This window comes from Chelmon rostratus, chromosome 8 (assembly GCF_017976325.1).
Source record: "Chelmon rostratus isolate fCheRos1 chromosome 8, fCheRos1.pri, whole genome shotgun sequence".
Classification (NCBI taxonomy): Eukaryota; Metazoa; Chordata; class Actinopteri; order Chaetodontiformes; family Chaetodontidae; genus Chelmon; species Chelmon rostratus.
Genome location: NC_055665.1, coordinates 29,124,195 through 29,196,283, shown reverse-complemented (window position 1 = coordinate 29,196,283; position 72,089 = coordinate 29,124,195). Strand labels below are relative to the sequence as shown.

General features: G+C 40.3%; 3 protein-coding genes across 4 annotated transcripts; 1 reads left to right on the top strand and 2 right to left on the bottom strand.

The window, feature by feature from the left end:
* Positions 1-23,251: 23,251 nt before the first annotated feature.
* On the bottom strand, positions 23,252-42,256 carry LOC121610555 (phosphatidylinositol-3-phosphatase SAC1-B). The gene is made up of 20 exons (XM_041942727.1): positions 42,222-42,256; positions 39,330-39,427; positions 39,090-39,164; positions 38,819-38,946; positions 35,450-35,599; positions 33,615-33,674; positions 30,501-30,534; positions 29,623-29,724; positions 28,565-28,650; positions 28,063-28,149; positions 27,888-27,956; positions 27,221-27,300; positions 26,998-27,096; positions 26,758-26,896; positions 25,975-26,044; positions 25,768-25,840; positions 24,999-25,092; positions 24,367-24,459; positions 24,222-24,279; positions 23,252-24,018 (listed from the first exon to the last, which is right to left on the bottom strand). The coding sequence occupies exons 1-20, from the start codon at positions 42,248-42,250 to the stop codon at positions 23,882-23,884; spliced, it is 1,761 nt and encodes a 586-aa protein (XP_041798661.1). The 5' UTR covers positions 42,251-42,256; the 3' UTR covers positions 23,252-23,881.
* Positions 42,257-44,256: 2,000 nt separating this feature from the next.
* On the top strand, positions 44,257-56,607 carry rbm42 (RNA binding motif protein 42). 2 transcript variants are annotated; one of them, XM_041943005.1, is made up of 12 exons: positions 44,257-44,596; positions 44,869-44,925; positions 48,071-48,206; positions 48,348-48,417; positions 50,109-50,171; positions 51,243-51,397; positions 52,423-52,599; positions 52,952-53,086; positions 54,544-54,661; positions 55,297-55,394; positions 56,009-56,105; positions 56,357-56,607. In XM_041943005.1, the coding sequence occupies exons 2-12, from the start codon at positions 44,870-44,872 to the stop codon at positions 56,467-56,469; spliced, it is 1,218 nt and encodes a 405-aa protein (XP_041798939.1). In that variant the 5' UTR covers positions 44,257-44,596; position 44,869; the 3' UTR covers positions 56,470-56,607. The 2 variants fall into 2 exon arrangements, with proteins under 2 accessions (XP_041798939.1, XP_041798940.1); XM_041943006.1 differs by having other exon boundaries at positions 44,262-44,352.
* A 700-nt stretch (positions 56,608-57,307) lies between these two features.
* Positions 57,308-69,156, bottom strand: ppox (protoporphyrinogen oxidase). Its single transcript, XM_041942526.1, has 13 exons — positions 69,091-69,156; positions 68,132-68,218; positions 67,289-67,423; positions 63,197-63,312; positions 62,401-62,533; positions 61,998-62,142; positions 60,938-61,131; positions 60,214-60,274; positions 59,606-59,724; positions 59,062-59,175; positions 58,168-58,317; positions 57,933-57,975; positions 57,308-57,854 (listed from the first exon to the last, which is right to left on the bottom strand). The coding sequence occupies exons 2-13, from the start codon at positions 68,213-68,215 to the stop codon at positions 57,721-57,723; spliced, it is 1,428 nt and encodes a 475-aa protein (XP_041798460.1). The 5' UTR covers positions 68,216-68,218; positions 69,091-69,156; the 3' UTR covers positions 57,308-57,720.
* Positions 69,157-72,089: the final 2,933 nt, after the last annotated feature.

The following is a 72,089-nucleotide window of genomic DNA, read 5'->3' as shown; positions in this document are numbered from 1 at the left end:
TATCTGTCCGTTCGAAATCCAAGTCATGTTGCGCGAACACTTCAGGCATGCTTTGAAGCTGCTCAACAATATGCTCTTTTCAATCAGGTGGGATTGGCGAATCCCCAAAGTTGAAGTCCAAGTTTGACTTATGTGATGACCCGGCATCCACTGGTTTACTCGCCTGCTGCTGGGACAAGACACTCTGGTGAGTACTGATGTCTGCTAGTTTACACCCTGCAGTGATGATAACATCATGCTCAGACACATTACTGACTATGACCGGCAACTTAAAGGGTCTCTGGTTGGGAAGATCAACCAGCCAAATTCACTAACACCCTGCTCCTCCAAGTCCCCAGCACCAGGCTCTCCACCATGGGAGATCGAGCCTTTTGCTCGGCCGCACCACGCCTCTGGAACAGCCTCCCAACCCAGCTGAGGGCTATTCAGAGCCTAGACTCTTTTAAATCAGGCCTGAAAACTTTTTTATTCAGAAAGGCCTATGAATGTTGATTATGAACTGATTTTAACCTGTTTATTGTTTTATTGAGCACTGCTTTAACTTTTTTTTTCTTGTCTAACTTTTTAACTTCGTAGCACTTTGAGATTGTGCCGATGAAAAGTTCACTAGAAATTAAATTTATTATTATTATTATTATTATTATTTAAATTAATTAACTTAAATCACTACAGGCCATTAATTCTTTGTTAAAATAATAACATAAATATGACCTTTAAATGTATTTAAATAAATTAACAAAAAGAAAAGAGAAACAGGAAAATAAATTATTCTCACTTTCTCTCATAGGTCTCAATTTCTTAGTGTAAATCAGTTGAGAATCCTCAAATAACTCAAAATAGCCTTTTTCAAACATCAATTATTTGCATAAAATGATAATATAAGGCCTCTCCCTCTTTTTCCTACGTACACACAATGTATACGCACACACAGTACATTCACACACACGCTACACACCCGATATGCACATACACACCGCACACACACACTACACTCACGCATACGATAGCCCAGCATGTTACCTGGTTTACCTCACCCTGTTAGCTGTTAGCTGTTTTTAGCCTTGAGCAGCACACAACGCACATTCCCATAGCCTGCTATCCTAGCGGCTAGCGCATGAGGCACTATATTAGCATTTATCAGCTAGATTTGCGCTGAAGTTAACCCAACTTTTATTCAGCACTCGTTTCTCAAAACACACTTTACTCACCGCTGAGTGGGCGACTTCGAACACAAACTCTGTGAGTTCAGCTCAGAGTGGATTTCACTCAGTTTTAACTGCTTCAGGAAACTTTTTGTTTTTCCCCACTAGATCGCTTTCCGTGCAGTCGAACGATGTCGTCTATCGCCATCTTTTTCCCAGAGTGCTATGTGCAACTGCAACGCGATTGGCCAATGATGCCATGACGCATCACGCTCTCTGCTCCGTGTGGTGCAGTTAACCCTATAAATGCCAGCTATCTCTCACCCACACACTCATTAGCACTAAATAATGAACTTCTTCTCACTTCTCTTTTAATTTACCCAGGGATCATGAAGCCTGGGCTACATAAAGATATTGTCTCTGATAGAGGACCCCAATTCATCTCCATGTTCTGGAAGGAGTTTTGTAAATCACTCGGGGCAACTGTGAGTCTGACTTCCGGCTACCACCCCCAGTCCAACGGACAATCAGAAAGACTTAACCAAGAATTAGAGACTTGCTTGCGATGTCTAGTTTCCCAGAATCAAACTACTTGGAGTGATAACCTCACATGGGTCGAATATGCACACAACACGCTTCCCACCGCAGCTACAGGCATGTCACCGTTCCACTGTGTCTATGGATACCAACCCCCTCTATTTGAGGTAAACGAACATGAGGTCGCTGTGCCATCTGCTCAAGCCCTCGTTTTATTAAGTTTTATTGTGGACAAATCACTCATTACTGACTTTGAGAGACCCTGACAGAACGAGCCTGGGCCGTCAGGGGTCAGCCCTAGAGAGGGGGGTACTTTCATGTCTTGCCGTGTCTGATGTGTCTGTTCACAGTGTCAAGTGTCGTCATGCACTTCCTGTTTTATTGTGAAAGCCTAACTCTCCTCTCGTTTTAGACCCAGACTTCCTACTGTGTTTCCCGCCTGTCTGATTGTCTGTCCTGCCCTGATTGTCTCCACCTGTTCATTGTTACCTCATGTATATATAGTCTGTGTCTCCCTTTGTCCTGTGCCAGATTGTCTTGTACGTCTTGTGCTCCTAGTATCTTGTCCAGTTACCAGTCCTGTTCGTTGTGAATCCGTGTATCATTCGTTCTTTTTATTTTCAATTGGCAATCAAAAATGAAAAAATAAAAAGTGACAAATCCGTGTATCATTCGTTCTTTCTATTTTCAATTGGCAATCAAAAATGAAAAAATAAAAAAGTGACACACAAAAGCACACACAAAACACGAAAAAATGCCTGGTTTTTAATATTTCAATTTCAGGATCAGATCAAAAATCCGAAATGGAAAAATGGGCCACAGGCATCCTTGTATCATTCGTTCTTTCTATTTTCAATTGGCAATCAAAAATGAAAAAATAAAAAAGTGACAGATTATTTTGTTTTTCGTTTTTTAATCTAACACAAAAAACGTAAAAACGCCTGGTTTTTAATATTTCAATTTCAGGATCAGATCAAAAATACGAAATGGAAAAACGGGCCACAGGAATGAATTTGATTTTAATATTTAACTGATCGGGTTTATGTGACCCCGGAAATGGCTCTGTGCGCGGCAGTTCGGGAAGTGCAGCAGGCAAGACTACATGGCAGCGCTGGAACCACACACTTTTTTCATCAAACAGTTGTTCAACAGCGGTTTGACCCACGCGGGTCTCCACATTGCAGCAAATGGGTATTCTGCATGCTCGGAAATGAGCGTCAGAAGATTCTGTGCCAGAAACAATCTGCGGAGAAAAAAACATTTGTCAGATGCAGAGCTGGAGAGTGCTTTGGTTCGATCCATATATGAGGTAAGTTTTCATTCAGATTTCTACACTATATTGCAAATATTATATAGCAAACATTACCAGTAAATGTGTAATGTCATCACAGACGGGTCCTATCATATGGTCGGAAGTTCATGACCGGCTACCTGTCTACACTGGGGCTGCATGTGGGAGAAGGTCAGGTTGGAAGAGCCCTAAGAGAGCTCCAGCAGCCGTACCATGAATTCCGGCATCAGTTCACCACAGTATGAGGTGACTTTTTTTCGTTAACATGGCATGTCCTTTTGATCATGATCCCGTGGATGAAGGTGCAGCAATACTGCGCAGAGAATGAAATATTCGTCGGGAGATAGTTATCAGACCACGCATAGATGTTCTTGCTTTTCCAGACAGTTATCTTTTTGAGCGGTACCGTTTCACGGCACAGTCCATCATCTACAGACATAATCTAATCCGTCCTTACATTTGCAACTTTACCAGCCGTAGTCATGCCCTGACATCTCAGCATATATTGTGTGTTGCGCTGCGTTTTTTTGCAAATGGGAGTTTTCTTTACAATGTCGGAGATGCAGAGCACTTGAGCAAGGCGACTGTATGCAGGGCGGTGAGAAAAGTGTGCCTCGCCCTGAAACAGCTTTTACCAATCTTTGTCGTTTTCCCTGGACATAAACCCGTCAGAGTCATCAAGGAGGAGTTCCACAGGATTGCAGGTGAATGATGTAGAGATCAGTTAAATGAATTTTAAATAATATTTGGTTAATGACGTGCTGCACCCTCAGACTGGGATTAGTAATTTTAATTTATTTTAGGATTTCCCAGTGTGATTGGCTGCATAGATGGCACACATATCCCCATCACAGTTCCTTCACATAATGAAGCAGACTAGGAAGTCCATTCACAGCATAAATGTGCAGGTACATGTAGATTGACTACTGTTTCAAAATGTTAAAGACTGCATCATAGTTAAACATCTGTCATTCTCTACACTGTCAAGATCATATGTGATGCTGGATACATTATTTCCAATGTGGAGGCCAAGTGGCCTGGGTTTGTTCATGACTCTAGGATTTATTGCGAGTCTAACCTGAGCAACAGACTGCAACGTGGTAAGCAGCCTAAAGATTTGCACAATTTGCACAATTCACTTGTCTCCCTCCTTCAATATACTGTAACTATACATTACAGGAGAGTTTGACGGCCTTCTGCTGGGTGACAGGGGTTACCCATGCCAACCCAGGCTGCTGACCCCTTATCCTGACCCTGAACCAGGCCCCCAACAGAACTTCAATCGGGCTCACTGCAGGACGAGAGCCCGGGTGGAGATGACCATAGGCCTGCTGAAAGCCCGTTTCCAGTGCCTACGTCACCTGAGGGTGACCCCGGCAAGGGCCTGTGATATTATTGTGGCTTGTGTTGTTCTTCATAATATTGCTACTATTAGAGGAGAGCAACAACCTGCCCTACATATGGACGACCCTGATGATGACCCCTTCCACCTGCCAGCTATGCAGGATGGCAGAGCAGTCAGAGACACCATATGCCATAATCATTTCCGAGATTAAGTCACCATCACCACCACCACCACCACAGCAGTCAAATAAATCAATAATACACATTTCATTTGGTCTTCTTTATTTCCTACAAACAAGAGCTTGTTTAGTTAATGTTCCAATAGTTAATATAATTAACATAGTTCACCAGTTTCTAGATCTGCAATTTTTATCTTGTGGTCCAAGTATTGCATGTCTTTTTCAGTTTTTTGTATTTTTATCAGGAGATAGATTTTGTAGATTTCTTTTACAGGTAACTGGGAATACATAAGGAGGACATTAAATGATACAGTTGCACACAAATTCCACAGACTGAACCTCTGGTGTTTACTGAATATTCATCTCACTGTGTCAATCTGTGCAGTGGAAGTTGAGGGACCTTCCTGCTGCTGCCCAGTCATGCTCTGTTAAAAAGGATGAGAATGTGTTAATACTTCAGTGTAGGCTAAATGTCACACTCTATATTCCACCAGAATGTTAATAAATGTAAATGGGAAGGCAACTATCAGTAACATATGAAGATGTTACCTCTATAGGCCTTTCTGGATGGTTGTGGTCTTCATCCTAGATGAGTGATATGTTTCAGTATACTTAAATGGACCATTTTGCAAAATCTTTGGAGTATTGCCTACTTACAGTTACAAGGTCTGTTGTGGCTTGAGGTGGCTCCAACAGGCAGACAGTACCATCAGAATCTTTTGGGACAAACGGAGAAAAAAAAGCCATGAAAGGAAAATAAATATTTTTATGAATAGGCTTTAAAACATATATATATGTAGGCCAAGGCATATTACATTTTGTGAAGGCACTTGTGTCTTGGGTGGTGGTCTCAGAGGATGAACTCCCTCCAGGGATTCCCTCAGCCACTGGCCTTCCTACATTCTGGCTTAGGGCCAGATCCTCTGCCTCAGTTAGAGGTGGTGGTGCTGGGCCACCACCCGTTTTTTGTGCATCTGCCTTCTTTCTGTTGGCTGAATAAAAGTCTGTGTTAGTTTAAATATAGGCTTAATTATTTAACATAACATGATATAGATGAAAACACTTTTTTTCATTTTTAAACTGTATTTCGTTCGACAAAAAACAAAACATTATATGAACACAATATACCCAATTTTACAATGAAAGGGAGCAGAAAGAAGAAAAAAAACTTATATTTATGTGTGTGAAAACAGCATTATGTTGGGGATAAAACAACTGCACAAACAGCCACTTAATATTTACTTTACAATGTAAAACATGATCAAAATGAGACCTCCATGAGATCATGCCGAGGTCTGACCTGTTTGAGCAATGTTTTTATATTTCAATTCCTGTGGCCCGTTTTTTCCATTTCGTATTTTTGATCTGATCCTAAAATTGAAATATTAAAAACCAGGCATTTTTTCGTTTTTTGTGTTAGATTAAAAAATGAAAAACAAAATAATCTGTCACTTTTTTATTTTTTCATTTTTGATTACCAATTGAAAATAGAAAGAACGAATGATACACGGATTCACAGGAATGAATTTGATTTTAATATATAATTGGTTGGATGTACGTGACCCGGAAGTTTTGTAATGAGCGTTAGCAAACATAGCTACACTAGCTTGCTAGTCACAACAATCTATCGATCTGGGGTCCGTTTCACAAAGCAGGTTCAACAAACTCTGAGTGTAATCCTGAACTCTGAGTTGATCTACGCTGAGATAGGAAGCTCTGAGTTTTTGATTCCACAACAGCAGATTTGAGTTAGTTTGATTAACTCAGAGTAGGTTCACCTGGAGTTAAGCGCATGCACCGCAACTATAAAAAGACAGCATCAATGGAACCCCGATTTGAGGAGTCACCATGGCAACGGGGAAGCGGAAGGCTGCCTACTTCACGCCTCTGGAATTAGACATTTTAATGAGCTCATACAGCGAATATGAACATGCTTTTAGACGGAAGTCCAACACCGCTGCAGCTGCGAAGGAGAGGGAGACGGTGTGGGAGAACATTGCTGCTGGGGTCAATGCGTGAGTATAAATGTAGTCCTTTGAAATCACAATAATATTACAGGGCAAAACTGCTTGAATGGTTGCCTATTAATTTATTTCATTTAGGTGCAATCCCGCGGGGGAGAAGCGCACTTGGCAGCAGCTTAAAATGAAATATAAAAACACTGCTCAAACAGGTAGGACCTCGGCATGATCTCAAGGAGGTAGCTACCTCATTTGGATCATGTTTTACATTGTAAAGTAAATATTAAGTGGCTGTTTGTGCAGTTGTTTAATCCCCAACATAATGCTGTTTTCACACACATAAATATAAGTTTTTTTCTTCTTTCTGCTCCCTTTCATTGTAAAATTGGGTATATTGTGTTCATATAATGTTTTGTTTTTTGTTAACGAATGAAATAAAATTTAAAAATGAAAAAAAGTGTTCTCATCTATATCATGTTATGTTAAATAATTAAGCCTGTAGTTAAACTGAGGTATATGATCAGATCAATCAAATATCAAATATATGTCAGATCAAGCATGATCAGGGGTAAACTGATGTTTAAATGTAGAGCACTTTTACTTGTGGTATGTGAGGCTACGTAAGGTCAGATCAGGGAAAGGAAAACCAGAGGTGGTAAAGTTTATAGAGGGGCTATTAGGACATAAACCTCTCAAAGAGATAGCTACAGATTGTCGCAAAGGAAAACATTCCTCAGTGGGACAATGACCAGAACATGATCTGGTTTTTGAGTTAGGAAAGGAATGGGTGGAGTTAGATAAACAGTCATGCTATATATTGTGTTGTCTGTATGTTAAGGGCAGAGTCTTCTGATCTGACCCTGAAGCTCTCTCGGATGGCCGGCGTCTGATCTGATACTGCTTGTTAATAACGGTCTCTTCAACTCAAGCTTGTATCAGCTGAGGTTTTCCTACATCATCATCATGCCACTGCTTGGCAGGACCTGGCTGATAAACTTCAAAACTAACACAGACTTTTACTCAGCCAACAGAAAGAAGGCAGATGCATGAAAAACAGGTGGTGGCCCAGCACCGCCACCTCTAACTGAGGCAGAGGATCTGGCCCTAAGCAAGCCAGAATGTAGGAAGGCCAGTGGCTGAGGGAGTCCCTGGAGGGAGTTCATCCTCTGAGACCACCACCCAAGACACAAGTGCCTTCATAAAATGTAATATGCCTTGGCCTATATATATAGTTTTTAAAGCCTATTCATAAAAATATTTATTTTCCTTTCATTTTTTTCCGTTTGTCCCAACAGATTCTGATGGTTGATGGATATTTGGGTCATATTCCTATACTTTGATAGGTTTGATTACACACATGTATTCTGCTAATAGTTAGATTGCATGCCCATGCATATATTAATGATAAATGATGATTAATGATGATCCTGATATGTTGATCTTATTCATATTTTCTGCTGATGGATTGTGTGACTGAATAATTAACAGAAATTCTACTTCTCCTGGTTAAGTTTTTCCTTTATTATTCATTGAAGTGATTTAGACAAGGAGTGATTCTTTGTGTGCAAAATATATCTAAGGCCAGTATGACCTAGAACAGGAGGTTTTGAGATAGAGGCCTGGCATGGGAGACATCTTGGGGCCCTCAACTTAAGATAGAACAGGTTGGCGTCAGGGATAAGGTTGTCTTTCTAGATTTGTCCTTGCAAACAGGTTGCTGCGGTGACGTTGGATTCTCAAAGATGAGCAAGCAGAGGAGAGAGAGCGCCGATGGCAAAGAGGAGGAGCCGACGACTGTTTCAGCATTTCCTCATGTTCTGTCTATAAAATAGTGGGTCAGGGAGAGGTAGTGTGTCAGACTTCATGAACTGACCCAACTCTGTTGTGGATCAGGGAAAGGAAAGTCGAGACCCAGAGCTCTGTAACCTTGCACATTCTATTGATGTTAGAATAAAACTGATTTCTTTGGGGACTCAACATCTTCTCCTATTGCTTCATTCAAAGAACCCAGAGGACCACAGAGAGTTTTTAAGACACGTCCTCGACATGGTACTGTCTGCCTGGTGGAGCCACCTCAAGCCATAACAGACCTTGTAACTGTAAGTAGGCAATACTCCAAAGATTTTGCAAAATGGTCCATTTAAGTATACTGAAACATATCACTCATCTAGGATGAAGACCACAACGATTTATTTGACTGCTGTGGTGGTGATGGTGACTTAATCTCGGAAATGATTATGGCATATGGTGTCTCTGACTGCTCTGCCATCCTGCATAGCTGGCAGGTGGAAGGGGTCATCATCAGGGTCGTCCATTTGTAGGGCAGGTTGTTGCTCTCTAATAGTAGCAATATTATGAAGAACAACACAAGCCACAATAATATCACAGGCCCTCGCAGGGGTCACCCTCAGGTGATGTAGGCACTGGAAACGGGCTTTCAGCAGGCCTATGGTCATCTCCACCCGGGCTCTCGTCATGCAGTGAGCCCGATTGAAGTTCTGTTGGGGGCCTGGGGTTACAGTATATTAAAGGAGGGAGACAAGTGAATTGTGCCAATCTTTAGGCTGCTTACCACGTTGCAGTCTGTTGCTCAGGTTAGACTCGCGATAAATCCTTGAGTCATGAACAGACCCAGGCCACTTGGCCTCCACATTGGAAATAATGTATCCAGCATCACATATGATCTTGACAGTGCAGAGAATGACAGATGTTTAACTATGATGCAGTCTTTAACATTTTGAAACAGTAGTCAATCTACATGTACCTGCACATTTATGCTGTGAATGGACTTCCTAGTCTGCTTCATTATGTGAAGGAACTGTGATGGGGATATGTATGCCATCTATGCAGCCAATCACACTGGGAAATCCTAAAATAAATTAAAATTACTAATCCCAGTCTGAGGGTGCAGCACGTCATTAACCAAATATTATTTAAAATTCATTTAACTGATCTCTACATCATTCACCTGCAATCCTGTGGAACTCCTCCTTGATGACTCTGACGGGTTTATGTCCAGGGAAAACGACAAAGACTGGTAAAAGCCGTTTCAGGGCGAGGGACACTTTTCTCACCGCCCTGCATACAGTCGCCTTGCTCAAGTGCTCTGCATCTCCGACATTGTAAAGAAAACTCCCATTTGCAAAAAAAATGCAGCGCAACACACAATATATGCTGAGATGTCAGGGCATGACTACGGCTGGTAAAGTTGCAAATGTAAGGACAGATTAGATTGTGTATGTAGATGATGGACTGTGCCGTGAAACGGTACCGCTCAAAAAGATAACTGTCTGGAAAAGCAAGAACATCTATGCGTGGTCTGATAACTATCTCCCGACGAATATTTCATTCTCTGCACAGTATTGTTGCACCTTCATCCACGAGATCATGATCAAAAGGACATGCCATGTTAACGAAAAAAGTCACCACCTACTGTGCCTAATGGACTTCCACTGACTGATATTTTTAGTTTTTTTTTAATAACAGACGGCAGAACTATGCCAAAACTTGTCTGCTGACTGAACGAATGAATAAGGAAGTGAAATACGGTGTGTGGTTGACAGAGGGCGGAGACACAAAGAAACTCGAGGTTCCTTGAGTAAAACCCAGCCCCGACCAGGTTAGGTTCATAGAGTCTGTTACTACGGTAACTGACCTAGAGTTTAACTTACCTCTGTCTGTGAAACAGGCTTGGGTTACCCCTCTTTCTCTGGTTTGACTTACCTTCCTATGTGAAACAGAAAACTCAGAGTTTCCCTCATTTCAGGGTTAACATACTCAGAGTTTTCAGTAAACCTGCTTTGTGAAAAGGACCCCAGGGGAGCCAGCAGGGAAAAGGTACTCTACTTAAAACACCATGTGAGAAATCAGGGACACCCAGAGTGCACTTCACTGCATGAAATACCACCGCCAAAGGATCTGGCTGCCATGTGCTGGGGGCCCACAGCTCCTGTTCAACACAAAAAAAAAACACAAATCAATTACAAGCCCAGCAATAGAATGTTATAGAAGTTAATTCAAATATTCCAAGAAAATTAACCAAAGACAAGAAGGTGCAAATAAAACTGGATGAAATAAACCAAAATTAAAATACAAAATAAACACTTAAGAGATTAACAAAAAATAAATAAATAAATAAATTTTAAAAAAACAGCGCATATACAAACAATAAAACAGGCGATGGCCACAAGAATAATGTCAGGCCTGCTGCAGTACAGCGACCAGCCAGGCTGGACCGGCTTTAAGGGGGCCGCACACCGAGGCTCGGAGCCGAATGATGAGTTGGCGTGGAGGGAACCGGGAGCCGAGATGCGGGCGGCTCTACAGCTGCACAGAGAGCTCAGATGGAACAACCTCCGCGATCAGCTGATCCCATGGAGAGGATGAGCGCTATCATCTGCCGCCAGCCAAACAATGCACCCGCATTTAAGTAGATTTTGTGTACAATAATCCAGCCAGCGAAAACAGTATTGCACACCGCAACCACACGCCAGCTGAGCCACGCCACTGCACTGGTTTTTAGTGATGCGGGACAGGTGCGTACCTGCGCATATACAGCCCAAGCACCGTCTACTAATCAAGCAGCTGACAGCGAGAGAGAGAGAGAGAGAGAGAGCGTGCAGAGGACAGAGCCGAGCGCAACAGTCATCCTACTACACTATGGTGCACTCTAAATCCTGACTGGAAATCCTCAAATAAACTATTATTATGTAAAAAGTTGCACAGCTGACTAGCAACTGCTGTCTCAATGATTTTAGAGAGAAAGGGTAGGTTAGATATAGGTCCATAGTTGGCTAAAACCTCTGGATCAAGAGTAGGCTTTTTGAGGTTTTATTACAGCTACTACTAGAACTGTGGTGCATAGCCTGTTGATAGAGCAGGTTGATCATGTCTTATCCAAGAAGATCCAATTAAGTGTAAAACATCTTTTAACAGCTTGGTCGGGATGGGATCTAAGATACAGGCTGATGATTTTGATAAGGAAATTGTTGAGATTAGTTCGTGAAGCTTGACAGGAGAGAAGCTGTCTAAAAATACAACAGGTTTAACAGCTACTTCTATGGTTTCTGTATTTGAAGATAAATCGGATCCCACGGAGGGCAGTAGTTGCTGAATTCTGTCTCTAATAGTTAGAATTTTTTCATTAAAGAAACTCATGAAGTCGTTACTACTGAGGCTTAAGGGAATACGTGGTTCAATGGAATTATGACTCTTTGTCAGCCTGGCTACAGTGCTGAAGAGAAACCTTGGATTGTTTTTATTTTCCTCTATTAGTGAAGAGTAATTGGCTGCTCTGGCACTTCGAAGGGCTTTCCTGTATGTTTTAAGAGTGTCTTGCCAGGCGAGATGAAATACTTCTAGATAGCTGGAACGCCATTTCCTTTCAAGTTGTCGTGACGTTTGCTTTAATTTGCGGGTTTGGGGGGTATACCAAGGAGCCAACCTCTTCTGTTTTGTTATCTTCTTTTTTAAGGGTGCAATAGAGTCATGGGTCATGCGCAATTAACCTGTTGCACTATCAATCAGATGATCAGTTTGAGAAGGACTAATTTCACCACAGCAGTCCACTGTTGTACTGAGACATGGCACTAAATTAAATGCTGATGAGATCACATCCTTAAATTTAGCTATAGCACTATCTGATAGGCATATGGTGTAGGAATTTTTGCCTAATGGTGGGTAGTCTGGTAATCGGAATTCAAAAGTAATCAAATGATGATCAGACAATAGAGGATTCTGTGTTGAAATTATTAAGTGTTCAGCTTCAATGCCATATGTAAGAACAAGGTCAAGAGTGTGGTTAAAACAGTGAGTAGGTCCACGAACACTCTGACGGAAGCCAATTGAGTCTAATAATGAGATAAATGCAGTACTAAGGCTATCATTATCAACGTCTACATGAACATTAAAGTCACCGTCAATAATTATTTTGCCTGTTTTAAGGACCCTGATAGAAACTCTGAGAATTTAGTTATAAATTCAGAATAAGGACCAGGAGGGCGGTACACTATGACAAATAAAGCTGTCTGTGATGTTTTCCGGGTTCGGTTTGAAAGATTAAGAACAAGACTTTCAAATGAGCTATAAATGAGTTTAGGGTTGATTACAAAGCCAGAGTCAAAAATGGCTGCAACTCCACCTCCTCTGCCGCTGCCTCGAGGAACATGAGTATTAGTATGACTCGGCGGAGTAGCTTCATTTAGGCTAACATACTCATCATGAGACAGCCAGGTTTCAGTCAGACCAAATAAATCAATATTGTAATTTGTTTACTAATACAGCTTTAAAGTACAGAGATCTGATATTAAGTAATCCACATTTAATTCTCCTATCTTCTACTGTTGCGGTGGTGGTGTTTATTTTTATTAAGTTTTTACAAATAACTCCTCTCCTGTATTTTAGATTTAGTTCATTTACATGGTCGGGGGGCAGACACGGTCTCTATGGAGTATTGGTGTAAGGTAATACAATTTCAGAGAAGCCTACAAGTCAACTCAAATTTTCATTTAATCTAAAGACAGGATGTGTAACCATACGTGCCTGTATTTCAGATGCCATGTACAATAAACAATTGAGGGCATATTTATTGGCAAGCCCAGCTGACACAAACACATGCTTTATTCCCCAAGCCCATCAATAATCATTTGACGAAGTCTAAGATAAAGGTCAGTAATTTCATACACATCATCAGTTCCATACATAAGTGAAACACATCCTCATCACATGGATAGTCCTTAAATAAACAGTCCTTCCGACAAGGAAATTCAAGCAATAACAGCTAAAAAAAAAAAAAAAATCTCACGTCATAACTTACAGTCATGGTACACTTTATTTTCTACACACTGCCATTTGCTGTATTTACTGTTTGCTATTTTTACTGCTTGCTATTTTGATATTTTATTATGTATAGTTTGTTCTTTATAGTCCTATCTCACAAATTTTCACTTACTTCACTGTGTGTAATGCTGCTGCTGCACTGCAATTTCCCAGCTTGGGATAAATAAAGTATATCTATCTATCTATTTATCTATCTATTCTGAGCCGCATATAGGTTTCGGAACCGCATTCATTATGGAGGGGCGACCATTTGGAGCCCGAGGATTGTCGGTTGTTCTTATGCGATGGTCATTCCAGGCAGTTACAACTTCATCCAGCTCCTCATGTCATGGACAGAAGAAAATATGCAATATACAGTAACTCTACATATTCGCTACATACTTATGTACAGCTACAGATATAGAAATAACAGTACTTTACTGCATTATATTCCATTAGATTTTAAATTGTCACCTGGTGCCTGAATTGTGTGTTTTCTTCTACATAAATAAAACCATTTCCACCATAAGTTAATGTAGAAAAGGCACACATTCATGCATAAATCAAACCTACACCCTCCATATGTGTTGATAAGCAATATGTTTTTAGGATACTGTACCTGTATAGTATTTTGGAAGCAAAACTGGATCAGTGATTTGTCAATGAAGCTGTCAACAAAAGAGCCATCTGCTTTCAGCAGGTCGAAATGGTCTATCCAAAACTGGGCACATTCACTATGCAAGGTGCACCACCAGCGTTCAGTCCTTTGGTTGCCAGTACTTGGACCTAAAGTGACAAACTCTTGACCATATTCATCCTCACTCTTGTGCAGAAACGTTTGCATCACTGCAATGTGGGTATTCGTAGTTCTTTGATCTAACCAGACTTTTTGTGGACATCCATTGTTCTCGGTAACAGCATGTATAAAATATCCTGCTATAATACGAGGGTCACTGTTGGTTTTATATGGTTCTAGCCATATAATTTTTCTTGAGAAGCCACCTATGCAACCACTGATACATATGCCATACGGCTTTAATTTATCATACCCATCTATGTGCCATACATAGGTTGGCCTGCGACCAACATACATACGACGTCTCAAAAAGTTGCATGCACGTAGATCTACTCCATTCCCGTCCATCAGTCACATCAATTGACACACAGTTTCTGTGAAGGTAATTATCCTGGTCATCCAACATTTCTGGTGCATCCATCTGTATCAGTGCTGTCTGCCAGACGTTTGTAGCTGTTGGTCAATGAAGGATGCCACTTCATCTGTTTTATTTGGTCTCCGTCAAAGCTGATTCTTCTGTAGCTTTCTCTCAAGGGTCCAGAGGTTTAGTTTGATATAATGCAACTCTTCCAAAACCAATAAAATTCCACGATTTGTAAATCCATGCATAAAGTAGTCTTCTGTAATGGCTTCCATTTGGGTCTGCTAAGAGCTAAGCTTTGTCTCTCCGACTTGCTTCTGTTGCTTTGGCTCATTTGTGTGGAAGCTCACGTTTCTCCACATTTTGAGATACTAAGTCTTAATTATGAGATACTAAGTCATAATTCTGAGATAGGTTCTCATTATAATGAGATACTCGGTCACAATTATGAGATACTAAGTCATAATCTTGAGATACCAAGTCATAATTTTGAGATTTTTCATTATAATGACTTACAAGATCTTTTTATTTTTCATCATAGTGGCGGAAATGGGCTTCCATAATTTTCTCGGCATCCTCCTTTGTATTTCTTTGTTGTATTTCTCTCCCTGCCCCTTAGATCACCTCCTTACCTGCCACCAACCACCACAGGTGAAAGTGACTGACAACTTCATTAACCAATCACAAATAAACTAAACTAAACTAAAAGGTAGTACTAAAAGGGCCTGTGTAATTTTACACCGGGCTACATTACTTACATTTTTCAAATGTGAGCATTTAATGTTTACATTGTATGTGGCTTACATAATCATGTACAATTCAAAAGGGTTTCATTATTATTTAACAGTCATTTAATAGTTTTGTGTACATTTTACAATTTCATGGTCTATAATAATAGTAACTGTGATATTTTACATGTTAACATTGCAATCCAATAGTTATCCAATGTTCTTAAGTTAAATATTAAAGGTTGCATTGTGTGGTTGACATTGATAAAATTAAACTGATTGAACTGAGAAATTACAGAAGCTTTTCAGAACACACAGGGTGGGGTGCAAACAGCAAATGGAGGTGCAAATAAGAACAATAAGAACAATGAAGGTGCAAATAATAACAATAACAACAATAAAGGTGCAAATAAGAACAAAAGGAGCAATAAACTAAAACTGTGCAAACCACGAAAAAGTACAGTAAGTTTAAGAAAAAATATAGAAAGTGTCTTTTGCCCAGCAATAGTGGATTTGGATGTTTGTAATCAGAGAATAACAGGGGTTATTGCACATAAAAACTAAACATTGGATTGTACAGTCTGACAGCGGTGGAAATGAATGACCTGCGGTAGCGCTCCTTCCTGCACTGAGGGTGTCTCAGTCGGCCACTGAAGGAGCTGCTCAGCTCCTCTACAGTCCGGTGCAGTGGGTGAGAGCTGCTGTCCATGATGGCTGTGAGCTTGGCCAACAGCCTCCTCTCACCCACCTCCTCCACAGAGTCCAGTGGGCAGCCCAGGACAGAGCTGGCCCTCCTGACAAGCTTGTTTAGTCTCTTCCTGTCCCACACTGTGCTGCCCGGGGCCCGGCAGACGACAGCATAGAGGATAGCAGAGGCTACCACAGAGTTATAAAAAGTCCTGAGCAGGTGTCTGCACACTCCAAAGAACCTTAGTCTCCTCTTGTACAGTTTGACTAGATTTGCATAGCTTTATAAGCCGTGTTATGTTACACAGACTGGGTAACCCTTGGATTCTGGATACTGGTTTGGATTCAATTCTCAATGAGGGAGAATCGTGAGCCACCCATGTTGAGCCCTGGGTCGAGGAGTCCCTTTGTTTCTTCATCTGCCCTGCTTTCAGTGTGGTAGGACTTGAGTGTCTTTTGGGATCCTTCCCCAAACAAGTATGCTTGGGCAAGATGCTGAACCCCAGATTGCTCCTGATGCTATACATCAGTGTATGAGTGTGTTAATGCTCATAATTAGCAGGTGGCCTAGCTACCATTCTGTGAATGGGTGAATGCAGGCTTGTGTTGTAAAAACGCTTTGAGTGGTTGTCAGAAAAGCACTCTATATAGTCCATACAATCCATATTCACGTATGGTGCATGTTTATGTGAATGTTTTAACATTGATGTGAATAATTATGACCATATAAAAACAAGAAAAATATTAATGTATACATAGTGTAAATCAGTAGTGGAAGAAGTAGTCATTCAAAATTTTAAAGTACAAAAGTACAAAGTATTAGCATCAAAATGTAGATGTAGTATAAAAAGTACAAATATTGATTATGCACAAATTGCCTATTTCATAATGTATATATTATTGAATTATAGTAATTGATTTGTTAATAAATTATTTTAATGTTGCAGGGTAATGGTGGAGCTGTTCTTTCACTGTATATACTGCTGGGTGGCTTCTGGATTTTACCCTGGGAATCATCTTATCCATAATATTACATCATAATCTCAGAAACTTAGAATTGTAGTGGAATAAAACCTTTAGTGGTATTTACCTTTGGGAAATGTAGTGGAGTAGAAGTAGGATGTAGCAGAAAGTGGATGCAAGGGACAGCCCCGCTTCCCTCCAAAATACCTGTGAGATGCGCGTGTACCAGAGATTGTATTAAAAAAAAAAAAAAACGGCACCACGGAGAATAAAGTCCTGTCTATTTTAAGGGTGCAACACAGACGTAAGGTTCTTGACTACTCTAGCATAGTTCAAACTAAAAAAATATTGTTAAGTTGTTTTCACTTCCTGTGGCCTATCAGTGAAAAGCACGATTCTTGATGTTGTTTTTATCATAGTGTTATCTCTAGTGCTCAATAGTCTTTGAACACTGCTAACCAGCTTTGCTAGCCTATAATATAGTATAATGCTATGTTAGCTTGTGTACTGTCACAGTGAATGCATTGCAGACACAAAACAGCCAGTATAATTCACTGATATCATGTATTGATTTTCCATGATTAGCTAACAAACTTTTGTGGGCAGGATGAAATTACATCAAACTACTTAAACTCACTAACGTTTCATCCAACTGTAATTAACTCTGTCTTAACTGTCCAGACAGAGACCAAGATTAAGACTGCTGAGTTTCATGCAGGATCTGGAAATTGCCTGATAAAAATCACTGCTACTCCTAGATAATTAAGACAGGAACTTTATCAAACATGACTAGGCCACATTAACTTGTAAACAGCTTGCTGATGATTTAAAATTGAGAGTTGATTATTTTTTGATGTGCTAATAGTCCAACATGGTTGCTGTTAGAAACATGGTTTCAAAGCTAAAATGTTAAGCTTGTCTAAGAGATGAGGTGCTATGAGATTAAGCTACAAGACCGAAACTTAATGATCAGCTTCCCAACACATCAGTGCTTCACATAAGCAGAAGTGGTAGCAATAGCACCAGCACGTGGTGAGAAATCAGCAAAATGTTTTGGTTAATATCTCGGCAACCATGCGGCAAAGAACAAAAACATCTGGTGTCTGCCAAACACAACTTGGTGTGTACGAAGTTTTTCCATGATTGGCTTGCAAAATTTTGAAAGTGTGGTCAATTTACTTCAAACTGCTATAACTCATGAATGCTTTGTCCAATTGAAACCACATTTGACTACAGTATACAGATTGAGGCCAAGTGCTTACATTTTTCACAAATAAGCTGCAGGAGCTGCAATAACAGTACAGAAGCTGCCAGCTTCAACAGCTGCAAGCAAGCTTGCAACAAGCTTTCAGCAATCAACCTGCATTTTCTGAGGGAAATGCACAATCTGATGTTAGAAATAAAAAGGAGAAATAAAAAACAATGTTTAAAAATAATAATGTCCATTTCTTTGAGTAACAATCCAGTTTCATCCAGTATTTTTCACACTCGTCTTTCTGCAGATGGAGGATGTAAGTTATCTTTTCCACGAAGTGTAGATAGTTGACAGTTCTATGAAAAGGTCCATAGCAGGAGGGGTTCTCTGAAGCCAGGATTTGGTAAAAGTTTTTTTACTTGCACCCATAAAGATCTTCAAGAGGTAGATATCACATGTACAGAAACCTTGAGAAATGTTTGCAATAGAAACTACAAAATCTGTGGGCATGGTTCACTTGTCCTGAGCCATACTCGCTCCAGTACAAGTTTACTCAGCTGCCACAATCAAGAGGGAGAATATTCCTGCACAGATCATAGTGTGTATTTGTTAAATTGATAATTAATATCACACAGGGAGAACATATCTTTGAGGAAGCAGACCTCACAGTGGCCAATATATGGTAAAGGCCAATTCAAATTATATCTATTTACCAGTTATTGGGTGGGAACTTAACTTAACTCAAATGTGGGCCAGTTCTTCTGGTACTGTTCCCTACCACCATGCCATGTCAGAGGTGTGTCAACTAAGACACCTAAACAATATCTAGAACCTTCATTATCTCAGCATCTCCCTAAGTATCAGTATCTCCCAAAGCATCTCAACTCTTATCCAACCCTGACACCTTATCACTAGAGCTTTCTGGCTACCTCAGTGAATTCTGCCACAAAAGGACACAATGCTTCCACTGAGACCACAAGCTCATTCTTTGCGAAGAAAGAAGTGCAAGTCAGGTTGAGACCTCAAAGTATTACACTACCATTATGCTTAGCCTTGCAGCCATATGCCACTCTTTTGGGCTGAGTCTGACTTGGTCCCATGGATGTAGGCCAGGCCACCTAATGACCAAACTCCCCTCCATGCCTGGCTCCAAAAGGTAGCTTTGTCCCACTCCACAAAAGGTGCTTAAAATAACCAGGATATTGGAATACCAGGAACAATTTCCCCCAGGACCGCAGTTCACTGAAGAACACAAACCCTTGAACCACATTAAAGAAGAAATCCTACCACTAATGCTCTAGGTGTTGCTCTATAACTGAAGCCAATGTTACCTCAGTTCCCAGTGCTGCAGTTAAAGTAGTGCTTCATATTTTGCAGCTTAAACAATGGTGTCTTTGACACCTCTTTATGTTGTTCATGTCAAACCATACCGGTTAACTATATGTTATTTTTATTTCTGTTCCCCAATTACTGATTTGATAGCGTTAATAAGCAAACAGAGTATGAGATACTAATTTCTGCATGCAACTTACTTTAAGTGGTAAATAAATAGGTTTTCATGGCACCTACATTTACGGTCAGTTGTAACGATACACTTGAACACACGATGAACTTAACTGGCAAAAAATGTTATGTGTGAATTTATCCAAATCCTTCTATTTCCTATGAAGTGCTCAACAGGGTACTTACAAACCATGGACTTGGTTCCAAGTAACATTCTGCAGTGTTTTCATTGATCAATTACATGATGATTTTTACTGTGTGCCCTGTTTCCAAAAAAGGAATGTGTAAAACGTAAATAAAAACAGAATGTGATGATTTTCAAAACACTGAAACCATACATTTAATTGAAAATAGCACAAAGACAACATATCAAATGTTGAAACTGAGAAATTCCATTGTTTTTGAAAATCATGTCCTCATTTATAATTTGATCCCAGCAACACGTTTTCAAAAAGTTGTGACAGTGTCAACAAAATATTGGAAAAATTGTAAAATGCTAAAGAAAACACCTGGTGGAACATCTCAATGCACTATGTTCATGTACATACTGTTTTTTCTTTGCACTACTATAAACATCCTTCTACCTCATACATGCTATAGCCTGTGCAAAATTTTAAATTGCATTTACGAATATTTTTATTGCACATTGGTTTATTTTATTGTAGTTATCTTAATTTTATTCTTTCTAATCTTTCTGATCTTGTTTCTAACATGGGGGATGCAATGAAAATTTCATTGACATGTCATGCTCAATGACAATAAAGAATCTTGAATTACATTTCTTTTTCCTCAAATACTACACCATGCATATTATATATATATATATATATATATATATATACACACACACACACATATATATATACACTACCGTTCAAAAGTTTGGGGTCACCCAGACAATTTTGTGTTTTCCATGAAAAGTCACACTTATTTATGAGTTGTAAAATGAATAGAAAATATAGCCAAGACATTGACAAGGTTAGAAATAATGATTTGTATTTGAAATAATATTTTTTCCCCTCAAACTTTGCTTTCGTCAAAGAATCCTCCCTTTGCAGCAATTACAGCATTGCAGACCTTTGGCATTCCAGCTGTTAATTTGTTGAGGTAATCTGGAGAAATTTCACCCCACGCTTCTAGAAGCCCCTCCCACAAGTTGGATTGGCTGGATGGGCACTTCTTGCGTACCATACGGTCAAGCTGCTCCCACAACAGCTCAATGGGGTTTAGATCTGGTGACTGCGCTGGCCAATCCATTACAGATAGAATACCAGCTGCCTGCTTCTTCTCTAAATAGTTCTTGCACAATTTGGAGGTGTGCTTTGGGTCATTGTCCTGTGGTAGGATGAAATTAGCTCCATTCAAACATTGTCCACAGGGTATGGCATGGTGTTGCAAAATGCAGTGATAGCCTTCCGAATTCAAAATCCCTTTTACCCTGAACAAATCCCCCACCTTACCGGCACCAAAGCAACCCCAGACCATCGCGTAACCCCAACATGCTTGACAGATGGCGTCAGGCACTCTTCCAGCATCTTTTCAGTTGTTCTGCATCTCACAAATGTTCTTCTGTGTGATCCAAACAACTCAAACTTCGATTCGTCCATCCATAACACTTTTTTCCTATCTTCCTCTGTCCAATGTCTGTGTTCTTCTGCCCATATTAATCTTTTTCTATTATTGGCCAGTCTCAGATATGGCTTTTTCTTTGCCACTCTGCCCTGAAGGCTGGCATCCCGGAGTAGCCTCTTCACTCTAGATCCGGCATCTCAAACCGGTTCCATAAAGGGCCGCGTGGCTGCAGGTTTTCATTCCAACCCAGGAGGAGCAAATCAGGCCAACCAATCAACATCAAGGGATCACTTAGTTATCAGCTGAAGACTGAGATCAGCTGATTAATTGAGTCCAGCCTGGTGTGCTCCTCCTTGGTTGGAATGAAAACTTGCAGCCACACGGCCCTTTATGGAACCGGTTTGAGATGCCTGCTCTAGATGTTGACACTGGCGTTTTGCGGGGACTATTTAATGAAGCTGCCAGTTGAGGACCTGTGAGGCGTCTATTTCTCAAACTAGAGACTCTAATGTACTTGTCTCCTTGCTCAGTTGTGCAGCGGGGTCTCCCACTTCTGTTTCTACTCTGGTTAGAGCCTGTTTGTGTTGTTCTCTGAAGGGAGTAGTACACACCGTTGTATCTTCAGTTTCTTGGCAATTTCTCACATGGAATAGCCTTCATTTCCAAGAACAAGAATAGACTGTCGAGTTTCACATGAAAGTTCTCTTTTTCTGGCCATTTTGAGCGTTTAATCGACCCCACAAATGTGATGCTCCAGATACTCAACCTGCTCAAAGGAAGGTCAGTTTTATAGCTTCTCTAACCAGCTAAACTGTTTTCAGCTGTGCTAACATGATTGCACAAGGGTTTTCTAATCATCCATTAGCCTTCTGACGTAATGAGCAAACACTTTGTACCATTAGAACACTGGAGTGATAGTTGCTGGATATGGGCCTCTATACACCTATGTAGATATTGCACCAAAAACCAGACATTTGCAGCTAGAATAGTCATTTACCACATTAGCAATGTATAGAGTGTATTTCTGATTAGTTTAAAGTTATCTTCATTGACAAAAACAGTGCTTTTCTTTCAAAAATAAGGAAATTTCTAAGTGACCCCAAACTTTTGAACGGTAGTGTGTGTGTATATATATATATATATATATATATATATATATATACATACATACATACATACACACACACATATATGTATATATTTATATATTACAGGCCATGATCTTCAGGCCTTCAGACGGTACTGCATTGAAAACAGATATGATTCTGTTCTCATTTAAGATGGACTGAGGCGAAGTGGAAAACTGTCCTGTCGTCTGACAGTCAAAATTTGAAATTCTTTTAGAAAATCATGGATGCCGCATCCTTTGGGATAAAGAGGAGAGAGGTCATCAGCGCACAGTTCAAAAGCCAGCATCTGTGATGTTATCGGTTAACATTGGTGCACACGCCATGGGTAACCTGCACAGTTATGAAGGCATCATATGCTTCCAAGTAAACAACCTATTTTTAGGTAAGGTCTTGCCTATTTTAGCAAGACAATGCCAAACCACATTCTGCACGTATTACACATTGCTGGTGCATGGCTCTGTAGCACAAGAGTCTGGGTGCTGGGTTAGGGTTAGAAATGTTTGCTCCATAATGAAACATAAAATATGACAAAGGAGACCCCCAACTATTGAGCAACTGAAATTGTACGTCACAAAAGAATGAGAAATCATTTCACTTTCAGAATTACAGCAATTGTTCTCCTCACTTCCCCAAAGCTTGCAGTGTTTTTAAAAGAGGTGATGCAACAGTGTGGTAAACATGACCCTGTCCCAATTTTTTTGAAACGTGTTGCCGGCGTCACATTCTAAATAAGGATATAATTTTCTAAAACAATGACATTTCTCAGTTTCAACATTTGATGTGTTGTCTTTGTGCTATTTTCAATATGGGGTTTCAGTGTTTTGCAAATCATCACATTCTGTTTCTATTTTCATTTTACACAGTGTCCCAATTTTTTTGGAAATGGGGTTGTATTAATAACTATAGTGACTGATGAGCACCTTATCACAAACACATTAAATACTGTTTATGCCCGATATATTTCTCGACTACATGAAGTTATAAAGACTGCACAAATGTACCATTCGACAAGTTATCAATACTGCAAATAATAAGGAGACTGAGGATTTTCACTGATACACTGTATCACTGCATGTTAAATTGTAGCACCAGATTTCTTCGGGCTTTTTGAACAGGACAGCCTAATGGACCTGTTGCTGGTCTTGAGAATGCAGACTTCGAAACAGCAGTGTTTAACCTGGGAGAGAGCATGTGTACATAGGTAAATATTGGCAACTGCAAGAAGAAACAGGTAATGCGCAAATTAACAGTACATACAATAATTCATTTACAGCTGTTCTCAATCTGATCCCTCTGCATCCATTAAGGGAATACAGTGGGGCAAACTCTAACTTTATGTAGGTCCCAGAGCATTCCTCTGAATTTAGGAAGAATGACATTCGGTATGAACAAACTCCAAAGTTGCACTGTCCAGTAAATTCTGTGGATAGACAGTCCTGTCCACATGACTGTCACTGCAGTGTGGATAGCAGCAGGCCCATGCACTTCCATTCTCTCTCTTGTCCACTGTTTTAGTACACAAGGCCGGCACTGGTGTCCACCACCCTCCTCCACTCCACCCTATATTAGTAAAGGCTCCAGGCCTGCTGATGCTGATGCTGGGAGTTAAGTGATGAAGAGCTAGACGATGAGGTGGTGAGCTCGCCAGGGCCAAGCTGCTTTCCACACACACATATTCAGTCCAGCTTCTCCTTCTGGACCAGCTTAGGAGCATCTACAAAGTCCAGTCCATTGAAGAGGATGAGGCCGCCCGTCATCACACTGGCTGTCCCCCAGAACAGAACATAGGCCAGAGTTTCTGTCCACGTGTCACCTGGGGGGGACAGTGGGTCATACTGAGTCAGTGGAGGTAATTTAAAACAAATTTTGCATTCTCTGCCAAAATATTGGGGGAAGTTTCCAAAAATAATAATTAGTGCATACATTTTTTGAGCCTGACATGAATAAACCTTAATATAAATAAACGTATGTTGCTATGTTTGTGGGTATGAAAATTCTTATTGCAGTTTGTCTTACCAGCCATTAGCAGGCAGATGATACACATGGAGAAAGCTACCACCATAATAATAGGCAACTAGAAAAGGGGGAAAAAAAAAAGACGCATCACATTATAGACTCTGGAAGAAGAAAAACTCAATTCATCTTCCTGGGCCCTTCTTACCGTCAGAAACTTCCAGTCTTTGGGGTCACGCAATGGGGTGGTCCAATCAGCTTCATCCACAGCATAGTTCCCCAGGAACAGATCAATGGAGTCCTGCATAGAAACAGACCAACTGAATTTCCAACAGTCATTCTTTTCTGAATTGTTGTCGTTGAAGTATTTGCACTTTAGTGCAACTGTAAATATTGCATTACATTAACTACTCAGCTGCCCTGTGATCATAAACACTTCTGATAATCATGTTCTGCTACATGACAGGCTCTGACAAACTGTCTTAAGTGATTGGGTTAAGGCTGTTTTGTTCAGGGTTAGTTTTGATTATTTTCAAAAGCAACTCATTAAAAAAAGTTTTTGTTTTCTTTTTTTCCTTTAGCCCCTCTATAAATGTCAGCACGCTTTGCTGATACTTACATTGTTAAGTTATATTTTCCCCACCACCACAACAGCCCCATCCTTTCAGTCAGGAAAGGATGTGACTACTGGATTATTTCAGTGTTCACTAAATTTAATCTGTCAGAGATGCCTCTAATACTTTATGTATTCATTGTATTGCATGTAATATGACTGTAAAACACAAATCACTAATCCACACAGATACTGTAGCACTCAAATCTGCACAGGTTTGGACCCACCTGTCTAAAACCATCAGAGAAATTGTTTTTATAATATCGGATCATGGAGTTCCAGCCATCCATCAGCAGCCCACACTGAGTCCTCTTCCCTGTTCTGAAAGATCAACATGTAGTAAGAACATACAGAAAGTCACATGTCTCTAGAGGATGAATCTGGACCTATTTTGGTGACCCGTGACCTGTAGCATCACCATTTACACTTGCTCACTTAAATATACAGAAATATCTAAATCTAACTCACTATATTTACAGGGGATATCCATGCTTCCCAGAGAATAAACCCTCTCTATTTTGGACATTTCATGAGCTTTCTTTTTGTGAACTTTATGCTCATAATCTTAGGTTTCACAGCAATGGCATGTACTCTGTTGACTACCCTTCTCTGTAGACCTGCTGTATCTCTGTTCTAACTTCATACTGCAACTTGCTTCTCCTTCAAGGGAATGGAACCAATTGGAGCCTAGTAACTGATACATGACTTGCTAATGCAATAGCGTGGTGTGACTAGAGGACAGGTCAAGATAATCTGAAAATATCAGGATTGATCTTCTAGGGACCATGAATATCCACAGCAGATTTGATAGAAATCTGGACATCATTTGTTAAAATGGATCAAAGCTCCAGATACTCTTTGATCCAGAGTACTGTAATACAGAGGAACAAATGAACAGATAAGCAGACGAGCCTACATCTTCCTTTTAAGACTGTTCCTTTGTCATTTGCAGGTAGCATGTGTTGGATATTGGCTGTTTGCTGTGTGAAAACATACCTGGTGAAGTCGGTCTTCAATGCACCAGTTCCAGCATACTGCTTGGCACAGGCATCAGCATTGTCTGCCCAGGCTGCTTGTAAACAAGCAGGGACAGAACACAAAACAGAAAGAGAAACAAGATCATATTATCAAATATGACCATAAATGGAGGCATGCCAGGTGATTAGTTCAAAGGAAACAAATGAGGCGTCTGGAAGAGCCCACCGTTCTTGTATATCTTCTCAAAATCTGCCTGCTCTTCAATCTGCTGGCCCATGGGAAGGACTCCCATTCTCTGCAGGCAGACACACATTTCAGTTGAGAGGAAAGTCTCTAAACCATGATTCATTAACCCTTTGACTCATTTATCAAAGGCTGTTAACCTAAAGAATATTTCAAGATTTTTGTAAGACACCTCAATGTTTTCTGATCTGCTTTTATTCAACACTTCCTCCATGTTTACCTGTTATCTTGATAAATTCAGTATAACGTCCATTTCCACAGCATGAACTTAATGTCATGTGACAGTCTTTTTCTCTGACTTTATTTTTTTAACAGAAATACTGTTTTCCTTCATTCAACACATCTGAAAAGACTACATTAAAAGCTTTTCAGTGGCCTTAAGGGCACAGTCTCTCCCCTTTCCTGGTAGGCTTTTAATGTGAAACATCTGCAGTAAGTGTGCAAATTTATTGACAGGTGTTCAACACTGATTGGGGAAAAACCCCAGCCAGGTTCAGGATACACAGAGAGCAGCAGAAAGGTGAGTATGACATGACTGTTGTTTAACTAATCACATTAAAGCTAATGTTGAATATATCATGTAAGCCAATCTAACACAGGTAAAACTCCACTACTGTATTCAAGCTGTCAATGCCTCAAGCTATTATTTGATGTCATCATGTTGTATAAAATGGAATCTATTGTGATCAACATGAATTTAAGATGAGCATAGACACTGCTCCCTATGTTCAATTGTCCACCTCCTGTATGATTATGGGATCCTACCCGTAGCTGGGACTGCAGCGAGCGTCGGGCCAGCAGGCTCTGGATGACATTAGTACGGTCCAAACAGTCCATGCAGTTGCTCCGAAAAGTCCCCTCCTGGTTCAACAGCTCCTTCCCATCTGCATCTACCAGGAAATATCTGAATCCACATTCACATCATTACTTCTGATAGAGAGTACATAGACATCTAGCTGGTGGACTTGTATATCAGTTCATACACAGTGCAAAAGGCACACTGACCCAAATTCATCCTGCAGTTCAGCGACTCTGTCCAATAAGATCTGCAGGCGGTGCCACCTCATCCGACTGCACTCTTTATGGAAGTCAAAGGCTATGTACCTGTAGAAAAGCAAGCAGGTCAAGTACAATGACCTCAATCAAATTTGAGGTGGACTAAATATGAGGCACTAAAAGAAGCCAGCAACATGTGAGGGGTAAAAGGCAGAATTGGAGGTAATCTTACTTGATCATGCCATTACCCAAGCTGGTCACCATCTTGTCAAATGCCAACTCCAGTGGCTTTTCTGAACCCTTTTGGTTGATCTGTGAAAAAAGGAAAACAAGAACTCAGTGTTATTATCTAATGCAAACAACCATTAAGTATATGGAAAATTATTCATTTTTGGTTTTTGTTTTCATTCAAAATAAATGGAATTATGTAAACAAACTGGCATTTGAAGGGTTAAAAATCGGAAAATGAATTAATATTTGGTAGTTATGTTATCAGGACTGATGTTGGTTAAAAATATTAAACTCAGTGAAAATGGAAAACAATATGAATATATAATAATGGCTGTTTTTTGACACAGACATTTATGTATGATTTTGTATTTTGAGGAACGTATTGTAACGCACAAGGGTTAATAATCTATTATTTCCTTTGAGTGCTTCTTTCTAGTCAGGGTCATATCATAGGCTGAAGGTCTGAAATCAATATCTGGCACATTGATTTCATAAAAATAAATTACTACATGTGATAATTTGCTTTTGTAACTTGTGCTGCCACTTGGCCAGGACGCCCTTGGAAAAGAGATTTTTAATCTCAATGGGCCAATTTTCCTGGTAAAATAAAGGTTTAATAAAAATATATATATATATATATATATATATTGCACATTTTTTCATCTTACCAAGTTCAAAATGGCTTGTCTTCCATAGAGAATAATCTGTGAGTCAAAGTGTCTCTGAAATCCATCCAACTAAACAGATAAACAGAGAGAAGAGGAAAAACTGCATGAGAAATTAAGATAAATATTACAAATGCACAGAGGGCCTTGTTTCACGTAAAGTGTAAAGGCATCTTACATGGTTGACTGTTTTGCTGATCTGTGGTTTTGGCTTGTACTTGAGATTGGGCCTTTGGGACCAGTAGAAGGGGATGGAGCCTCTTGTCTAAGAAGAAAAAGGGCATAATGCATGAACATATCATCTTGCTTTCATAAACTCTTTCCCCCATTACAACATGTACAAAACCATCAATGCCACAATCTGCAGTGGGTTTACAGTACCCCTTTGAGCCACCTTTCAGAGTCATGCACCACTAGGCCACAACAGTGGACACAGAATGTGGACTGTGTGGAATCTGTGCAAGAAGGTGGACAGAACTGTTTATATTCCTCTGAAACTAATTTTTGAGGAATATGAACATACAAACTTGGCACATTGAAGACATGCTTATAGTATTGACAAAAATAACAAAAAGTTGACATGACATCAGCATAGCAGGCTTGAATGATCATTCAATTACCTTATGGACAGTCCAAATGAGACACTAAATATGTCCTGTTGCAGATTTGTTTTGGCTTACCTGAACAAACGAAGCCTTAGCACAGTTATGCTGCACTATCTGTTCTGTTTCCACATAGTTGGCGGCATGTCCTTCTGAATCAATACCTACAGACAAAATCACAAAGAACCAAAGAAGTTAGATATCTAATGGCTTCAAAGTCCCACTAATGCAGAGACTTTTCTTTTACTCATTGTCCACAGGATGTGCCTGATTAGCATGTTTGTGCTGGAGCAGGCAACATGAAATTCACTTGAATGTATGTATATAAATGCCTATATTTACTGACAATTGACATGAAACTATAATGTAATGACACATTTCATTTGTTACTGGTTAAGTCTTTCCCCACATAATGTACACAGCAACAGCAACACAGCATAACTAGGTTTTTTTAACTGTCATACAACCTTGATTCCAAAAAAGTTTGGACACTGTAAAATACAAATAAAGCAGAATGTGACAATTTGCTAATCCTTTTTGAAATACGCTGAATTGAACACAGCACAAAAAATATATATTTAACCTTGCACCTTATCAACTTAATTGATTTTTGTAAATATATTCTTATTCTGAATTGCTAGCAACATATTTCAAACAAGTTGGAAAAGGGGCAACAATAGACTGGGAAACTTGTGGCACGTTCAACAACAGTTTGGAACATTTCACAGGCTGACCGGTGAGAGTATAATGACTGGGTATGAAAGGGGCATCCTCGAAAGGTCCAAGGTTCACAACTTTGTCAAAAAACACACAATTTTATGTATGATCTCGGGAAAAGCAAAACTGGTGCCTGTAAACACAGCTGGTTAGCAAAGGACTACATTCTGTTTTTATTTAGGTTTTAAACAGCGTTGCAATGTTTTTGGGATCAGGGTTGTAAATGAGCGGCAAATGTGGTTTCAATATGTTTATAAAACACAAAAAATGTTGCCGAATTATTGCTAAACATTATTGGAAATATGTGTGCTGAATAACACACTGAAGACAGTTCACTTTAGAAATACATCAGAACTGTGACAGAGACATAGAGTGACTGGAATGTGACACAGCCACATCCGGTGGAAATGAGGTGTTACCTCGGACATAGTAGCGGACTCCGGCTCTAAAACAGCTCCTCCTGGAGATAATACTCCACTCAAACACCTTTCCATTGATGCAGCTTGACTTCATGGTGATGACTAGTCAACAGATGTGTTAAGAAACCAACAGTGCTGACACAAAATAGTAAGTCAGTGCCATACACATAAAAAGATAACATAAACACATATAAAGAAGCAAACCTGATGCTTACTGATTTAACATATTTGTTGGATCAGTATCAGAAATGTTTTTTTAATACTGAAGCACCTTTTTAGGCACCGTATTGTAGTCTTTTAGTTCTCAGTTTTAAGTCCTAGATCTAGAGATAGGCAGTGAATAATAATTTTAATAATAATCCAAGTCAAGGAAAAAAAATGCTCTTCAATGATAACATTCAACAGCATAAAGCACATGGAACAGCTTTAGACATAAATCTAAGAGTAGCCATAAAAGCTCAAATACACTCCAATGATGAGAGCGATGGACTGCATTTGTATAGCACTTTTCTAGTCCTACCAACCACTCCAAGCAGTTTACAACACAAGTCAGCATTAGCACACACCTTCATACCTCATGGCAGAGGCTACTATGCGAGGTGCCACCTGCTCGTCAGGAGCGATAGCCATCCACACAGTGGTGACACAGCATGGGGACCAGTTTGAGGTTCATTTTCTTGCCCAGGAACACTTTGACATGTAGACTGCAGGGCCCAGGAATCAAACCACCAACCTTCTGATTAGTGGACAACCACTCTAGCTCCCGAGTCACAAGCAACCTGAAAGGTCTCACACTCATTCACTAAAAATGTATTGCCCATTTTAAATTTATAAGAGGAGGAGTACTGTGGCAGTCAAACAACAACAGGAAAGGATACAACCATGAACAACAGGATACACAAATTTGTGTAACTGTAAAATAAGAGTAGTGTTAGACGGCGCTAATAGTTAAATGCTTTACTGTCATGCAGGGTTATTATCGTTCTGTGTATAATTCATCTGAAATAAAAATTGTTCTCTGAAAAGAACAAGATATCACAAAATCAGATGAGCCCCACCAAGTTACACAGAAGTTAAGGCAATGGAAGAGGACCATTCGAATGAAACATCTCATCATGATACTGAATCAAGAACCAGGGTGATGCAAACTCTCTTTCACGGTATTATTGATGAATAGGAATGTGTGGGGTGTTGGGGGGGGGATACAACCCTGATTTCAAGAAAACTGGGATGCGATGCAATCATTTGCAAATGACCTTTTTAACATTTTGCCTATGTAGTTCCAGAGTTCACGTATTAATATCCTTCATACAATCATGTGTTAAGTGGTGAAGCACAACCCATTCATACCTAATCATGATAATATCACCTGGTACCTATTATCCTTAAAACTTTCCTTTTTGATAAAGCTTACATTTAGGGCTGGCTCAGGCTCACCTTGGACCAGCCCCGAGCTATGCTGCCATAGGATTAGGCTGCAGAGGGACTTCCAATGACATGCAAACCTCTGTTCTTCTCTCCCTCTCCATCTGTGTCCTATCAAGACATGTTGCTGACTTGGCTTCTTCCCCGGAGTCTTTGTGCTTTCTCGTCTTGCTGGTCCGAATGGAGAGCGGCTGAACCTGGACTACTGATGACACCTACTGGACATCCACTGCAACTTTTATTATTATTTATTAGCTATGCTACTATTATTATTAGAGCATTAGTGCCATACTTTGTTCATATACTATCTGCTATTAATATGTAAATATAGTGCCTATCATAAGTATTCACCCCCTTTGATGTTTTACCCTTTTATTGCTTTCATAAATCATTCATGGTCAATAAAATTTGGCTCTCTTAACACAAAAATTTATTTTTGTGTCAATTTTGCTCCATTCTTCTTTGCAAAACGGCTCAAGCTCTGTCAGGTTGCGTGGGTATCGGGCATGAACAGTCCTTTTAACCCGGGCAGCAGTTGCTACATGCACAGTCACTCCCATCTCAGCAGCTGAAGCTTGTAACTCCTTCAGAGTAGTCGTAGCGGTCTTGGTGGCTTCTCGCACTAGTCTCCTACTTGCACGGTCACTCAGTTTACGAGGGCGGCCTGATTTAGGCAGATTCACACAAGTGCCATATTCCTTCCATTTCTTGATAATTGACTTCACTGAACTCCGGGTGATGTTCAGTGCCTTGGGAATTTTTTTGAAACCATCCCCTGAATTGTACTTCTCAATAACCCTTTCCCTGAGTTGCTTAGAGTGTTCTTCCGTCTTCATGGTGTAATGGTAGCCAGGAATACTGATCAACCACTCTCTGGACCCTTCAGACACAGGAGTTTTACAACTCAATCACTTGAAACACACCCACACCACTCAGGTGATCTTCATTTCACTAATTGTGAGGCTATTGGCAACAATTTGATGGACCTCTATTGAATTAGACCATTAAATTAAAAAGGGGGTGAATAACAATTGTTTTTATTTATATAATTTTCTTTCATTAACATTACTTTATAGAAATCTGTTTTCACTTTGACATTAAAGAGTTTTTTCCAATAAATTTTTGTGTTAAGAGAGCCAAATTTCTAAGTCTTTCTCTCACTCTCTTTGTCTGTCTCTCACTCTCTTTGTCTGTCTCTCTCTCTCTCTCTCTGTGTCTCTGTCTGTGTCTGTGTCTCTGTCTGTGTCTGTCTCTCTCTCTCTCTGTCTGTGTCTGTCTCTCTCTCTCTCTCTCTGTGTCTCTGTCTGTGTCTGTGTCTGTGTCTCTGTCTGTGTCTGTCTCTCTCTCTCTCTCTCTGTGTCTCTGTCTGTGTCTGTCTCTCTCTCTCTCTCTGTGTCTCTGTCTGTGTCTGTGTCTCTGTCTGTGTCTGTCTCTCTCTCTCTCTCTCTGTGTCTCTGTCTGTGTCTCTCTCTCTCTCTCTGTGTCTCTGTCTGTGTCTGTGTCTCTGTCTGTGTCTGTCTCTCTCTCTCTCTCTGTGTCTCTGTCTGTGTCTGTCTCTCTCTCTCTCTCTCTGTGTGTCTCTGTCTGTGTCTGCCTCTCTCTCTCTCTCTCTCTCTCTGTGTCTCTGTCTGTGTCTGTGTCTCTGTCTGTGTCTGTCTCTCTCTCTCTCTCTGTGTCTCTGTCTGTGTCTGTGTCTCTGTCTGTGTCTGTCTCTCTCTCTCTCTCTGTGTCTGTGTCTGTGTCTGTGTCTCTGTCTGTGTCTGTCTCTCTCTCTCTGTGTCTCTGTCTGTGTCTCTGTCTGTGTCTGTCTCTCTCTCTCTCTGTGTCTCTGTCTGTGTCTCTGTCTGTGTCTGTCTGTCTGTCTCTCTCTCTCTCTCTCTCTCTCTCTGTGTCTCTGTCTGTGTCTGTGTCTCTGTGTCTGTCTCTCTCTCTCTGTCTCTCTGTGTCTCTGTCTGTGTCTGTGTCTCTGTCTGTGTCTGTCTCTCTCTCTCTGTGTCTCTGTCTGTGTCTGTCTCTCTCTCTCTCTCTCTCTCTCTCTGTCTCTGTCTGTGTCTGTGTCTCTCTCTCTCTGTGTCTGTGTCTGTGTCTCTCTCTCTCTGTGTCTGTGTCTCTCTCTCTCTGTGTCTGTGTCTGTGTCTCTCTCTCTCTGTGTCTGTGTCTGTGTCTCTCTCTCTCTGTGTCTCTCTCTCTCTGCGTCTGTGTCTGTGTCTGTGTCTCTCTCTCTCTCTAATAAATAATTAGTATCACATTCTGTTATATTTACGTTTTACACAGCGTCTCAATTTTTTGGAATCAGGGTTGTATCTGCTGCAGGCTCCTGGGGCCTAGCCAATTGATTTGTAGCCAAACCAATGAGTGTTGTATCTTCTAGCACTATTACTGCAGTATGATGTTTGAACTCAAGCTATAGCAGTCAAGCATTCTTCCTGTGGTAAAGGCAGCTGAACCTGAAGACAGTTCAAGAGCCTAATTTATAATTTTCAGAAGTGTTAGTGTACTCAGGGCAAAGTTTCCTATAGTGAAAAGTCAATAGAAATGCTATGAAAGAGAACAGTAATTCGTCTTACCTCTGGCTGCGCAATGAATTCCCTCAACAGGTGACCATTCCAGACAAAACGCTGATCTGCCTAGTACAAGGACAGGTACGACATGTTAATATTAAGCCAAATACACAAGCAGACATGGTTGTGGCCACCACCTGTAGATACCTGTTTATATACATTTTAGTATATTTCAGCTGCTGTCGGTACATTCCACTTGTATATTTTATTCTATTGGCACATTTCACTGGCATATTTTATTGTTTATTGTTTAGTATATTTTATTGCCTTCGTATATTTTCATTCTGGTATATTTTTAATTGCATTTACGGATATTTCTATTGCACATTGCTTTATTTTATTGTAGTTATCTTAATTTTATTCTTTCTAATCTTTCTTATCTTTCTTATTATCTTGTTTCTAACATGGGGGTTGCAATGAAAATTTCATTGACATGTCATGCTCAATGACAATAAAAAATCTTGAATCTTGAATATGGCTGACTGTAAGGAACACACCTAAAAAAAGAAATGTTTCTAAACATAAGTAACTGTACATTTGGAATATTTAATTGAGATAGAAGATGTTTTTTCTGCATATGCACATAACAATCTGAATAATGCTTCAATTGTTTATGTGAATTTAACTGTACTTTTCTGGGTATTTAATTGTGGCCACTGTGAGCCTACCAATCCTTAGAGCAGGCATGGGCAAACTACGGCCCGAGGGCCATATGCGGCCCATTACAAATTTTAATCCGGACCGCCGAACTTGAAGAAATTATATCAATAAACCTTGTTAATGTTTTATTTTTCCTGCAATTCTGGCTTTTTCTCAATAGATGGCGCACTCTAGATACATTGAGCTTTGTTGAGGTGCAGCGTATTACTCCACATTTGCGCTTTACTCTTCAACCCTCGGCCCTTCTGTAAAGATGAGCGGAGCTAAGAAAAGAAAAGTGGACAGAGAATGCCCAGTTTTTAATAAGGAGTGGACAGCTAAATATTTTTTTACTGAACACCGATCAGCTGCTGTATGCCTGATATGCCAAGAGACTGTGGGGGTGTTTAAAGACTATGATACAGCATGAAAACTGACTCCAGGCTTTGATGCGCTGGATAAAAAGGGAGACCAACAACACTGTTCCCACTGAAATTAAAAGTATGTTTCTCCGTTGTTATGTAAAAAATGCATCTGAAAATAATTTCTTCAATAAGCCTTACATGTTACATGTCATGTCTGTTAAGGGATGCACAAATGTGGTGCTCAGGTGCACGTACGTTCTCAAAACCAAGTGTGCAAATATAACGCGATCAAATATAACGCGCTCCGCATACTGGCGCATTGTCACTGTTCCGTCCTCGCGCTGGTCATGGTTGAGTTTTGGCTTTAGGGATGATTGAATAGAAGGAGCAGGACAAGTAGACCTGCATCTCCTACCGTTTTTTTAAATAAAGACAGTCAGGAGGAGAGTGATGATGATGATATCCTGAAGGATAACACAACTTTCAGTGCTTTAAAATAATAAAAATATTATATATAATATTTTATTCATTTAATTTTCAGTGTTTTCAGAGTCATTTCAATAAATAGCTCAGTTCTGTGGGACTTCAAAGACAGATATGTAGTTGTAATGCTTTTGTTCATTTTCAATTGAAATTAAAGCACATGTTTTCTACATATCCCGTGATATTTATTTTCTCTTATGAGGTGGATTACCAAAACACTCCATCCATCTGCTCCTGGTCCGGCCCCCCAGTCAAATTTTAGAACCCTTTGTGGCCCACAAGTGAAAAAGTTTGCCCACCCCTGCCTTAGAGAGACAAGATTATATGGGGTATATACAATGAGGTATGTTTTACCCTCTCCAGTAGGCTCATCTCTTGAAACTCAGGGCTGGTGTTGGCCAGGCGCTGCAGAGTGTGGGTCAGGTCATAGTCTGTTGCAAAGTAGAAGCCATCTGTATGAAGCACACTGTTGATCATTGATAGAAAAGTCTTGTTGTCTTGCATCTGAAACAAGAGATAGAGAGTTCCAGCACCAAAGGTGAGAAATAAAAACTCTGACTGGAGAAGGACAGTAGTGTGGAATTCAAACAGTAGAGGAAGCTATTGCCACTGACCGGACACTAAAGAGATTTTGGCAGAAACTTAGGTGCTTCTCATTTTATGTGTACTTGCTCCTTAGTGCTCATATGACCAACAAATCAATCAGGTCTACCATCATGAAGGACATCTAAATCCTCTTAATTCTCTGAACACACCCAGCTTGGTATGGTTTTTCACCTTTTGCCTGGATTGTCTGGAAGACTGACCTCTCGCAGAGCACAGCGTTTTTCAAATTGTAGCTTTTGTGACAATGAAAAAATATCTTGTGGTGTCCCACAAGTGAGTTGCTTGGGGCCACTTTTTCAGTCTCTAAGAATGATTTACCATGTGTTGTTAATAATGCCAATGTAGTTTTGTATGAGAATGACTTAATTTTGTTTTGTGTGTCACCAAATTTAGCAGAGCTGAGAGAATGTACATGTCAAGATTAATACCATTACTAAATGAGAGAAAATAATACTTAACATTAGTAAACTACATATGCTGCATTTGGTTGTCAAAATGTTCTCATTACCGCCACTGCACTCAACTAATAGATTTTATAGATAGGATATCAGTTGACCACGTGAATAAAACCAAATTACTTGGTGTTAAATTAGCTATTTTACTTGGTCTGACCATTTCAATTACATTGCCTCCAAGATGGGACAGGGCATTGCTATTTCAAGGAAATATTCTGCATATATTCCATCTTCTGTTATGATTGATGTTGTTAGGTCACTTGTTCTGTCACACCTGGACTACTGCATCTGGTCAGGTGTTGTTGAAAAAATACCTAAAAATAAAAACTTCAAATTGTACAGAGCAAAACTGCCAGATTAGTTCTTCACTGTTCTTTACACTCTAATATGAATGAGATGCATAAATGACTATGCTGGCTAAGTGTAGCAACTAAATTAAGGTTAATGTCTTCTGTTATTTATGCAAACTGTCATATGGAATAATACACCGCACTTCTCACGTGAAAAAAACAGGACACAAAACACAAAACAAGACAGGACACGACAAGTGACTTCTGGTCAGCTGGTAGTGCATTGTCATCATAGAAATTACATGGAGAGAACTCTTCTGTGTATAGGTTGTAACTGACTTTTAGGACAACTCTGAGTCATGTCACCTGCAGAAGTTCTCTGATGACTCAGCTGTTGAGGACGCTGTACAGGACACTGATAGACAACTTTGTTGAGTGGTCCGACCGGTTCAACCTCTGCTATTGGGTGAGAAGCTGCGGGGGGTGGGTGTTAACGACGCAGTGATCTCCTGGATTACTGACTACTTGACAGGCCGGCCACAGTTTGTCCGTCTGGGCAGCGGGCTGTCTGATGTGGTGGTCAGTGATACAGGAGCTCCACAGGGGACTGTGCTTTCTCCCTTCCTCTTCACCTTATACACCACTGACTTTAAGTACAACTCTGAGTCATGTCACCTGCAGAAGTTCTCTGATGACTCAGCTGTTGTCGGGTGTATAAGAGAGGGAGAGGAGGGGGAGGAGGGGGAGTACAAGACACTGATAGACAACTTTGTTGAGTGGTCTGAACAGAACCACCTGAGGCTGAACATCAGCAAAACCAGAGAGATGGTGATCGACTTCAGGAGGAAGAAGACGCCTTCACAGCCACTACGGATCAAAGGGGAGGTGGTGGAGGACTACAAATACCTTTGAGTGGTGATCGACAACAGACTGGACTAGAAATTCAACACAGAGACTGTGTACAAGAAGGGGATGAGCAGACTCTACTTCCTGAGGAAACTGAGATCCTTTAACGTGTGCAGCAAAATGTTGGAGATCTTCTACCAGTCTGTGGTTGCCAGCGCCATCTTCTTTGCTATTGTATGTTGGGGCAGCAGCATCAGAGCCAGCGACGCCAACAGACTTGATAAGATCATCAAGAAGGCTGGCTCTGTACTTGGACTCAGACTTGAGTCTTTTAAGACTCTGGTGGAGGGGAGGACGCTGAATAAACTGTTATCCATCATGGACAATGATCAGCACCCTCTCCATCACACAGTGGACAGACAGCGGAGCACCTTCTCCCACAGGCTGCTACAGCTCCGCTGTCGAAGGGACAGATACAGGAAATCTTTCCTACCACATGCCATTACACTGTACAATAACAGCTAAAAATAAGTACAATAAGTACAATACTTTTTATTACTTCTGTTTGCTATTTTTGATATTTTATTATTATGTATATAATCTTTTTACTGCTTGCTATTTTGATATTTTATAATGTATAGTTTGTTCTTTATAGTCGTATTCCACTTATTTTCACTTATTTCACTGTGTGTAATGCTGCTGCTGCACTGCAATTTCCCAGCTTGGGATAAATAAAATCAATCAATCAATCAATCAATCAATCAATCAATCAATCAATCTATCAATCCATCTATCAATCCATCTATCTATCGTAAGGTGTTAAAGTTCCAAACCTACAAACCTACTTTTAGCACTACTCTATTATTCATGTCAACATACGCTAATATCATTACATCTGTGCAACTTATCTTGTGTAATAATATATATTTTTACTGTGCTTATGTTTTTACTGTGCAATCGTACAAAGACACTGCATTTTTATTATTCATATTTTATTCATGTGCAATTCAAAATCTACTGTGAAAATGAGCTTTTAGATTCTTTTGTATATAATGCACATATCCTCTGTAGTTGATTTTATTTTGTATCTTTTTTTATTGACTATTATGTTACATGTTGTTTTTTTTTTCAACCTTCAATCATTACAGAAACGAATTAGCCTATAAACCAGATCAATTAATTCAATTAACTTAACTCAGAGGTCCACTTACAGGTCCAAGGGGTGCTCCTGGCCAATGCATACAAGGAGTGGATGGTGGGAATCCCACTGTTTATTCAACCGGGACCACCAGAAGAAAACCATTGGGACTCACTTAAATATCTAACTGTCAGAACATTTAGCCAGTCTTCTAGTCACAACTATCTTTAGCCACTGAAAACTGCTAGAGACTTTTGAATGGCAGTTCAGGTACTTTAACATCCAGGCCTCCCTTCCACACAGACAATCAGGAATAATAGATAGATAGATACTTTATTCATCTCAAGAGAAATTTGCAAATGAATAATGCCATAAAAATACACCCTACCTGGTTGTCTGTCAGGTGTAGTACCGTCTTCTTAAAAGAGATTATGTCAAAGTCCAGAGCCTTCCACACAGCATGGCCAAGCAAATCTCCCACCTTCTTCTTCTTTGTGATGACAACCAGGTACATGCCTAGCACAAACAGGTGGTTGCAGATGAGAATGCACAGCAGAAAACAAAACACTGATGGAATCTCCTGGTCCTCTAATAGGTGATGGCTGCCATATTTTCCAGGGATAGCTAGAACATAATCTAGCTGCATCATCTGAATTTACCTGCCACCAACCGTATAGTCCCCATGAGTCCACATATTGGCCTGGTCTCAGAGGGTACAGGGATGTCTCTCCTCACTGTGGACCATAGCAGGGACACAACAATGGTTATTGACAGTGTGTTAAGAATGACACGTTGCATCTTCCTTATTGAGCTCAGGCAGAATTATTGAGCAGGGCAGCCTCTTTGTATCTGATCAGTGTGTTCTCATTCAGAACGTCGATCACTTAACCAGGGCTTACCTGTGAGAGTCATCTCTGCTGACACCCGGTCAATAACCAGGACATCCATGGAGCCATCATCAGAAGCCTCTATGTAAAACTTCTCTGGTGTGGTACGCCTGGTAGACAGAGACAAGGCCCATTTCAAAACTAAGACCATTTATCATGATATTGGGTACTACAAGTTGAGGGAGCTAAACTGCGATGAACTCTAAGTGAGTGCTTTAGGGCATTCAATCGTTCGCAACTGGACCTCGTCAGTTTGTCTTAGAAGACGTTTCGCCTCACATCCGAGCAGGTTTCATCAGTTCGTACGCAACCAGACTAGATAGGACAGCTCTAGTCCAATGCAATGATGTTAGGTTCAAGTATTTATCCCCTGAGTGAAACCAACCCCCAAAACCAAGAATGGTATCACTCTATTGTGAGGCAAACGATCCCCCCATTAAGGCGGGGTGGGGTGCAACCCTTTGGTGTCAACGACAGTCGTTAGCCTCGTTAGTGTCCCATTGTTGTCATTTGGAGGCTCCTTGAGCCATGTGTGAATGGCTTTGTTGTTTGTTTTCAGAGGCTAAATCTTTGAATCTCTTAGGGAGAGATGAAAGGACAGCATTGTATGTGGGAGATAGGTGGTGTCTCAGACCTCCCCCTCTGTTCAGAGATGGTTTTTCAACCTTGACATAGATGGCTTCTCTTACCCCTCTTTCAAACCATCTGTCTTCTCTGTCCATTTTTATCCTCAAAGGAGTGTGCTTTCTCCTTGAGATGCAGGTAAACCTCAAGGAGAAAGCACACTCTAACAGAAGCCATCTATGTGCTAAGGTAACATTAATGTTCAGTATGTCACAAGCACACAGTGAAAGAGTTACTGTCGTTAATAATGATGTTACCTACAAGATTGATCTGATTCTTTTCAACAGCTCTTTGGTATCAATGAATTGAAGTTGGACATGGGAGCCCATCTTTTTATTGCTGTGCCTGAGTTTCACTAACCTGACACATCTGATGGTTTGTTACACAGAACCATCTTAAGAGGTTGCCTTTGGAAACTGTTTCAAAAAAGGCAGCCACTTTAAAAAAAAACATTTCTCTATCCTCCTCGAGGAGGACTGATCACGGTCTGATTTCAACAAAACAGATTAATGAACCATTTGCTTTTACATTGCAGTAATGAAAGCTTAAACAAGTCTGGAACATAGGCTAACATTACAAAGATTCTGGGGGCTACACAAAGTGATATTTTAACTGTACCAAAATGTCTTCTAGATCCCTCATCTTCTTTGTAAATTGTATGTGATTGTCATTCAGATTCAGGTGCATTATCAACACCTAATGACCCAAGAGTCAACCTGAATCCTGAAGTGTACCGTAGCTTGAGCATGCTGGGAATGTTACGTTGACCAAAAACATCTGCACAACATTCTTTGAAAGTTGTTGGAAGTTACCAAATAGAAAAGTGTAAGGAATGTTCAAAGGTCAGTATTGTGTGAATGAGCAAAATGTAGCGTTTGATGGAGAACATACAAACAGGGTGGAAACAAGCCAGCGGGTGCAGCAAAAATGAGGAGATGACTGACCCCCAAAAAGATGTCAGAAAAAAGAAAGAAAACATATCATTTTCACGATGAAGGCGGCCTTTTCAGACAGGGAGGTTGTCAAAGAAGCAATGAAGACGAGAAATATGGAATCGATGTAATCTCTAATCTCTAATGTTCACCTGGGGGCAACTACAATGGTAAGAAGAGTGTCGGCAATGTCCGGGACATTAGCCGACCAGCTGGACTGTGATCTGGCAAGGTGCAGGTGGTTTAGCATCCAGTGTGATGAGTCAGATTTATTTAAAAATTTGAAAGTTGATTTTTGTATTTTACATGATGATTATTATTCGTACAAACATGGCGCAAAGTAATTCATGATTTGTTAAAAAATGTTAGTGGCTAGTGAAAATAGGACATTGTGATTTCCTGGGACTGTTGTAGAAGTGATCATTTGAAAAAGTTCAATTTGAAAAACACCTGCACTTGAAGAAAATATAGAAATAAAGTGTTGCATATTGTTTCCTATCTTGTTAAATCATTGTTGATATTTATTGTGAGAAATCATCAACATGATCAGTGTCTTCACATAGATGAATATCATTAATTATTAATAATAACATACAGTTAAAGGAAAATTGAGCAAATTGGCAATTTCAGAAGTGTGTATCAAAATGGTAGCCCTTGGCATTAATCAGTAGCCAGGAAGTAGCTTTCGGCTTCAAAAAGGTTGGTGACCCCGATGTAACCTAACAGACAGCTTGAATTAGTAACTAAACTGTGACAAGTGGGCGATGTTGATTGACATGACTTCCTGTAACATCATGCCACAACGTTGTCATTAACTTAATATAACACTGGTTCTGATTACAAATAACTTGTAGCGACACTAGGTTATTCAACACCATTAACAGTTTGTGTAACAGCGTCATTACAACGAGAAATGCGAAAATGAGACATCTGAAGACAGACAACCGTGTTTGAGAGCTGACACATACTGCCTTTCTGTTTGAGCTAATGTAACTATCTTGAAGCAGCTGGCTAGTGTTAAGCACTACAACCTTCCTGAACCCGGCGTCATCATCAAATCTAGCTCGCTTCACTCAGGAGCATATGACTCCTCACAAGTGATGATGTTAACGATTTCGTGCTTTCCAATTCAACTAGATAAAACTGATCATTTGTGAAGAAAACTTTCTCTGGGATCCGATGTAGCATTGGCTGTAGGACCGGTAACACGATGCCTGCGCAAACAGAATTTAGCTTGCTTATCGTTAGTCATATCAATATGAAGACCTTACAGATTAACCACCCCTTCATTCAGTATGAAAATAAAATAAAACTATGTGATGTTGCGATATTTAGCCATTGCACTTACAAGTTGAAACTCTCATAGGTGCTCGCCATCTTCCCTCCCGTTTGACCTCAGTGACGTGGCAACGACACACCGGCTACTTCCGTCATGTGCCCGTAATCACGCACTCGTTCACCAAACCCTGCCCACAGTCCAATGAGCTCTGTTTAAATGGCTGTGTAATAGGCTCATCGGCAAAATGAAAAAAAAAAAAACTGTTGGACTCTACTCAAACCATTGGGCTTGTTTGAGATGAGCCGGACCGAACAGACATGCGCAATATGCAAACCAGGCAATTCAAATATACGTGAATTCGAACACGTTGCGAACCTGGAAACTGGGTGAGGTCCAATAACATCGACCACCAGAGCCAAAGCGCCCCCGCTGTTCTAAACGCTGCAATTCTGAATCTACAGTTTCAGACGTACACATGCCACATTGCCCCCCTTTTTGTAAACTTAGTAATGTAATACGCCACCAATTTTACAGTTTATAGAGGCGTTCCCAAAACATTAGCCACACCTAGACAATAATGATCATTATCGTCATGTCTGCTTCTTTGTTAAATGACATTTAATCGACTGGATGCAGACCAAGGATTTCCTTTTTATGTCCATGTAGACTTATTTCTTAAGGCATGCTGATTTTAAACAGTCCAAAAGGTTTATCAAAAACACTGGACAATTAAAAACAATCACCAAAACATTTTTGTTATGGATAGATCTTGCAGTCTATTACACATCAGAAATAAATGCGGTAACAGTCAGTCAGCCTGCAGGTTTTGGTTTGCACATCAAAGCACACAACCTTTTCTAACTGCAAAGCATTGTTTGAGCTACCAGTGAAACTGATTGCGAAAGTCCAGTCAGTTGGTGGGAAGTCAAGTCAGTTGTAAAGGTTACAGGGAGTAATTCGCAAGAAATACATGCAAAGTCGCATGATCAGTAAATAACCTGAGATGCAAAAGTCACCACAACTGAAATGCCACTGAAGTATGCTTGCCAGAGGAGACGGTATTCCCAGCAGTGTATCGTAGTGTCCCTCCTCTGCACTGTGACGTGGGGCAAGCTGGTGTCAAGATATAGTTTTTAACACAGAATTGTAAGATGAGGACAAATCCCCTCCTCTGTTTAGTGAGGACTGCTTCGCTCTGACAGAGATGGCCTCCTTGACCCTTCTTTCAAGCCACCTGTCTTCTCTGTCTCAAATATGTACCTTATGACTTAGAATATAACCTGCTTTCGGTGCTCATGTGATTTTAACACATTTGTTCATGTGCTGATCATGTGCTTTCTCTGTGTATTTTACTTGCTGTAGCTTTTACAACTGAGGAAGATGTCCAGATTAAGACCAAAATGTTTTGGAGATTGCTCTAACTTGTCCAGTATTTTCAAGAAACTTGATAAACCTTTTGGTTTGCATTTTCACTGACAGTAACAAGCTAATGTTAGCTTGATAAAGTTAACTACTGTGTGGGGTTATCAAAACATTAACATTAAAACTCTGATTAGCTGATGTCTCGTTAGGTATAACCAGCGTGTTGAAAGACAGAGTTAACCCTCTTGCTACATAGCCCTGTGCATAACATCACAATCACAGAATGTCATTTAAACTCCCAGAAGTAAGTCTAAAACTGTAAGTGCTATGTAAGTGTAAGTGCTATTAAGCAAATAAGAAGAGATGAATCCTGCCTTTATTAATACAAACACAGGGAAGAGATGATTCTGTTTTTCTACCATCTGTCTATCCTTTTATTTCATTGTTGTCTGATGCTTTTGATGCTGTGTGGACTGGACTGTCTTAGTTTAGAGGTGGACATTGGGTGTTTATTATGAGGCTTATCTTATTAACAAAATGATGCCTTATAGAGAAATCAACAGGGATATTATGTTTTTATGCAGGCTGTACCAAATGATGTGGAATCCATAAGTCTGGCACATCTCTCAGTTGTAAATGCTAAAAGATGATACAGACTCCAGTCCAGTAGATGGCAGAAGTGCTGCATTGTCAGAAAAGAAAAAGAGGAAGGACCCGCAAATACTTCTCCCAGTGATGCTACAACTGGAATGCTAGAAGATATCGTTCAGGAAACATACCCACAACCTGTACAGTAGCTAGTTATTGCGTGTTTACTTTTTGAACCTAATTATTCCTGGTAGGTAAATAGGTTTTCAGTTTTCCAGAAATAAGTACGGGGATTTTACAGCGGTAAGCGTTGATGTTAGTGGTTAGGTGGTTGATACATTAGAGCTAGGTTGCTTGCATGCTCAGCTAGCTTCCGATGTGCGAGCTAACGCTACTTAGCGAGTTGAAACCCCTAGCGTGGTAAAGTTCGGTTAACTTAGTCAGGAAAAGGTAGCTAACGATTCATATCGAAAGTGTCGAAATTGGATACTAAGGTAAGCATGTACTATCATGACCATGCAAATAACAGTGGCTTAGAAATCCCAGTGCTATTTCCAATAATGTTACTGTTATTTACCGTAAAGCAAGTTGAAAGTTCGAATGTAGCGTAACATTTTTTAAGATGGACAACAGTCGGGGATTTTTGCACTGAAGTAATTTTATCTCTCGTGTCTCAAGTATTCGTTTGCTACATTGCCCTGCAAGTTGATTGAGCTATAGTGAGACATCGTTTGGCTGGTCTTTGATGAATGTTTTTGTCTCATAGCATGGCGCTCAAATCAGGAGAGGAGCGGCTGAAAGAGATGGAGGCTGAAATGGCTCTGTGAGTACAACCATTTCGGTTGGGTAGGTTTACCCAAATCTCAAAAACCAACCCACCCATTACATGTTAAATTGCCTGTGTCGCATTACCCCTTTGCAGATGATAATGCTATTTTCTGAGGTCCTCTGCTGTTTGCATCACAAGACATTTTTTGTCCCAGACTGTTATCATGTTGACGTTAGGGTGCACGAACTAGTGATTTGAGATAAGGTGAGGTTACCTTATTACACTTGGAGAAATCCAAAGAGTGTATTAGGGCGCTATTAGAAAAAGATATCAATGATCAGTTTTGCACATTTTTACTCAGTATGGATAGATCTTGCAGTCTATTAATGCTGAATTAGGGAAAAAACATACCATGCACGACTCGCTGGCTGAAGTTTATGTTGAATGAATAACCTGCTCCAAAAGTATACTGTTTGGTGCATTTATTAGTGATTACAACAGCACTTACATCAGAAAGCAGGAATTCTATCAATGGCAAAATCAAGCGGTCAGCAAAAAGTAGCACTCTCCGTTCACCCCCTCTCAGTTCAAAAAACCCAATAGCAGGTGAACAGCTGACTATACCACCTCTGATGCTGACATACCACCACCACGTGACCCGCCCACTCCGATGTGACAATACAATAATAACAATAAATTTCCGCGGCTATAGCGGCCACAAAGAGCTGGCCTCTACATGGCGTTAGTGACAAAGAGAGGTTCTTGTTGGCTGGCTTGAGGTTGGCTCCTCAGATAGCGTGTCATAGAAAGCAGAGGGCAAAAAGCAGAATTAGTTTCAGAAATTAGAATTGATGATCCTTTCCTATCCCTGTCAGACTTAGATTGCTTTAAAAACAAAGAGAAGTGATGAGTGTGCATTGTTACATCTGATACGGTGAGGTCTTGAGAAGAATCAAAAGATTCTGTGAGTGTCGTGAACTTACCACCTCTGAGAAAACCTGTGAGAAAAACTGTTTCTAATAGTAAGTTTGTATAAGGACTAAAGCACCCATCCCTTAAGTAAGTGATCAGTAAGCGATTTTTTTAAGAGTGGGGAGTGAAAGGGAGACATATGTCAATGCCTTGTGGTTTCTCCCTCTTAAGGCCATTTAGCAAAAGACGTACAGGTGGGTTTTCAAGCAGGCATACTTGGCCAAAAAAGCTGTTTCTGATTTTTGAAATGTGCAATGCTTGGCCTTTCGTAACAATGATTGTGATATTGTGAGCTATAGCCTGTGTTAATGAGAATGCTTCATCTTTATGCCTTTTGGACATCAGTCCATTTTCTGCTCAGCATCAACATCAGAAATTTTGTCCGGCCATACTTTTGCATGCCACTGTGTATCTGTCAATGTTGTTGCTGTTTCAGGTGCTCATTACACAGAGGAAGAATGGGCATGCGTGAAATGAGTAGTGACATCATTGTTTCTGTTTTACAGGTCCTCACACATACACAGAAACCTCTAAGTCTTTGAAAATCTTCACTTCCTAAAATCGTTTTTTTTTTTTTTGTGACCTAAAATACTCTGTGTGTGGGTGGAAGGTCAAAAGTGTTGTTTTGCTAAACATCTGTACTGGTGTGGACAAAGTGTTAAACTCTGTGATTGGGTGGGCCTAAGGTCCAATTGGGCATAGTTAGTATAGTTAGTAGTTTGCCTCTTGTTACTATGAAAACTTTCGCACAGATGTTATGCCAGCTAACAAACCCGGTTTTCTGTTGTTGTTATCAACAGGGCAGTATACAGCAGTTGCTGCAGAACTGTTTTTTGTGATTTTTGCAGTGATTTGAGCAGAACAAATTCTGTTTACCTCCCAGCAAATAAAATTATCTGGCTGTTTGCAGACAGACAAACAGACAGACAGACAGACAGTCTCTCTCTCTCTCTCTCTCTCTCTCTCTCTCTCTCTCTCTCTCTCTCCCCCTCCCTCCCACCCTCCCAAGCTGGGAAGTTGCACTGCAGCAGCAGCATTACACACAGTAAAATAAGTGAAAAATTGTGAAATAAGACTGTAAAGAATAAACTATACATAATAAAATATAAAAAGCACCAAGCAGTAAAAAGATTATATGCATAATAATAAAATAGCAAAATAGTAAACAGTAGTACTGAAAAACTATTGCACAAAAAAGAATATCTACAGCAAATGGCAGTGTGTAGAAAATAAAGTGTACCGTGACTGTGAGCATACACACAGTGAAAAAAGTGAAAATTTGTGAAATAGGACTATAAAGAACAAACTATACATAATAAAATATCAAAAAAGCAAGCAGTAAAAAATTATATACATAATAAAATATCAAAAGTAGCAAACAGTAGAGATAAGAAGTATTGTATTTTTTTTTAGCTGTTATTGTACAGTGCAATGGCACGTGGCAGGAAAGATTTCCTGTATCTGTCCCTTTGACAGCGGAGCTGTAGCAGCCTGTGGGAGAAGGTGCTCCGCTGTCTGTCCACTGTGTGATGGAGAGGGTTCTGATCATTGTCCATGATGGATAACAGTTTATTCAGCGTCCTCCTCTCCACCAGAGTCTCAAAAGACTCAAGTCTGAGTCCAAGTACAGAGCCAGCCTTCTTAATGATCTTATCAAGTCTGTTGGCGTCGCTGGCTCTGATGCTGCTGCCCCAACATACAACAGCAAAGAAGATGGCGCTGGCAACCACAGACTGGTAGAAGATCTCCAACATTTTGCTGCACACGTTGAAGGATCTCAGTTTCCTCAGGAAGTAGAGTCTGCTCATCCCCTTCTTGTACACAGTCTCTGTGTTGAATTTCCAGTCCAGTTTGTTGTCACCAAAAGCGAAAATAAGTGAGAAAAGGAGTTTTGTTGTTGTTGTTTGGATCAACAGACCCTTTAATGAGTAATCAACTTATTATTTGACTAATCAGATGATAAGCCTGTAACACTGTAGTGTTCTCTAAAGTTGGACTGGGTTCTAAGTAGGCTCCACTTGACTGAGTGCATTAACTGTAGGTAATGTGGCGCCCGCTACTTCCATTCTCTGTTCTGTCCCTCATGGAATTGATGTTTAACTTTTGTTGTCTACTGTGTTTTTCAGTAATGCTTTGTTTTCTCTTTGTGTTGTTAGTTATATGCATTTTTTCTCCATCTTAGGCAAAACAGCCCAATCAGTCTGTCTCTGTACCTCTCTTGCTGTAGTTTTGAGCAGGAGGTTCTTGGTGGTTCTGTACCAGTATCAGGAAGCCCACCTGTTATGGATGCAGTTCCTGTAGCTCATTCCGTTCCAGGGGTTCCTATAGTGCGGCCCATTATAGGTACCAACACCTACAGACAGGTTTGTACCATTCCAGTAGTATCTTGTCATATTGTACATATAGACTGGTTTCTATTCTTTGTGCACACCAGTCACCCTGACTTATATCTTGCTAGCTCTTTGTGCTATCTGTCTTTCTAACACGGTCTTCCTCTCTCTTAGGTCCAGCAGACATTAGAAGCCAGAGCTGCTAGTTTTGTTGGTCCCCCACCACCGGCCTTTATGGGATCAGGTGAACATGAACTTTTATATGCATACACAAACTGGGGTTTGGCAGTGAAATACTATGTCGTAAATACTCTGTTATGTGGTGAGAGCAGCCTGTACAGTGCTGTTGATCCATGATTTCTGGTTTGGATACACCCGGACTGCACTTCCGGATGAATGCTGTGACTACTTCCATGTATTCGTCAGTGTCACCATCTGTCAAATCATGGAACATCCCCCAGTCCACGTAATCAAAACGGTCATGTAATACAGCATTCAGTTGGTCAGACCAGCAGTGAACTGTCCTCATGTTGGGTGCTGCTTATTACTGCTTCTGTGTATAAGCGGGCAGGAGCAGGATGGATGACTGATCCCATTTGCTGAGCGGTGGGTGGAGGAGGGGTTTGAAGGCATTGCAGGGGGGAGAGTAGCAGTGGTTAAGTAAACCTTCTCCACCTGTGTTTACATCAATGTGTTGAAAGTATTATGGTAATACTTTTGTCAGTGACACTTGAATTCCCCACCAACGATGAAAGCGGACCCTGGGTGCCTGTTCTCTGTACTGCTGATTGTCCCGTACAGTTCCTTGAGTGCCAGGTCAGTGACAGCTTGTGTACACAGCTATCACAGCAATAGCCAGGAACTACCTAGGTAATCGGAATGGCTTGCACAGGTGCATGAGATATAGGTCTGTGTAGCAGAAAGACTTGAGGGAATAAATGTTGTTAGGGTCACACCAAGCATTGTTGACCATAAAACATAAACCAACCCCCTTGCCTTTCCCAGAGAGTTCTTTTGACCAGTCCATGGGAAACACAGAGAGCCCTGGGGGTACAATGGTGTGGTCTGGTATCTCTTTTGACAACAAAGTCTCCGTAAAGCAGATTATGTTACAATCCCTTTTTTCCCCGCTGGAAGAAGATCTTTACTCTCGACTCGCACAGCATGTTATCAAATGATTTTATGTTGGCTAGCAGACTGCTGGGAAGTGGGAGGCAGTTGTCGGTGTAGGTGCTCCTGTGATGTTTGGACATGCCCAGTGGAAAAAGGCAAAAATAGTGCAAAAAAAAAAAAAAACAGAGTAAAATAGACAAAGAGCGGCAAGGTCAGTGAGGTGCACAAAACAGGTTGTATCTCAGTATCTTGACTTCAATTCTAGTGATGATTTTCTCTGACTAATCAGTGTTACATTCAAATGATTTGGTTTGATTAAAGTCTTGGTGTAAAAATTCATGGCAGACATTTGTTCAAATTTCAGGATGATTGTTTTAAACCTGAATGTGTAGGTGACTACTGTAGCCTATGTACAGCATTACAAATTGTGACTGAAGTCAGGAGGGGGTGAGTAAATCATTCTCACCAATGTGATACGTAAAATGTTTCAGGGAGTTTTCAGTGTTAATACAGTGTTTCCACACCACCGTTTAGTATTGGCTCAACTCTCTTGGAGCCACAACTGAGGTGATACCAAAAAAGTACCAGGTATTATCCACAACTTTTCACAATGAGAAACCAAAAAAGATCTAGTCATGTTGAGCTAAGCCATACCATGCACTGGAAACATGGCATATGTGTAGACTAACCAAATTTTAGGACGCTCCAGATGTGGTTAAGAAAACATTATAGGGACTCACAGCCCAGACTCCATTCTGTTGTCATTTTGTGCCTTTTAACGTGTCTTATTTGCACTCACGGTGTGACTTGTGTCTGTCCCAGTCCCTCCAGTACGTCCTCCCATGATGAGACCGGCTTTTGTCCCCCATATCCTGCAGAGACCTGGTAAGGTAACCTTTAGACAGACTTGTTAACTGTTTTATTCACTCACATGCAATATTTCCCGTTCAAATGATTTAGACAGAAATGTTATAGTTAAGCTAGCATGCATTTCTAACAAAGATGATGATGATGACAATAAGTAGAACATTTCGAAAGAGAGAGAAAGAACAATGGTGAGCAAAGACCATTTTCACAGTACTTATCATGGCAAGTCATTAGAGGGCAAAATGGGCAACATAAGAGTAGTAAGCAGTGTAATTAGCAAGTTGGTTAGGACATCTACTTTGTGCATGACACAAGTTATTTTTCCAACTCACAATTCCAGTGGCTCATAAGTTTACTCTAAGTTGACTGTGCCTTTCAACAGCTTGAAAAAAATTCCACAAAATGATCTCATGGCTATAGAAGCTTCTCTCCAGTAGCAATCTGAGGTGCCACCAAATTTATCTCATCTTAACTTTACTTTAATTTAAGTCCCTTTTCTGCATGATCCCAGTTTTTTTAAATTAGGGTGTGCTTCTCCAGTTCCCGTTTTCTTTGATATCCAATCTGTTATCCAGTGATTGTTCTTGTAATATCATTTATTTGTGCAATAATCTACTTTTTTATTGTGCCTTTTATTATTAACATAAAGAAATGTTCTATTTAAGACAGGTTTGCACATAGTTTGTCCCATTCTCTGTTTCTGTAAATAATGTCTGTAGTTTGACCCTTTGAACCCATATTGACAATCCTGGTAGGCCTAAGACAATAAGTGCTTAGAAGTCTGAGTATTATTATCATTATTGTAGTTGTTATTATTGTTACTGTATCTATTGTATTTTTAATTATTATATTTTCATCATATTGTATTTCTGTCCAAACTATTTTTTTCCATGTGCAAAATATAGAGGTGATTTTTAAGTTAATATTAAATCTATAGTTGGTCCCAGCTCAACACTTTTTTGGGCTTTGTTGTATGACTGAATTTGGATAACTAAATGACCTTTGCTTAGGTATTTCTGCTTAATTCTCTCCCATCATTCACAAAATAGTGTTCATGTATATTTTAATATGCAAGCACTGTGTTGATAGGTGGTCAGAGGCTACAGATGATGCGTGGCCCTCCAATAGCACCTCCTCTTCCCCGGCCTCCTCCACCACCTCCCATGATGCTCCCTCCTACTGTTCAGGGACAGTCACCTCAGATTGCTTCTCAGCCCATCCAGCACCTGGCTGCTGCACCTCAGGTGAAAGCTCAAAGATACAAAATGTGATGGCACCGCATTCATCTTGATTTTTCATATTGGTCTGTGTGTGCAGCATTGCTTTATGACTGTTGGTAAATGGACTGTATTTGTATTGCACTTTTCTAGTCTGCCGACCACTCAAACCACTTTACGAGCCTGCATTCACCCATGGTAGCTAGGTTTACGAGCATTAACACACTTACACACCGGGGTTCAGTATCTGCCCACTCTACTTTGGACATGTAGACTGCCGAGACTGGTGATTGAAGAGTTAAGAGTGATAAGTATTCTTGCGAACGGCATGTATAATATTTCTTCAATCAAACTTAACCATGTCGTGAAGTAACCTACACCTTAAGAACAAATATTACTGGGAAAAATACAGAAAACATTTGAGGAATTCATATTATAGACACTACCACTGACCCTACATGGTCCATCCATACAGAATCACTTTCAAAATCTTACTGTATACATTTAAGGCTATCCACAACCTCGCCCCCCCATATCTCTCTGACCTCCTCTCCATAGCCACCCCCTCTCGTTCCCTCAGATCATCCTCCTCTCTCCACCTCTCTGTGCCCTCCGCCCGTCTCAGCACCATGGGGAGCAGAGCTTTCAGTCGCTCTGCTCCCCAACTCTGGAATTCACTACCGCCCGACATCAGAAACATTGATTCTCTCCCCACTTTCAAATCCAAACCTCATCTGTTCCGGACTGCCTTCTCTTTATAACTCCACTTCTCCTTGTTGCTTGTTTTTACTTGTTGGGTTTTATTTATTGTGCTTGTATTTATCCTGTGTTATTTGTGTTTTTATTGTGCTTGTATTTATCTTGTGTTATTTGTGTTTTACCCGCTCTGTAAAGTGTCCTTGAGTGTTCTGAAAGGCGCTTCCAAATAAAATTTATTATTATTATTATTATTAGGTTTCAACCTGGCCTTGCTCCCACACATGTTATCTTGCGACCTACCTTGTGGCTTAAATTCTTGTGATTCTCTGCTTCTGTTGGTGTGTTTCACTCAGGTCACTGATATGGTTTCAATGGTGTCAGCCTCAGCCTCAGCCACAAGACAGGGAGCCTCAACTCCCATCAAAACGACACCATCAATCATTCAGGCAGCACCAACCGTGTACTCTGCTCCTCCTGCCCCTGTTGGACATAAAAGAAATGATGTTAGAGCTCAGCGACAAGCTAGAATGGTATTTGCGTTTTGATTGATATCTAGCAAAACTATGTCTAGGTGCTCTGTTAAAAGTACCATGTTTTGCTTTCCTGTCTCTTTTTATAAATATATTTTTTCTCTATTCTGCTTCTATTGTCTGGACATGTGTGTTTGAACACTAGTGATAACATCATGACATAAACAGATGAATACTTTTGTGTTTACAATGTCTTTTTAAATGTAATTTACTTAAGAAGAAAACATTATCGGACTATAAAAAAAATAGACTTTTATGCTGTCTCTGGTATGAAGGCATGCTGGTATTGTACCATTAGATTGCCCATTCATCTATCTTCAGTCTAAGAGTGTGTCTAATGTGGATTTTTCAGGAGGAACTTGCAGCACGGGTTGCAGAGCAGCAGGCAGCAGTGATGGCAGCAGGTCTACTCGACAAGAAAGAATCTGAAGACAGCAGTACCGTCATTGGACCCAGCATGCCTGAGCCTGAGCCCCCCCACACTGAGGTACAATTAAAAACAGCATTCTGCTGTCTATTGTTAACGTCGAAGCTCTCAAGATTTCCTTTATACTTTGGCTTTAGAAAGGATTTAGTAAAAATTCAAAGTGCATTATATGGCCACAGTAAATTTGGTTCCAGCCAAATGTGACAATTTACCATTTCATTGAAAACCATGGTTTATTAATGTGCTGCTGTAACATAGAGGGCTTACTACCAGATTTTGGAACCTGACCACAGCTATTTGCTCCCATGCAGCCTCAAGAATATTAGAGAGATTGGCCAATAAGGCCCAAAATTGTTGAATGGGGTTGAGGTCAGAATTCTGTGCAGGGACATTGACATGTTGAAAAAGGAAAGGGACACTACTGTGTAAAATATCATCTGTGTTTGCCATGCAAGTCTATCCAAATGGTCACAGCTGTACACAAGGCGCTTTCTTGGTATCATCCATTGTGAAAAAAAATAAAGTTTTCCTTAGTAAGGATTATGGAAGCCCATAGGGGACTTAGAGCTACCATAGCCATATTACATTACCTGTATTATCCAAAGCAATTTCTGAGAAGTCCATTTAACTGTGTGGATACAAGCCAAAAACTGTAAGAATCTTCAATTTCACCACGTATGTTGAACTGCTTTGAGTGGTACATTTAGAAAAAAAAAAAGAGACTGGTTGTTTTTTGGACTTCTGTTCGTTTGTTTTTTTGCATGGGCCAAAGTGCAGTCCGAACAGATAAGATTTCAGTCTGCAATGGAAGATTCTGCTGTCCTAATGGAAATGGGCAGTTTTGTCGACCATTGTGGAGCCAGGACAGCAAACAGTCTGGAGTGGAAGCTGGGCCCACCTCACAGTGAGAAGCCGGTTGACAGTAGCGGACCGTAGTGACAACGTCCTGGATACTAGATGGCCTTAAGGCGGCATGGTGGGAAAGTCCTAGTGCCTTGAATCAAATTTGAGCAGCCACCAGTAGCCAGTGCAGGGTGCAGAGGAGCAGCAGCTGCACTCTGCTGCAGAGGTTGGATGGCACATGCAGGCACACTAGCCAGGAGAGAGTAGTAGTAGTAGTAGTAGTCTAGGCATGAGATGACAAGAGACTGGACCAGAACCTTTTCCTTCGTGATGTTGTGGAGAATGAATATGCACTAGCATGTTGTCGGAGCTATGTTGGCAGTGAAGGGCAGCGGGTCATCCGCTGTCATACCCAGGTTCCTTTGTGTCACATCATCTTTGCTTTCTGCAGCATCTGCTCAGCGTTCCCTAAACTGGCACTGTATTATAACTGGATGGGGCCAACACACTTAACTGTTACTATAGTTCAGGCAGAATGCGAAAATGTTATAACGGAGTTCAAATTTTATTGAAAAACTACTGTACATGTGAAAAATGTTGTAAAAAATACAGTGTTTCCCTCCAGAATTATCTATAAATAGGTAAAGACATCATCTGACATGTGTGTGTTCCAGCCTGTGGAAAGCACTACAGAGGACAAAAAGAAAGCAAAGGTGGAGAAGGTGAAGAAGTGTATCCGTACTGCAGCAGGAACCAGTTGGGAGGACCCCAGCCTGTTGGAGTGGGATCCAGGTACAAACTGCTACATGCACCAAAGGACTGTGATAAAATCTTCAGTTAAAAAAGACCTTTCAGACACAACGTGATTGGAGCTGCACTCCCTGCTGCGTTCAGTCTTTCATCCACGAGTTCAACTGGGTTGAACTTCAGGCCCAAGCTTGCAGAGCAGGACTCTGGGCTGCATGCGCCGCTTTGCTCAATGCAGTGAAAAGCCATTGTAGTGCAGTGCAAGCCACTGGAAATAATGGGTTTCAAAGCGCAGTGGTGCCATTGTAGTATTTTGTCTGAAAGGGCCCTTAGATCCCTCATAACTAAAACATGCTCCTTGAATAATAATCACTAATTATCACATTTCAGTATTTTGTCAGTCATCCCCTAGCACAGGTAACATAATGATGTCCTCTGTGTTAATCATGGTTTCTTGAACTTCAATTAGGTCTGATAATAATTGATCGCAATTCTTCCACTTCACACGTTGGATATCACGTAGCTCAGCTCCTTCCTGTACACAAGGGCTACCAATAGTTTACACAATCAAAAAAAGAATTAGGACAATTGGATAGCTATGTTTACACATGCCTTGTGATTTCAATGTTTTTTAATTTATTATTATTGTGTGAATGTTGTCTGTTCCCTCTTTGTTGCAGATGATTTCCGTATATTCTGCGGTGATCTCGGTAATGAGGTCAATGATGACATTCTGGCCAGAGCCTTCAGCAGATACCCGTCTTTCCTCAAAGCCAAGGTTGGGTCAATTTTCTTCTTTTACCTCCTGTAATCAATTTATAATACTACTGACTTCAAAATAATTCAGCCTGGGTCTTTATCGTTTGTCACCATTCCTATCAGTTGCTTGAACATTTTACTCACCACATGAATTATAGTAAAAACAACACATGTATTGAGTTACACTTTTGACTTATCAGATCGCCCATGTTATCCAGGCTAATCGGAAACATTCTGTTTTTGAGACAGGGTGCAACAGTATTTATGTACTGCTTAAGGTACGGCAGTGAAAATAAGGGTGCTTCAACAATGTTCTGACTTTATCATAGAAACTGACATGAACATATATTAAACTGTTCTTCTCCTAATAATGTCCCTTTCAGTGTATAGTTGACACTCACGGCAATGTGCTATCATCCAGGAGACATATCATGTCATACATTCATGGAGGTTTGGCAAAAAATCTGAACTTAAGATCTGCTTAATAGTTTTTTCCTGAGCTTTTCAACCCCATCTCAGTCTTCCAAACTCACTTCGGGTGTTGATGTATCTTGTGTTGCTGGTTATATAGCTATGTGTGTGTGTTTTATGTGTGTGGTGCAGAAATGAAGTCACAAGAATTGTTGTCATCAGGTGGTGAGAGACAAACGTACAGGAAAGACAAAAGGCTATGGCTTCGTCAGCTTCAAGGATCCAAATGACTATGTCAGAGCCATGAGAGAGATGAATGGTCAGTCTTTGTACAGACATGCTAACCCTTTTTCACCTACCTGCTTTTTTAACATTGATGTAATGTGAATTTGTTACATGATGGTCCTCGATGTAGCACTTGAGTTGGTGACTTTGTTCATTTTAAACATTTTAATTACTCCACTCATCCTTTGTCCTTGCATTCATATTTCTTTACCAGAGTGTAAATGTGACTTTGAGAGTTTAATAATTGTTGCCTCTCTGTTTCTCACACTGTTTGTGTTTGTCCAGGGAAGTACGTTGGCAGTCGTCCCATCAAACTGAGGAAAAGCATGTGGAAGGACCGCAACATCGAAGTGGTTCGTAAGAAACACAAAGAGAAGAAGAAACTGGGCCTCAGATAGTATTTATACAAATGGCACTGAGTGTGTTGTGCACCAACGTGCACAGACAAAAACACTGTGAGACAATGGCTGTTATTTTGATCTGTCCACTCATGAGCCCCCCCCCCCCCCCCTTTCCTTAAATAAAACTCATTTCTAAGTTGATTACTGGGTCCCTTGAATTTTACTGATGTGTCTATCTTAACACATTCATTTTACATTGCAGCACTACTTCTCATTGTAGTATTACTGTAGCTAATCCTGATTTCAATATAATTGTTAATGGAACTTGGCCACTGTTGCTTCTTCTGTAGTGCCGCCCACAAGATAGCATAGACAGCAGTTGCAGTTGAAAGCATACCAGTTGTTCCTGACCTTTATGGCTTGTGACCTGCTACAGATTATGGTCTCATTGTGGACAAAATACTTTTCCTTCTCAGATTTTGTCATTTAAAACACATTTACGGGCCTGAAGAGGTAAAACTATCCAGTATTGCACAAGTAAAAAGGCAAAGTCTGCCATACATCAGTTTTGTAAAATATTAGTTTTCTTTACTTTATCCTTAAATCTGAAGGGTCACAAGAAGATTAATCCTGGGATCCCTTGGCTGTGGGGGAGTTGTCACTGCCAAAAAGTTGTGAACACCTAATTTATATGACCCAAAATCACAAATTTGCTTCAGAGGGCTTTACAATTTGTGCAACATATACTTAGAACACTCCTGAATGCAATAATAATAGTTGGCTATAGCTAATTTCAATAAAAGCAGGTTGTATATATGCTTGCTAGTCAGTAATAAAACTCATGAAATCTTTGCCCAATACAAACAGGTAAGGAAGAAAGAACATGACAACCAGCTTGTAGGTACAATAAGGTTTTAATTGAAGTGCCAAGTCACATCAGTAGCCAAATCAGATAAACTGGAAAGCAATAATAATGTGTGAACGTTAGCTACCTTGAAATAACTAGGAAATAAGAGGCATAAAAGTGAAAAGAGAACACAGACACTGCATATATTAACATAGTACATATCATTATGTAGACACTGTAATATTACAATATTAATTAGATACAGTGGCACTGAAGAAAAAAGAACTTTCACCATTCAGCATTTATACTGACCAGTCTCGACATTCCCAGGCAAGTCTTGAAGCTGTTGAAACTACTACAGCTGACCTGACCTGTAGCCTGCAGAATGACGTTAGTGACTGCATGTTTCCCCCAAAAGCAATACAACAAGCTAGGATATGTTCCAGTGTTGACCATCTCCATCAAACAGTTGTTGACAACTCCTCTACAGCTGTCCGTCCGCTAAAGATGACTTCGTTCACTGACACCCCATCATAGGAGGAGCCAATCAGAGATAGTGAAAGATTATTCTTCTTTATGAAGCTACGCATGGACTCTGGGAAGGCAAACAGACACACCTCAAAATGATGTTTCACTACACCTTGCAGTTTTTAGATGAATAGTCATTACTCACCCACTCTCCGAAAGTGTCCTTTATAATACTGGGGTATGCAGTTCTGACAAGAGAAAAAAAAAAACCTTTTTTTTTTTTATCACTGTTACAACATATCATCAATATAATAAATAAAAAACAATTCAAAAATCAGTTGTATAGTAATATAACAAGTACATTTTTTTTTTTTTTTTTACATGAGTTGGTAGCGAGTTTGGAGCTAACATTTCTTTACACATGCACCGTCCTGTCATACCCTCTGTAGAGCCACCCAACTCCAGGTGGGTGCTGTGGTGACTCCCAGGTGGCACTGCACTGCCTCAGTGGCTCTTGCTAAAAGGTACTCCTCTGTTACTGCCTCTGGGGCCCCAAACGCTTCCTGGAACCACGCCCCACCCATCATCACCTAGAAGACATGGTCATGAATTAAGGTCAGAGGTGTAGACTCCCTTAACAGGGAAAAACAACCTTCTTCATTGTAGAGCGCTGTAAACCTGCTCTGTCACTGTATATTGCTAACAAGCATCAGCACTTTGCTTTGATCAATATTTGTATATGAGCAATGAATAAAATGATCAGATGTGGTGTGAAATGTATGTAATATCACTCATGGTGATGAAGCCACAAAGAATTATCACAGGGCAGTGTATCAAACTCTTTCAGCTCATTGTTTTGGTTTTCCTGGGTTGTGCCACAGTCTGTTTCACGAACAATTTGTGTTTCACCTTATTGTAACCTGAAACTAACCTTGCCCCAATCAGTTATTTCTGTAAGGCTTTACCATAACCTAATGTTTCCATAAGTTAAACCCAAAACAACCCGAACACGGGGGGCAGCGTTATGAGAATTGCTATTTGAAAAGAAAACAGACTTCGACAAAAGACCCACCCACTACTCCTCTCAACCTCAGTATGCAGCCGTTTTCAGTTAAACAGCTCTAATAAACCCACTGTACACTACCTGTTGCTGGGCAGGTAGTTGCTTAATTGTCATACCACATGACATGCACAAAATGTAAATTCATACAATTAGAATACATATCAGGATTTTTACTTTTAAAAGGCCAGCAACACATTTTCCAAGTCGGTGAATCAAAAATGGCACTCGTATTCCGTGAGACTTTTCTGAGAGAGAAAGAGTGTGTCTGTACCGTCAGTCTAGTAGTCTGTCCATTCGGCCTATTGTGTTGTGGGAAGGGAACAGAATCATAGACGACCCCTAGTAAACCGCGATCCTCTGATGATGGAAGCAGGTGACCAAAACCCTAACAACACAGAGAGATGGTTGTATTTGTTTTGTCACTTTACTCAGATAACTCAACAACAACTGAACTGACATCGAAAATATTCTGATTTATTATCAGAACAACAATATTATACACATCCACAATATTATGTGTAATTACTTGCCTTGATAATAGCACCTGAGGAGGGGTCACTGGGTCTTTAGAATGCAAATCATGGTTCTAAAGGTGGGAATGTGCTTGGTGCTACCTCACAAGGTTTGTTCATGCTACATTCTGATTAGCAATGGGGTAATTTTCTAATCAGTATGAAATAAAGAAAAATGCTATTTTTGGATTCTGTTTAAAATACATCTACCACTTGCACATCCAGTCATCTAATGGGTCCTGCAAAGCCCTGCTCAGAATCAAAAAATAATTAAGTGTTTTTGTGTGTGCGTGTCGTACTCACTGTTACAGGCAGGATGGAACCCTCATACTCCAGATTTACCACAGCAACCGTCACTGTGTCAATGTCCTGCAACTGCTGGATAAGAGGCTGAAAGGAGGAGGGCAGGGCTGAAGAGAGGGCTGGGGGGTGGGGGGCACACAGAGAAATGGCTTCATGTCGGGCAGAGTGAGGGTTATGGTATATTTATTGTTTTATAACCACAATTTTAGGTTTATATACTGAGATAACTTTTTAAATTGGATAATTTTGAGAATAATTATGGCAATAATTATTCCTTTTTTAATGGACACAAAAAAGGATTTAATAAAAAAATTCTGTTCTATCCATTTCACCAACAGAAAGTCGTTTTGGTTTTTTTACCTCCAACAGAGAAAGAAGTATCTTTCGGTTTCCACACAAGGCTAGTGTCATATCAACAAAGTTCAGTAGCATGTTTTTGCAATGTAGGAGATTGTACACATGTTCCAACTGAAGTTCAAATACGCGTAGTTCCTGCTACTTATCAGGGGACATTACGAGAACGACATACCCAGTGTGCTTGAGTGTATTCTCTGTTCCTGTCATGTAAGACAAAACATTCCAGTTACATTCTTTAAACCACCACTTGCCTTTAGCTGGCAATGCTGAGATGATGTGGTCAGCTGAAATGACTCCATCCTCCAAATGAATCTGCAGACACAAACACATGTATTCTGAAAGTAGCCAAACAACACAAGAATAGCATCTTTCTTTCTAGCATCTCAAGCCTGAGGCCTCTGCTCAGACATGGTGATGTTTAGCAGGTCTATGGTACATCACAATGTCATTTGTTTTATTGATTGGTTGCTGACCATAAAGAAGGCAGGTCTTGACTAATACTGTATAAAATACTGTATAAGCCTTTTAGAGGGTAGATTCCAAAGAAAAGAGAAGAGAGAGGAGGAGGAAGGAGACGCCAATCACAGCAGGTTTTTTTTGTTGTTTTTTTTTTGATTGTGATGGACAATTAAGAATAAAGCTAATCCCTTGGGTTAGTAAGGGGTCACAGTTACCCTAGTCACAGGATCACTGTTTTTACAAAATTTCATCACAATCCATCTTTCACTAAAAAACAAAAATGTCAACATCATGGTGGCACTAGAGGACAAGTCAGAGAATCAAAGACCATGCACAACATCCTTTGGCAATCCACTGAAAAGTTGGTATATTTTAGTCTAAACTAAAATGTCCATATCATTTTCATTTTGATGTTATTTCTGTTCAGAAGTTCTGCAGAGAGAGGGAGTTACCCACATTAACATCACATTCATACAGTCAAGTTCAGTTAAAGTAGTTTATAGTCTCTGTACCAACCTTCCAACCAGACGCTGAAGGACTGATCTGTTTAACAGTTGCCTCTCTATGAAGTTGAACTCTCCCGCTCTGTTGCAGGTACTCAGTGATGGACTCTGGGAGGGACTCCAAACCCCTCCTCAGAGACCATTGGGACCATGACTCTTTAATAGATCTCTGAGCCAGAGGGCCAGGGGGTACCACAGGAGTGGGACCTGCAGGTTTTTTACAGATACAACTTGTGCATTACAACTACATATATAAAACAATGAGGACGAAACTAAAATAAAGCTGAATCAAATCAAAAATATCTAATAAAATAGGATACAGTGCAGTAATAAAAAGTAAATAGATCTAATAAGGGAAAGCACAGAAAATTAATCAGGGACTGAGTCTGTAATTGAGATCTGAAAGCCGCTACAGTAAGAACGTAAATAATCTAGAAGTTGGCTACATCTTTGTGCAGCATCATACCTAAATGCAGGTTCACTGTTTGGTTGCGACTCCAGGTTTTACAAGTTACTGTTTTGGTTTTTAGTGGGAATTTCCATCACATTTTCCCTGGCTAAGAAAGGTCACACTGACATTCTAAACTACAAACCTCTGATGGGTCAATTGTTTCTACAACTGGGGAATCTGTAAATCAGCACAATGCCACTAACTCAGTATTTGAGTCACAGAACAAATCAGAGATGAGGAGGTGATTCTGAGGTCTAGAACCACTCTGATGAATAACTGCGTATTCTAGCAAAGTACATTTTGGCCTTGCGCCTACACCACTTAAAATCAGTTTTATACCTAAGTGGAAGCCATTGTTATCATTCAATCACTTTTACTATACACTTTATGTTGTCATCAACTTAAGTCTTAAAAAAATGGCCATGTGGCTGAATGAGAGTCACACCATTCAGTTAGTACTTAAACACATTCCACACAATGTGGGAACATGCTAAGTTGAACTCCTTCCACACCCTTTCACAAATCTTGTTAAATAATGAGTAAAGCCTAAGCATATCTGTGTATAAAAACAGTCTGGTTTGGTGACATGAGTAACAACAGTTTAGTAAATGCTGCAGTGTACCTGAACCCAGCAGCATGCCCAGCGTCAGAGAACCTCTTTGCTGCTCTGCGTTGTAGAGGAGAGGAAAACAAGAGCGCACACTCAACTTCCTGCAATCCCCTGCATACACACCTCGACACAAACTGTCCACAGCTATGTCTGCCAGCTAGACACACACACAGGAAGAACAAAATAGCAAGAAATAGAATAGTTATTGTCACAAGAGATACTACTAATGACATTAATAAATGTAATAAAATCAAACTCTGGCCATTGTCCAGCATACATGGGATGCCTGTAATGCAATGTTGCCATTCAGGTAATACTTTAGTTAATAGTATACATCATACTGGTTTCCACAACAGTTTGAGAAAATCCCAAATGAAAATCATTCTGACAGAAAGTTCTGAGAGCTTCCCCAAACCTCCTTTCCCAGCCTCCTAGAAACAAATGAATGGATGGACTCGTCCTCTTCCTTGCCCTTCTTCACCAGTATCTCCATGGCAACACTCAACAAGAGAGGACGAGAGAAGGGTGGAGCAGTCCGTAAAAGTCCTCTGAAAGAAAGACAGGGAGACGGGCAGAAAGAAAAGTACGAAATTGCTATCAGTTCTTTTTTGTCGTGCTGATGCCTCTTCCTCTAGTGCTCCTCTATTTTGTGGGGTCCCAAAGGATCTATTTGCCCTCTCATTCATTTCATGCTTCCATTGGCAAATCATGCATAGACAAAACACTGATTTCCATTGCTACATGGATGACACCTGATTGTATGTCCTAACGCCTGGTATTCCTGATGCTTCCTGTATCACGTCCTGCCTTGCTGAAATTAAAAACTGGATGTCCAAAATCTTCCTCCAGTTAAATGAATATAAATGAGATATAATGATAACTATGAGATATAATGGTAACTACCCCACACTAGTCGCAATAATCTCTCCTCTGAGCTGGGTGCCCTAATATACATAGTCGCCTTCTTATTTTGTATTTTTTGTTATCCACTGCTTTTGCTATTTGCTGTTTTTATTGATGGTGCCTCTAACACCAAATTTCCCCAGCTGGGGATTAATACAGTTTATCTCATCTTATCTTGTCTTATGAGACATGTTGAATTGTCTGACTCAAGATCAAAACTTGTATTCCTACATACGCATTAACATTTGTGTCTGTATTTACTACTAACTAGCCAAATATAAACAGCTTTCTCTTCAAACCAGTCTTACCTTATCCCTGAAGGCATCCTGTGGAGCCGTTTGTTGACATACAGATATCTGTTGTTGGAGGCGACATGACCGTAGGTAACTGGCAGAATCTCCCCCACAAGACCCAGGTCATCAACCTACACACACACACACATGTATGTATGTATGTATGTATGTGAAGTGTGTATTTTGAATGTCCCCAAAACATAAAAGTTCACTGCTGGATCTGAAGGGTCTGTTCAGGCTGCCCTATAATGGCAGGTGAATGAGTTGAAGGTAATTTTATGTCTGCTCATTTTTCACATTTCTGTTGGAGGGACTGTTCCGCTTGGTCACTTGTGTTGTTAAGCTTTATGGTCTGCTTTCAGTATTTTCATTTTCCCAAAGTACTCCTAAGGTCCAATCAACACCAAGCTGCCTACTTCATCAACCTATAAAGCAAGGAATCTCTGGATGTACTTATGCATGTCCTTCACATATGTCACGAACAGTTCATCTGAACGACTTCACACTTGGTGGGTGTATGTATTCCTGGGAAGCCAGAGACTTGCAGTGTCAAATAAGGTGCAGTTTATATATGTGACATGTTCAGCATTAATACATGTTAAATAAAACAGTCAACAGCACTCTGTGCATTGAATAAACAAGTGATCAGTGCTTGGGGACGGGGCTTCAGTGCTCTACCACCTCACCCATGATCATTTAAAGTTTTTGGATACAGTGGATACAGCAATGTGGTGCTCTGTAAGCTCTGCAAATTGGAAATGGCTTAGCACAAATACTTGAATCTATGCCAAAGCGCTGTCTCAAGATGGCAGCAAAGGGAAAAACTGTCAAGTGTCCACACCCAAGTATGATGAATCAGGTCTGCCAACCTCTGAATCCATCCTGGAGTGAGATTTGTTCCAGGGGAGTACAAATGCAGTGCTTTGGTATGACAGTTGTTTGGAGTTGTCAATATATTTGACAGCTTTGACACCCAAAAATACACCCAAAACCCACAAACTAAAGCAGACATCGTGAACTTGTAGACATGTAAACAAAATTCTTCAAAATTGGTGGCATGCCATGTCCTTTCACCTGGCAAGATAATCTTTAAACATATGGAAAGGCCCTCTGCAATGCCAGAGCAGCCTATTACTCATCGTATCGTATTATTTTCCATAATAAAGGAAAATAAGAACAACCCCAGGTTTCTTTCAGAACTGTAGCCAGGCTGACATAGAATAGTAACTCTACTGTGCCATGTACTCCTATCGTTGTCAACAGTAATGACTTCATTATTATTAGAGACAAAATTCATCACCTCAACAAGATGACTGTGTACACCCCCACAACCGCCAACCATAAGGTTTGTTGTGAAGAGATGGTCTGAGGAGACCAGTATGGCACTGAGGGACTGCACACACCACTGACTGGGAAGTGTTGTGCATTCCACATTACGATGACATCGACAGTTTAACAAACCTGCATCACAGACTCCATTCATTTCCGTGAGGAAAGATAAGGAGAGGCGAAGACAGGAGGAAGCTGGAGAAGCACCGCCAGGGAAACAACGCCAGAGTTTGTAGGTTTTATTTAGGGCTGTCGGCTGTGTATTAACCTGACTTCTGCACAACACAACTGATGGTCCCAACCCCATTGATAAAGCAAGAAATTCCACTAATTAACTCTGATAAGGAGCACCTGTGAAGTGAAACCCATTTCAGGTGACTACCTCTTGAAGCTCATCGAGAGAATGCCAGGAGTGTGCAAAGCAGTAATCAGAGCAAAGGGTGGCTATTTTGAAGAAACCAGAATATAAAACATGTTTTCAGTTATTTCACCTTTTTTGTTAAGTACATAACTCCACATGTGTTCATTCATAGTTTTGATGCCTTCAGTGAGAATCTACAATGTGAACAGCTTGAAAATAAAGAAAATGCCTTGAATGAGAAGGTTTGTCCTAACTTTTGGCCTGTACTGTACATATTTTAAAGCAATAACCCAAGTGTTGTAATTTTTTCCACTGTATTTTTTGTAATATTTATTTTTATTCTCTTTGTATACAACATACATACACATGTACATTTTCACCTCAGGCACATAAAGAAAATAAGGCTCATCCTGTCTGTGATGACAAATGATGCTGAAAAACTAGTCCATGTGTTTGTTACTTTGCTGAATTATTACAATTCCTTATTATCAGGCTGCCCCAAAAGATTCTCCAGCAGATCCACAATGCTCTGAGTAGTCTGCCACTGAAAAACATCCCCACAGCACGATGCTGCCATCACCATGTGCCACTGTAGGATGGTATTGTCCTGGTGGTGCCTGGTTTCCTCCACACATGACATGCTATTTACTGAGGAGTGGCTTCCATCAAATCATGTCCAATCAACTGAATTTACCACAGGTGGACTTCAGTGAAGCTGTAGGAACATCTCAAGGATGATCAGTGGAAACAGGATGCACCTGAGCTCAAGTTTGAGCTTCATGGCAAAGGCTGTGAATACTTACGTACATGTGATTTCTTTGTTTTTTATTTTTAATTTTTTTGCAAATATCGCTAAAAAACGTTTCACATTGTCATTATGAGGCATTGTGTGTAGAATTCTGAGGAATTCTATTATTCCATTTTGGAATAAGGCTGGAAAATAACAAAACATGGAAAAAGTGAAGCGCTATAAATACTTTCCGGATGCACTGTACCTGGACAATCTGTCCAATTGTCAGAAAACTGGATACATACATTCATGCCATGATTGGAAATAGGGATACGCAAACATTTAGAGCCCAACCAATAGGTGGTGCTACAAACACCAAAAATGTGTACCTCAAAACCCAGTGGACATAATTTCACCAGTTTCAGTGTGCTTGCTCTGGGGGCAAGTTTTAAACAAAATCTGAAGGTTCATGCAGATAGGTACAAGTGGGGGTGGCATATTTTACTTATTTGCTCATAAATATAAATGCATTCCCACCAAGTTTAATTCAATGGCGGAACTTTGTGTGCGCAATTATTTATATGCTGCAGGTTTTCTGATGATGAAACAAGTATGTGAACACTCGTTAAACAGAATTAAACTATCCAAAGTGCCTTTGTTCACCTTTGTGAAGCCTAAAACCTGCTTGTTACATCTCATGGCTTTAATTATGGCTGACTGAGCTGCTTCCTACTGTTGAGCACAAAAGGCTAGGTTAGGGTTAAACCTCTCTCAACAGCACTACTTATACCCAGAGCTGCCAGTGCATAACCGAACTAAGCACCTGTTTGGGGCCCCTGTGACCACTAGAGGGCCCACAAGAGCACTTGAAATGTACCACAAGAGAACTTGAAATGTTTGGTATTGTTTGTGTGTGTGCGTGTGCGCGTGTGTGTGTGTGTCCTAGATTATGTCTGTTGAGTTAAAACTTGAGTAAAAACTTACAAGATACTAAACTACTAAAATAACAGAAAGCAGCACACATTATTAAGAAAGCAAGAAATCATCTTCAAAATAGAATCATCTGAAGGTAACCCCAAAAAACAAACCATCTGCAACTTAAGTGGTGGACTTTGCACCGCTGAAAGGAGAGGAAAATAGATCAGTGAAAGCTCATTAAATTAAGTCAGAATACCTGTGTGGACACTCCGTATCTCAGCAGAGAAAGACAGACACAGGGAACAAAGTTTTTAGTTCAGCTTGCAGCTTAACCAAAAGGTGCTACTGGTATAAAATGAATAATAAATATTGATCAAGCAGCAATACTAGAGGGCAAGCAATTGGCCCAGTCTGAACATGGACGCTTTGAACGGGCACTGCACTAGTAATACTAAAATATTCATATTATATATTTTTTTCAATTGTAAAGGTGCTTTTCCTAAACCTGCTGTTGATTTTGAAATCTGCTAGTATCTTGGACCTGTTGTTTGACTCTGACCATTTAAGTATCCTGAGTCTACACTGCAAAGTCATTACTTGTATGGAACTATTCCACAACAGCAATCATTTTCATATGTAAAAATAAACACACAAGTCATGATAAATCTTGTAAAGGATTTGTCAATGATGTATTATAAAATGTATTAATTACAGAAAATCATCAGTTAACACACCACTGAGCATTGTGTGTTACTACGGTAGAACTCACCATATTGAGTGTGTTGTATCCCACTGCCCCAGCAGGTCGAATCCCTCTGGGTCCATGTTCAAATACTGCCCCATCTGACCTTCTGGTGGACCAAAGCCAACCTCCAAAACGACTGCTGGACTCCAATACAATGACCTGGAGAAAACATGCTATGTGCTTTAACCACTCAACTAACAAGGTGCTCTGAAGATTCATTCATTGACCGTGTGGACACATATGAGGTAAAATAGTTTAAATCCAAGGTTCACAAACTATTTTTCACAAGCTTTCTTCACTCAAAAAGATCTGGGATACAGTAACGAGCTTGAGTAAAAGACAGTGAACCTTTAATTTAAAACATTTTATAACAGAATATTTTTTTCAAAATGTCTAAGAGAAATAGTGTTTGATGTAATGTCTTCCTGATTTGGTATCAAGGATGGTGACCAAGTGATTGAGCTGGCAATTGAGGTTAATTTCCCCACCTCTATAAATGTTATGCGAGAAACATTTGGTGAGCCAAATCAAACCTTATGGAAAGCCAACATTGGACTTCAGGCCCCATTTTGGCCAGCTCTGGCATTCTTTTTTAATACTCTAACACAGTTGGTCTTTACTTCAGGTGAGGTAGCTACCTACATCTGCTGTAAATCACTGTAAGAAGTCCAGATACTGGTTTATCACAAGCATAGTCTGAAATCAGATTTATTTTGGGTTTCCCTTCAGTTCCATGTGAGATTGAAAGCCAACGACATGAAGACACACTGCTTTTAACTTGATAACCACAATGCTTTAGTTAAAAGCTTGAAAAGAGCTATTGAGGATGTCCTCGGCAAATAACAGTGTGTGTATGTGTATCTTTACCTTTGCAACCTGAGGGCTCTTGCAGAGATAGTAAGATGCTGCCAAACCCCCAATCCCCCCTCCAAGAACTGCAAATGTTCTCATTAGCTGATGGCAAACACAAAACAAGAAAGGTGAGAGGATTACAGAGTTGAATGCACGCTGATGCGCTGTGACAGGGTGTGTCTGGTAAAGGAGGCCTGTTGATAATGATATGCAAAACAGTTTATCAGACGCCTCATTCTGTCACCCGGTATTCTGTCTGAGGGGGGGGGTGACTTTCTTGTATCAGCAAAGACGTTGTTTTTTGTTTTTGTTTTTTATTCAAAGCTGCAGAAATACACTAACCAAACCTGTAGAGTCTATATTTTCACTTTGTGTGTTTCTGCATGTATTTCATTTTAAGTCTTTCATTTCCTGTTCCCAGGGTTACTCACTGGACCAAAGGACCTGCTCCTCCACCCCCCTTTTTTTGTTTGATTTTGTTGTAAGGCGCCACATCCCGCTTGCAATAGGATTACCAAATTTACATTAAACTAAATGTCAATATATACCATTGCCGGAAGTCATTGTCGAATTGTCTGAAGTAAGTCGGTCAGTTAACGAACACTGTTAGGAACTACTGTTACGGCATACCCTTCTTAACTTTTGATTAGGTTTTGAATGGAAGTTGGTTGAACTGCTGTGAGCATTAGCCGAATGACGCCTTTTCGCCATCCAATAACCAGAATAACATGCATCGAACAATAACAGTTACACTATGATAAACCTGACTTTCAGGGTAGAGAGATAGCAAAGACATAGGGATATTTAATTGAGGTTCTGACTATTGAGTACAAACTATCGCCTGTCAGCACACCAACATATGTCACAGACAGCTAGAAACACATGAATATACCTTCATTCTCACATCGATAATGACACTGCCTTCATTGCATTTAGCTCAAAAAGAATGAAGCTAACTAGAAACGGTCCGTTACCTTTAAATTTGTTACACCACCGGAGAGTGGAGTCCGTCTTCTCTGTACTTGCTGTTGCAACGTACCTTGCGAGACAACTGGATTCGCGAGATCATGAGATCACGCGACATGAGAACCATCTGACGCTTCTGGTTGGGTTGGGTTCCACCAGCGCCGTTGAAAAAAAGAGTTGCGACACTCTCGGGATCTCCTGTTTGAGTTGTGGAATGCGGAAGTAACACGTGTTGTGGCACGACCGATACACTGGGTGGATCCCATTTCTCAAAATTGCATCCTAGTTTCCCTCACTTGCGTCTTTTCCTTGCGTCTTAGTCCCTCCCACTAGGGATGCATGAGAGGACGCAAAGAAACCACGCAAGGAGAGAAGAAACGAGAAAATATGTTTTATGAGAATTGAGACGTCCTTTCCTCTGAAGCGTCACTAGAAGCGACGTCTCTTTCTGATGACGCGACACAGCTGGACCTGCTGCAGTTACCGTTATATTCACACCCCCACCGCCCCCCGCCCTCGATATATTTACATTTTATACTTATATTTACATTGTTAAAAAGTCTCCAGCACTAGCAAATAAATATGAAACATTTTTATTAACACACATGAGAATTAATGAGTTCATTCTTGGCTGGACGTCTCTTCCAGGTGAACAGGTGGTCACTTTCTGACCTGAACTTTATCAGCCTCGCTGTGTCTTCTGTCCCTGTTCAATGAGACACATTTCAGACCAATGAAGGCAAACCGACAAACCATGAAACACATTATTTCACTCAGATAACACGCAGAACGAGTGACGAGAGGCCGATGTGTTAGTGTTAGAACAGGTTGTAGATAAAAGACTGCAGAGTGGAGACAAAACTGGAGACAGATGTTTAATGTCTGACGCTGAACGCAGAAATCAGCTGCTGCGGGACTTTTATCCGTCTCTCTCAGGTCTGTGATATCCCGCCACTTCTCCACATTTGACATGATTTCTCTGAATATCTGTAAAGAAATAAGTTTTCCTGCCTGCCGGCCTGCGTACGTTGAGAGGCGGTTGCTACGCAACGTACGTGTTTACTTTCAGAGCCGCTGCGCAGTGAGAGCGGTGACAGACGAGAGTAGACTCATTTTAAATCAATAAATATGTTTTAATCACTATTTTGTGTCACTTTATATTGAATGCTTTAGTAGTGAGCAGAGTTCAAAGCGGGATAATAGTGAGCAGGTTCCTACATCATCTCTTACGTGATTGAAACATGACGGATCCTCATGTTCTTGTATTATCGCTCTTTGGAGAACGTAGCGTTGTTTGGCTCATCTGAATTACAGCCATTCATTGCAGGATATTTACACTAGCGCACTTTCTCCTCCACCTCGTTCAAACGTGACAGCTGTGGGGCCAGACTCTTCATACCGTTCAGTTTTTTTTTTTGTTTTTTTTTTTTTCTTTATTAGTGTTGTTCACGTTGACAGCAGGGAAAAACTAGGGAGTGAGAGGGTTACATGCGCAAATAAGGAAGTCTCAAATAAATGTTACATGAAGTCAAAAAGTGCAGGAGAAGAAAACAGAATATACAGTATATCTTTTACAGGCCAATAGAAAATCAGTTTAGAAACATGGAAACAAAGAAAGTAATTCTAGAGTCCTTATGGCTTTCTTGTTTTCAGATTGAGTAATTGTATTAATGTATTGTTTGATTTCCCTTTCAAGACGGTAAGTACATGGTATTTGGTTGGTGAATTTCCGGTTGTGAATATGAGCTTTAGCTAAAAATAAGATCAAATTAATTAAGTAATATCGGTCTATTTGGGAGGGTGGGACTGAAAAGAAACCAAACAACACATTTTGACAGTCCATAGCAAAGTTTTTGTCAATATGCTGACGGATGAAGGTAGTGAGATTTGACCAAAAAATCTGCAGGTGGGGACATGACCAGAAGAGGTGGTGAAGATCCTTTGGAGCCTGTTTACAGAAGGAGCAGACTTCGCTGATGTTTTTTTTATATCTTTGCATATATAAATTGGAAGGGTAGATTCGGTGAATGATTTTGAGGGATACTTCTTTGGTTTTATTTGTGATTAAATATTTGTGAGGGAGAGACCATATGTTTTTCCAAATCAGATTTGTGAATGTATTGTTCCAGTATGATACGGCATTGGGAGTACTGACAATGTCTTTTTGGAACAGTGCTCGTACGGTTCGATTGTTGTTCTTTTTCACTGAAAAGCAGATTCGACCGACTTCTGTCTGCACAGGCTCCAGAGGTAGTGGGTCAGTTTCAGGCAGCGCGACACTTTTAAACAGCATAATTGCACCAGAGGGTACTGCACCAGAGGGTACTGCATCAAATACTATTGCGTATTCTTTCGGAGGGATGGGAAATGTATATTTATTTAAGAATTCTGGGTATGATAACAATGTGCCATCCGGTCTGAGGAGCTGACTGACTAAAATTATGCCATGAATATGCTATGTCCCTATTGTTCTAAATGTAGTATCTATGGGGGGAGAAGTTATGTTTATAAATCAGAGACCAAGAAAGAAGTATCTGTTTATGAAAGTTGGCTAATTTTATGGGAAGTTTGTCAATATTGTAAGAGCAGAGTAACAAAAAATTAAGCCCGCCCACTTTGGAAAATATGTAGTTGGGAATGAAGTTCCAGATTGATGTTGGGTTTCTAATGAATTGTCTGATCCAGTTGATTTTGAACGTGTTATTTAAGGTGGAGAAATCAAGAAAGTTAAATCCTCCCTTTTTATGAGAATTTATTAAGGCTGATTTTTTGATATAATGGATTTTGTTTTTCCACACAAAGTTATAAAGAATTTTGTCTACAGCTGCAATGGTCTGTTTGTTTACATCTAAAGACATTGCTGTGTATGTAAGCTGAGATAAGCCCTCTGCTTTAGCTAAGAGAATTCTGGCATGGAGGGACAGATCTCTCTGGAGCCAGGAGTTGAATTTTTTCTGTGTCTTTTCTATGATATGATTAAAGTTCATCAGGCACCTGGTGCTTGCGT

Bases quoted from the DNA above. Each gene is read 5' to 3' on its own strand.
- LOC121610555 (XM_041942727.1), bottom strand. From the start codon at position 42,250: ATGGCGAGCACCTATGAGAGTTTCAACTT. The intron at 28,651-29,622 runs GTAACACCTCAT...TTTTGTCTGTAG, and splicing joins AGTCCGCTACTATGTCCGAG to GTATTGATTCAGAAGGACAT. The intron at 24,460-24,998 runs GTGGGTCCAAAC...GTTTCTATGCAG, and splicing joins TCTCTGATGGTTTTAGACAG to GACTCCATTGATCTGTTCCT.
- rbm42 (XM_041943005.1), top strand. From the start codon at position 44,870: ATGGCGCTCAAATCAGGAGAGGAGCGGCTGAAAGAGATGGAGGCTGAA. The intron at 52,600-52,951 runs GTATTTGCGTTT...TGGATTTTTCAG, and splicing joins CTCAGCGACAAGCTAGAATG to GAGGAACTTGCAGCACGGGT. The intron at 54,662-55,296 runs GTACAAACTGCT...TCTTTGTTGCAG, and splicing joins CCTGTTGGAGTGGGATCCAG to ATGATTTCCGTATATTCTGC.
- ppox (XM_041942526.1), bottom strand. From the start codon at position 68,215: ATGAGAACATTTGCAGTTCTTGGAGGGGGGATTGGGGGTTTGGCAGCA. The intron at 67,424-68,131 runs GTAAAGATACAC...TGTTTTCTCCAG, and splicing joins AGAGCCCTCAGGTTGCAAAG to GTCATTGTATTGGAGTCCAG. The intron at 57,855-57,932 runs GTGAGTAATGAC...TTGCCTTCCCAG, and splicing joins AGGACACTTTCGGAGAGTGG to AGTCCATGCGTAGCTTCATA.